General features: G+C 48.9%; 1 protein-coding gene and 1 long non-coding RNA gene across 2 annotated transcripts; both read left to right on the plus strand.

Moving 5' to 3' along the window:
• The first annotated feature begins 11,506 nt into the window (after nucleotides 1-11,506).
• On the plus strand, nucleotides 11,507-58,514 carry PODXL (podocalyxin like). Its single transcript, XM_062580409.1, is given in 11 exon segments — nucleotides 11,507-11,612; nucleotides 42,130-43,011; nucleotides 45,534-45,688; nucleotides 46,668-46,733; nucleotides 50,929-51,085; nucleotides 53,013-53,036; nucleotides 53,039-53,073; nucleotides 53,165-53,207; nucleotides 53,210-53,331; nucleotides 55,478-55,534; nucleotides 56,436-58,514. Coding segments are annotated over 11 exon segments (1,779 nt in total). The 5' UTR covers nucleotides 11,507-11,566; the 3' UTR covers nucleotides 56,628-58,514.
• Nucleotides 24,138-26,105, plus strand: LOC134142864 (uncharacterized). Its single transcript, XR_009958973.1, has 3 exons — nucleotides 24,138-24,220; nucleotides 25,347-25,545; nucleotides 25,657-26,105. It is a non-coding gene; the product is annotated as an uncharacterized LOC134142864 (long non-coding RNA).
• Nucleotides 58,515-63,763: the final 5,249 nt, after the last annotated feature.

The following is a 63,763-nucleotide window of genomic DNA, read 5'->3' on the forward strand; positions in this document are numbered from 1 at the left end:
TCTTATCTTCTGCTCCACCCTGACTGTTAACTCTCTTCTCTTTATAATCTTCATGCATCTGCAGCCCATCACACCACAAACAGGGTGTGGGTGAGTGGGTGTAAGCATGTGGCTGGGGTGCATGTGTGGGGGTGCATTTTCAGAAGTCCTCCATCACAGAGGCAAAACTGACATTTTATGACAAAGCAACTCCCCAGACACCGCAGTCTGCATCTGCAAGCTGAATCCCACCGCTTGTAGGTAGCAGAGAGCTTAGAGGCATCATAAAAAGGCAGGGTATACGGTGTAAAATACAGAGGAGTAGTGTTATAAACGCTGCTAATTTTCCTCTGTGGAACTGTCACAAGTTGGCAGCTCCCTAGGTCACTAATGAGCATCCTCAGCCCAGCCAAGGGGACGTGCCTTTGTCATGTGCTGGGACAGGGATGCTCTTCAACACTTGCTTGCTCAACATTTAGCGTAAGACAGCTTTGAGTCTACTTAAGCTTTCTAAGAACTCCCCAAAACATAAAATATAACTCTCATATTCTTTAGCTCTAGTATATCCAGTTTTCACTGCCAATGTCTTGAACTAAAAGAAGCATTTGACCCTTTCTTTTTGTTCATACAAGGTTGCAGACAGACTCCCACTTGGCCAGCATGGTCTCAAATGAGTGAAGCATTCACATAAGGTGGTCTTCTGGCAACAAAATTTCCAGTGTCTGGGCAGTAGGTTTGGAAGTGGTCTGAGTTAAACCGACAATGACCCCAAGAAAGAGCTGTTATGTCACTGAAAGACTTCAAGGAGCCTTTTCAGTGTGCGATGGATCTCAACATAACAGGCTTTTCCTGGTGCCAGTGAGCTGGAATTGCACAGGGGACAGTCTGTCTTGCTAGATTTGAGCAATTTCATTCCTGGACTAACCCAGAAACTGAGGAGTATTTTCTCACCTTCCCCATCCTGTTGCAAGCAGTAGAGGGGAAAAATATTCCCCACTTCAGGAATACAGAATATATTGGATTTTGGCTCCACTGAAGTTTAAGGTGAATGTTGGAATCAGCTCTGGGGAGCCTGGTCCCTGTTTTCCTCCACCCCTTACAGCACAAGCTCATTTTTGGGGGGACATTTGGGATGATTAGAGTTAATAACTCCTGCCTAATCTGCCCCTGGACAAGGGAGCTCCAGAAAGGAAGTTTGATCGGACATAGAGTGTCAGCACCCATCTGCAGCAGAGAAATAGGTCATAAATATTTCCTGATGTGTACCCAGGTCTCCTCCCTTGCTGGGTATTATTCCTGCCCTGATGACAAGGCTTCATGTCCTCAAACTCTTTTCAGTTGTCCCATGTGACAGGACAAGAGGCAACAGGCAGAAACTGAAGCACAGGAAGTTCCGCCTGAACGTGAGGGGGAATTTCTTCCCTGTGAGAGTGATGGAGCACTGGACCAGGTTGCCCAGAGAGGTTGTGGAGTCTCCTTCTCTGGAGATCTTCAAGGCCCACCTGGATGCAACCCTATCTAACACTCTCTAGGTGACCCTGCTTGAGCAGGGATGTTGGACTAGATGATCCCTGGAGGTCCCTTCCAACCTTACTGATTCTATGATTCTATGATTCTAAGATTTTTTCTTCCCTTCTAGCTGCTGGGTGACTCTGAGATGCCTCACTTTGCAAACACTGTGCAGTATCCTAAGGTGTCTGGCCAGGACTGTGTTTATGCTGCTGGTACACTGCCCTGGAGATGGGCGAGGAACTCGTTTGACTGAGATTTTCTCCGTTGTTGTCACCTCATTTCCTATTTTCCCTGACACATTCCTTCTTGCAAATGCACTTTGCAAAGTCGCTCAGCTCTGTGCAGGGCAATCATCAGAGGTGAGGGGAGGGCAGAGTGGCTGGGCTGCCCATAGTGCCACTCAGCTTATATGTGGCACTGGCAAAGGGATGCAGGGAAACGGTGGCAAGGCTTGGCTGCATTGCAATGTGATGGAGGACTGCAGAGGAGAATGGGTCAAAAAAGAGCTGTTTATCTTCATTAGTCTTTCTTTCCTGAGCCAGACCTGGCAGCCAATGGGAGAAGAGCAGGTACCCGGTTGATCAGCGAAAGACATTGGACCTGGACCTGCTCTCATAAGAAGATGCCCAATGGAATGCTTTTTGGAACAACCAGTCTTCAGAGAAGTTGTCACACAGGGCTCAGTCTCCCAGCTACACCGTATCAAGGTACAAGTAGTCCCCATTTTCTCCTTTTGCCTATGAAAGCTAAATTCAGTGGGCCTCTTGCTATTTATTATGGTGGCGTCTGCTGTTTCTTATCTTTACAGCTGATTTCTGGGGAAAGCAGAGAGCTATTGGATAGGGCAGTGGATGTCTCACCCTTACTAATCATAGCCCTTCTGGGACAGGACCAGCAATCACTGAAAAATGAATTGGTGAGGTCTCAGGTATCTAAAAGCACTCATTATGTTTGTCCTTCTTGCCTGGGGGTCCTAGCAGCTATGATAGATAATGTGTTAGAGAACTTCTACTCTCTTCTAAGGTAGCATTAAGTACTTTGATGAGTGAGATGGGAGCAGGAATTTTCCTGCCTCCTCTGCACTTGTCCAGTAGGGAAATACTAGACATATCTCCATGGCTGACAATCTTTTTGGCAATGCTGCCTTCATCTAAAACAACATTCATTTCTTCTTTTGCCTGAGAAAGACACTGCCCTAGCCAGGAGTCACCAGCTACTGTTAAGATCCATGCCAATGAATGAGTAAGCACATCTTACTGAAGCAGTTTAGCAGTGCCCATTAAGCATGCCAAATAAAAATGATACATACTGTGATTTGTACTTGTCTTCCTTAGGCTGAAGGGATTTAAGAGGGTTCTCCATGTAACTGATGACCATATGTAACTCCCATTACTGCTGATGAGAATGACGCATTTCCACTAACTGGATAAATGTCCCTTAAATTAATCTTTGCTGAAACATGGGAGCAGGGAAACGGAAGAAAGGCAAGCTCTTCTCATCATAGTGTTTCAATTATCTTCCAGTTTGGTTTTATTCTTGTCTTTAAATACCGAAGAACTCCATAGTAAAAAAAAACCCTATAAGCAAGAAGGAAGAGGGCAAATGAATTATCTGTAAAAAACTTTCCTTTTGCAGAAATAATAACTTTTAATATATCTATAGCATATTCTTTCCTGAGAGCTCAAAATCTTTCCTAGATCCAATCCACTACTGTCCCATTAATCTCAGTGGAATGCAGGATGCAATTTACAGTTTGCAATGGGAAACTGAGGTACTGCAAGAGAAAAACGCTTGGTGAAAAAACAAATTAGCCTCAGTATTAGAAATGAGACTTATTGGTGGGATTCATCGCACCTAGGTGGAATAGGTGATTCAACTGGTCTTGCTTAGACACCTATCAAAAAGGTGAATTCCTCCTCAAAGAGCAGATTTCTCCTCTTAGTATACTGTAAGAATATACCAGTCTTTTCCTCCTAGTTAGGATCCTTTTCCCACTAACGTATCATTGTATTCAACAGTCAGGTTGAAAAAATGGCCCTATACTCTCAAACCTACAGGCCACCCCAGGAAAGTTGCCCAGCAGACTATTTTCAGCAATGCCAAGTGTCAGAGTTTTCCACAGCAGCCAGCTGATGGCAGGAACACCATGGATTTGAACAGGAGCAGAGCACAGCTGGAGCTCAGTTTTATTGGAAATTTCCCCCTGCACATCTGAGCAGAGGGTTAAGGCTTTGTTTTGTTTGAAAGAAGAACGAGTGGACATGGGCTCGTACTGAATGCCTGGCAGCTACTTTAGCTTGGGTGCTTTGCCCGAGCTGCGTGGCGTGGCCAACCTCGATGTAAGGAAGACGGATGGTGCAGGGTACAGGCCTTGGACCAAGCGAACCACGCCAAAGTCCTGAAGAGGAGTTGAGGAGGAGGAAGCCAGCTGTGGCAACTCAGAGAGGGACCTGGAAGTGCTGGTGGATGACAAGTTGACCATGAGCCAGCAAGGTGCCCTTGTGGCCAGGAAGGCCAATGGTATCCTGGGGTGCATTGGGAAGACTGCAGGTCGAGCGAGGTGGCCCTGCCACTCTGCTCAGCCCTGGGGAGGCCTCATCTCGAGTCCTGTGTCCAGTTCTGAGCTCCCCACTACAAGAGAGACATGGAGCTACTGAGGAGAGTCCAGCATAGGGCAACGAAGATGATCAGAGGGCTGGAGCACCTGCCCTATGAGGAACGGCTGCGAGAGCTGGGCCTGTTCAGCCCGGGGAAGAGAAGACTGAGGGGGGATCTGATCAATGTGTACAAGTACCTGAAGGGAGGGTGTCAAGGGGATGGGGAAAAACTCTTTTCAATTGCCCTGTGTGACAGGACAAGAGGCAATGGGCAGAAATTGAAGCACAGGAAGTTGCTCCTGAGCATGAGGGGGAATTTCTTCCCTGTGAGAGTGATGGAGCACTGGACCAGGCTGCCCAGAGAGGTTGTGGAGTCTCCTTCTCTGGAGATCTTCAAGGCCTGCCTGGATGCAACCCTGTCTAACATGCTCTAGGTGACCCTGCTTGAGCAGGGATGTTGGACTAGATGATCTCCAGAGGTGCCTTCCAACCTTACTGATTCTATATTACAGCCTCGGCCAGTTTGTACCAAGTGTAAGGAAGAGAGCTCACAACATGAGTAGAAGCTGGGGGCATCAGCCCAATTAGTGGCAATTTGAACAGAGGTGAGGAGCAGGAGCTGTTTGATGGTACCAAGTGCAAGGAAGGAGGTGGAGGGGCCACTTACCGTTCTGGGACAGGAGGTTTTCATTTCGCCCAACTGCCCTTTACTGTTCACTTTTCCATCATATCTAGAAAAACACAAGGGGAGCAGAAAGACATGCCCTGAAATGCTTGCAATCTAAGGCAGAGTCAGAGGAGCAAAGCAAATGGGGCTTACCCAGGGCCACCTGTAAGAAGGTGACTTGATCAGGCAGTCATCCTGTCTGTGTCAACTCGCTGCCCACAGCCCTGCTCAACAACCCTCGCTGTCTTTCCATCGTGTTATCAACTGATTTTTCGAGTGGGGCTCATAACGAAACGAAAAACCTCCAGTAAGCTCTCCCCCACCCCTTTCCCCACTCCAGGCTCCAAATGATTCCCCTCATCTCTAATAATTCAGTGAGCTTTGTTATGACAGGGCAATGCAGTTAATGGAGAGTGAAATTGAAGAAGAATGTGTGGAAGTTGCAGCTTTTATCTCTAAAACAAATAGTGAATTCCTTGGGGTGGCTGCAGCCTCCGACAATGATCCTGGCTGCCAGGCCTTCACACGTTGCCCTGGTAACTCCCAGGCTGTTCAGGGCAATGAAAGGAGTGGAAGAGGGAAGAGAAGGCGGCAAACCCCACAGGAAGAGAAATGGCACTGACATTTGGGGAGCAGCGTGTCCCCAAGTGGGAGGCATTTGGGAGGCCCAAGTGGGAGATATTTGAGATGATGGGACATGCTGCACCCACCATCAAGGCTCAAAGGACCATCCTGATTCTCCCAGGAAATTCCCACTGAATCCAGGAGATTGGAGCTCTAAGGAGTTCTCCAGCTGGAAGGAAGTAAAGCTGGTCTATCATTCAGCAAATGAGAGAAGTCCATCCCAATCTAGCTTGGAGGTCTCCTCTCACTCTCTGCTGGCCCACAGGCACCTGCAGGGGTCTGTGGGGAGGTTGAACTGAGGATGTTGTGGTAGCAGTGATATAATTCTCCACTGGCTCTGGAACTGAAAAAAGAGATGTCTATTTAGCTGGAGATGTGCAGAGCAACTGGTTTCCACCAGTAACCATTTCCAGCAGTAGAAAATGTGTCTAGGTGCCTGCCTGTCCCTCCTAATGGGATGTTTGTTTTTCTAACAAACTGCATCCTTTCCTGCATCCCTCCACCTTCTCTTAAAAAAAGAAAAAATGTAAGTCTGTATCAAGAACAGCGCAAGAGATGCAATATGAAACTTCCATGTATATCTATGAACGTATCTTAGCCATGACAGCCAGTTTTGCCTCTCCACATTACCCTTCTCAATGCAACAGCCTATGTTGCAGCTCTCCAGCTCCTCTCCAAACCAGGTCGCACTAGGAACCTGCATCTTGCCAGCTGGACGTCATCCATCCGATGCTTCATCAGGACTCCCCAGTCATGGTCTGCATTTCTAATCAATCCCAGCCCAGTCTGAGTAAGAATATCCACGCCTGTGGTGCAGCCTGCAAGGCAGAGGAGAAAGGATACAGTTTGAATGCTGCTCATCAAAATTGTTTCTCTTCATTACGATTCTGTCAGAACCTGCATCATGGACTCAACCCCGCTCCCCTGCAAAGCCACAGTGATGTGCCAGCGAGTGTGGTGCCTTCCAAGCACGAAGGGGGTGCTGCCCTGGGAGGCGAACAGTTTTGATCTCTTTGTGTAGGGCTCGCTGAAGAATTTGGAAAGGATTCAAGGAGGAGGTGCACTTACACGATCTGGTGCATGACATGGGTTTCTTCTAAGATTAGTTTGATTCTTAGTCTGGGTACTGCTGCGTAAAGCAACCTTTCTCTGTGTGTTGGGCTCAGCACCAGACTCAGCCTTCTCAGGCTCAATTCAGCTATAGGATAAGGCCTTCTGGAGCCACCTGAAATGCCCTAGGTGGCCTGAGACACCTCCAAGTGCCACCCAATGTGTAAGATACCTGTGGGACTCTGGACCAAAAGGTGGTGGTCAGTCTGGACACCTTACCAAGCAGGACAGCTATTTTTAAGCAACTGAACTTAATCCCTCATCAAGGCATTGAATGAGGTTTAGGGAGGTGACCTGGTGTGTACGTGTATCCTTCAGGCTAAGACAAATCACTCCCCGGGCTGGTGGAGAAGGGATGGGATCTAGTTGCCTAAAACGAGGTGTTGAGATGTGATTTCGCACACTGTGATGTCAAAGCAGCTGGTCCATAACTGCTGCCCCAGAGGAAATGCCCTCTTCCTCTTAGAAGTCTTGTGTCATCTCCGTAGTGACATCTCCAGTACCTGAGATGCCTCCAGGCATCTCTATTCAAGCAGTGAGGTTGTGTACTCATTTCCAGTGATGATAACAGCAGCCCCAACACCCATCTCGCATGGAGACACCTCCATTGGCACCTACATGCCATTATAGGTATGCCAATATCTTGATCCAGACCTGAATCCATCCACAGATGGGTATCTGCAAGCATCTGTGCATGATCAAGGTGACATGAGAGCTTCTGGAGTATCTGTGTTGCAAGTCAGCTACTTGTTGAAAATGAGGTTCCTCATTTATTTCTCTTAAAAAATGAAACCCAAGTGTGTCAGAAACCCACTTGTCTGACAGTCATGTCCAATGTGAAGTGGAAGAACAGAAGTACCAGTGACCTTGACATAAGATCACAGCTGAAATTAAGAGATCATGTCAGAGCTGAGGGCCGAACCCAGACTGTGTAAGTCTTTGTCTAGTATGTCAATTCCAACAGGACTTTTACCTCTTTATTGTCAGGAGTTTGGAAAACCATGGATAGCGGTGTGAGTTTTATCCTGGATTGCTCTTAGCTTTTCTAAGCAATTCCTGCTCACAAGGCAAGAGCTATTTCAGCTCCTCCTGTGGTGTCATCTGCAGGGTAAGGAACAGCCCACACTCCTGACTCCTCATCACCTGATACATGCAGAAATTGTCTTCATTCCATCCTGTGCACACCACAAACTTCCTTCTTGATTTTTTTGCTCTTGAAGAGCCTCTTTCTCTCACTTCTGTTTTACCTACAAACTTCATTCCATCAATGGTTTCATGTTCTTGAGGCTACCTGTCAGGTAGACATCAGGCCACAGTTACTTTTGTCTTTGCCAGGGTTTGTTTTTTTTAAACTTTCCTTCCTGAAATAGCCATTGGTGATCTTGACCCCAGTAAACCACCTTTTGTCATTCATGCTGTTACTCATGCCCCATGTGCTGCCGTTCATTGTCCCACCTTGGACTCAAGCTTGAATTCCAAACATTATTACTTTGTGCCCCATTGCATGCGGAAGATGGGCAATGACATTCAATAAGATCAGATTACTGGCAACCTAAATGATCCGAAGCTGGATCTCAGCCCAAGAATTGTCATGCTGCACTAGCTTTCCTTGGCAGTTTTCTGTGAACAGAGGTAAATACTGCAAGGATGTCTGAAGACGTCAGTCAAACGTTGTAATGAATCTGAATGCAGCTGAACAGAAATTACATGGCACAGAGATAAAAAAAAAAAAATTCTCTTTGGGCATCTGTCCCCATCTTGTGAAGTGCAAGAGCATTTCCCTATGTTACCTTTTTGTGTTCCTTTGTCCAGTTTTCTTCAAAATGGCAGAAGAAACGGGATTTCCATAGTCTCCAAGGGGACCATGAAACCATCCCAATGTCATGTGAAGTCTCCCTTTTCCTGAGATAGTTTCATCCCCTATGTAATAATATATCCGAAAATCACTGGTTCTCTGTCCTGCATCTGCATCCTGTGTTAGACAACATGGGACCTGGGAGAAAAGGTTGTTATGAACCACGCGTGTGTGCGCATTACAGTCAACGTTAAGCTTACAGAAGACATGGAACTGACTTAAAACCATGAGATTTTAAGTGATAATAATGCTGATAATATATTTCAGCGTAAGTTTTCAGCGTTTTGGTTGCTGTTTCTCAGGTGTACATGCTGACCACTCTCAGCAGGGTTTCTTTGCATCCGTGAGCCATGCCATTTTGGATTCAGAGCTGCAAGCAAAAGCAATGATGTAATTTCCTGATCTTAGGATGCTGGTATTTAGCAAAACCTCTGGAGCTGGGACGCCTGTGATAAAGCTCTCAGTTAGCAAAGCTGCAAGTATTTGGGTGTAAATCCCTGTTTACCTGTTTTGATGAAGCACTGATGCCTCTGTAGAAGGCTTCTCAAGTTCAGCACTTTTAACCAAATATTTTTTACCGTTTTACAGCCACATGTAGGAGACAGCTGAAAATGCAAATTAAATGTTGTCTTTCTAGTTTTGCTAGAAAAAAATCACTGCTCAGAAGCTCAGTGAATTGAAGCAGGAGCTTCCTCACTGCAGGACGAAATGGGAAGGACAGTGAAATTTTTATCAGAGAACTCTTCTCCCAGCTGAATGTTGGGCATTTGCACAGAATATGTTTAACAGCCATCTCGCTTTTTAAGCAATCAAGCTAAATAGCCTTTTTATTTATTTATTTTTCTTTAGCTGCTCATGATTCATAGCCTTGATCTGGTACCATCTTAGCAATCAAGCTGAGAGGTGGCTTCCGAACCGGCAGCAAGCAGACAGGCGTCCATCACGCTTGCTCCATGAGGCACCGCGAGGTCCGGCCGGCCTGCTGAGAACTCACACGACTCCCTGCATGAGTGGCAGGGTGCGTGACCATGCCCTTCTGATCATTTAGCACAAGCCAGGGCCTGGATCAGCAACCTAAATCATTTTTTATGCATCAGTTTGCAGAGGGGGTTCCAGCAGGCTTGCAAGCAGAGGGCTGTTTCCTGTACTTATTTTCTCATTTAATCTTGTTTAATTTAGTTGCTACCAAGGGAGCAGGAGTCCTGGGCTCCCAGGTGCTGCTGTCCCATCCTAATGTGCCACAGGATATTTTTGCAGTTTATTGGAGGTGCTGGTGCAGCAAGCAGTGAGTCCAGCGAGCTCGACATCGCTGCCCTCCTCTCCATTGCAGCTGAAGTTTCGTTTTTTCCCCTCTAGCTTGTCTTGTCTAGGCAGTTAACATACTGAAATATGCTGATTGGGAGAGTATATGCATGGGGAATGAGAAGTGGTATTAAAAAAGCCAAATATTTTGCAAGGAGAGAAAGAACCGCCTTGCTAATGCTAACGAGGTCAATGACATGCATCTACAACTTCACTCATTAATTGCAAGTCTAGTTTCGTTGTTTCTAGGCAAGAGCAGGTGAGGCTGGGCTGAGGGATGCTTAAAGTGTCACTCCAGGACTGACTCAGAAGCTAAAGTTGGGGCAAGGAGGCTTTTCTGTGGAATAACATGCAAAAAGAGGCAAGGAGGATTGGACAAGACAACTCAAAAGTCTTCTCAAGGTGACCTCGCAAAGATATGGAAGTCCACCTTTAATTGAAGACATCAAGAAATCCAAATTCTGAGAGCCAGTTTTGGGGGGAAGTATTTTTACAACGTCTGGATGCAGCCTGGGAGCCCTAATGATTGAACTGGACATGCCGGTGTGGGGGAGAAGAGTCAGTGGAAAGCTGGGAGCTTATTTTTAGCATCCTGCTGGCTGCAGTGAACTTTGCTTGGCTGAATGTTAGATAAAAAACTTTCAGCACCTTTCCCTTGCACCACAAAAAATATATAAAAAAAATGATAATATTTTTGCCCTAAGTAGTTTGGGTGTATTTGCTTCTTTTTAGGTGTTTTCAAACCAATGCAAACCTTTCTTAGAAAACCATCATAAAATACCCAATGTAAACATATATTAATTTCTTCAAGCAATATTTGCAAATGCAACTTAAGTTCTGAAGCGGTGATGTGCAGGACCAAAGCTGGGGTATGAGCACCTTGCCCACAGTCCCTAGGTCTAGTATTGACTATAGAGGTGACCGCAGTGGACCCCTAACCCCTATCCGTCTGAGAATCCCAAATCATCCCCGATCCTGACAAAAATCTCAAATGAACCCTCCCAAATACCCATGGAGGTGGCAATCCCAAACCAAACCTCCCATGCAGGTGAGAATGGGAGGGTTCAAACCCCCAAATCAACCCCCATCCTGATTTTTTGTTTTTAAAGAAAGAAAGAAAAAAAGAAAGAAAATCATCCTCATGCCGGTGAAAAATCCCCAAGTAACCTCCCAAACTCCCATTTTGGGGTGAAAACCAGACCCATCATCATGCAAGTGAAAATCCCAAATCAACCCTCATCCAGGTGAAAAATCCCCATCAACCCCCCATGGAGGCAACAACCTCAATCCACTCCCACGGAGGCGAAAACCCCAAAGCCACCCCCATCCAGGTGAAAGTCCCAAACCCACTCCCATGGAGGCAAAATTCCCAAACCAACCCTCATCCAGATGAAAACCCTCAACCCCCACTCCCATCCAGAGGAGAAATCCCAGGCAAACCCCTGTGCAGGCAGGAATCCCAAATGCCGCCCCTGCCACCCCAAAACCCCCATTCTGATGCAAATCCCCAACCACCGCCCATGCAAGTGAGACCCTCCAATCCCCCCCCCTCAAAAAATCCAGATGGAAATCCCAAATCCCCCCCCCCAAATCCAGATGGAAATCCGAAATCCTCCCCCAATCCGGATGAACCCTCCTGCTCCCCATGCAGGTGCTCCCCCCCCCTCCATCCCGGGGGGGAGGAGGAGGAGGAGGAGGAGGGGGCGGGCCGGGGCCAAGCCGGAGAGGGGAGGGGAGAGGTGAGAGGGGGAGCCTTCCCCGCCCTCCTCTTCCTCCCCGCCGGGCCAAAAGGGGAGGGGAGGCAGCGAGCGGCGCTGGCTGCCGGCGGCCGCGGCGAGGGCAGGGAGCGGGGGGCGGCGGCGGCGGCGCAGGCTGCGCGGAGGCTGCGCGGGGGCTGCGCGGGGGCTGCGCGGAGGCACCATGCGGGCGCTGCCGCTGCTCCTGCTCCTGCTCGGCGGCGGCGGCGGTAAGTGCGGCGGGGCGCGCAGCGGGGCGCGCAGCGGGGGCGCAACGGGCGCGCAGCGAGGGCACAGCTGGGGAGGATGGTTTGGAGTTTTTTAGGGGAGGGGGATGTCAGCGCTGCGCTATCTTCCCCTCTTCCATTTCTTGGGAAGTTTGAAGCAAATTTGACGGAGCTCCGCCCCCCCCCCCCAAAAAAAAAGAAAGAAAGAAAGAAAAGAAAAGCTGAGATTTCTCTGAGCTCTTGCAGAAACCCAACTTCGGGCACAGATCTCTAGTGCAGAGAGCTTCACCGCTCATTTCTCTATGTGGGACCGAAGCGCTGTCTTCACTCTTTCGTCTTGCTTGACAAAGCGCCTAATAATTTGGGCTCTTGAATCACACTTTTTTCCCCCTCCCCCGCACCCCAGATTTTTAGTTAGTTATTTTGCTCCCTGCCAAGCTGTGCATCCCTCCTGTCGACCCCATCGGACCGCAACCCGAGCGAGGGAGACCTTCAGTTGGGCTGGGCGCAGGTGGCCCATCTCCATCCCAGGTGCTGTGCACCCACGACACCAGCCCGCAGGCAGAAGCTGGTAGGAGAGAGGAGGAACCTGCCTGGTGCTGCCTAACTGGGATGGAGTTGGGGAAAGGATAAATATCCGGAGCCCCTTTGGCCGCAGGGGCCTGCGCCGCGGATGCGAGGTGGGATCGGGTCCATCGCAGGCGGGAGTTTTGTGCATGGGAATATAACAGCGGCTGGGGCTGCGCAAGCGGGTGTTTTAGCGGCTGCAAGAGATCCGATTCTCCGGTGCCACGTTTTGTTTGAAAGATGCCTTGAAAAAGAATGGAAAAGTAGTGGGGAAGAGGAAGTGCACTGCTTTTTTTTTTTTTTTTTTTTTCCTCCCTCCCTCCCCCCCCCCCAAAAAAAGTGAGGGAAGGCAGGGAGGAGTGGAGCGTTTCTTCCCTGTGTTCAGGGAGAGGGAAGGTGGGAAGGGAAATAAAAGAGAAAAAAGGTGAAACCTTGCTCTGGGTCATGTCTGGCGGTGGAATTGCAGCTGATGTGAATGTGCTTTTATTCAAGGTAACAAAAGCTCAGGGACTCTCTAGAGGCTAAAAAAAAAGAAAGAAAAAAGAAAGAAATAAACAAACAACAACAAAAAAACCCCAAAACACACATAGTGGAGGCAGGGCCCCTGAATTTTAAGTACGAGGTAAATTCATTGAGGTTAACCTGAAATCTCTTCCTGGTGTTTAACTGAGTAAGATAAAACTCTTGTCCTCTCTGCCATCCATATATATTTATATAAACGAGGAAAAAAACATGTTGCTTTATAGCTATGGCTTTGTGAACGAGCAGGTGTGGGGTTTTCATCCCTTTCCTGGCGTTGAAATGGGCTTTAAAGAAAGATTTTTGCTTGTCGTTGAAACCCAAGATGCCAAGGGCAGCCTGAAGCTCATTAACCCTGTATGAAGCAGGAGCTGTTAATGCAATATAATTTGCTTTATTCTGGCCAGAATTTAGCCAAGTAGCTTCTCAGAAGGCTTTTTGTTTTGTTTTTGTTTTGGTTTGTTTTTTTTCAAAACTGAGTGCTATATGTGCTGGGATTTGTACAAAACAGGCTTTTAGCTGTAGGATGGTGCCACGGGAAGCCGAAGGGGAGCCGTTACTATAGCACTCTTGAATGATCCTATTACATCTTTCTCGGAAATTATTTGATTAAATCCTTCAAAACAATATTTCCTGCCATTAGTTGCTGATTTTAGGTTTTAAAATAAGCTACTTAGAGATGCTTTGCTTTTATATTGCTTGCTGGGTACTGGCACCGTGTTTTTTTTTTTTTTTTTTTTTTTTTTTTTTTTTACCTTCTTAGGGATCAAAATATGCATCCCTCATTCCTGGTTGTTTCAACTTTGTGACTGCAATTTTGCCAGGTTTTACAACTAGTCGCAGCACTACCCAACTCTAAGCTTTAGTATCTGTGTAATTGTTTGAGTTACTCAAAGTGCATCTCTTAGGGTCTTCCCCCCCCCTTCTAAAAGGGGAAGAAGTTGGAAGAAGTTGGTTCTGTAAGTGCAAATGTGTGAGTTTTTGGTGTCCTAAAACAGTAATTTGGACAGAGCCTGTTGCTTGTGCCTCTGCTGTATTGACCTGCCCCTGATTTAAATGGATGTGAAATGGGTGGGCAAACCAGGAATTCAGATCCAGGAGCAAATTTGCTAGTGACATGAGCTTAAAAAATGTTTTTACCATGCTTGGGGCAGAGTAGAATTGGGCCCAACATTGCTGAAGTTTTTAAAAGCAGCTGGTTTTGGTGCAGCTATTTCACTACAAATTCCCAGCTCGCTTCCAGATCTTCTCTGGCTTTATAGCACCTTAAACCCTTGGTTCGGTACAGATCCCCTGTGTTTAGACCACGGCAAATCAGAATAAAATGAGCCTCAAAAAAGGCAGCAGAATATGATATTGGGCAGGTAACTTTCTTTAAATTCAACCAGCCCAAAAAGGGGGCTCAGAGTTACCAATTATAACATGTTTGCTGGACATTTTCTTTTTCCGTGTAATAGAAAAAATGGAAAACGGATATTAGATCTTATCCCATTAGGGGGTTTGATAGCAAAATAGCATCAGAAAGAGAAAAACCCCAGATGCTTTTTTAGCCTCAGGGAAGCTAACAGAGAGGCGCAGCTCAAGCCTGTCCTGGGGGCAAACGAGGGGAACGGATCTCGCAGGCAATCTGCCCTTCGCCTCCTTCAAAGAAAACCCCGGATCGCAAGATTTGAAAACCCGCTTGCCAAAACACCCCTCTTCTCTCCCAGAGCCGATGCCAGGTGTTCGTTTCTGTTCATGGCACATTTTTAAAATTCGGTTGATCAGTCAGCAGGTCTAGACTCGGGCTGGAGCAGGAGACTGCAGTCATACCTGCGTTAGGAAAACCCGTTAATCAGCACGCTTGAAAATCTGGACTGAAGCAGGGCACGTCTGGATGTGCATTTGCTGTCAGAGCAGCTTTGACAGTCAAGGTTTCGCAGCCTGCTCCCGAGCCGGCCGGCCCAGCTGAGCGAGCCCTTGCAGCAGCGCTCTGCCTTTGATTCCCCAGTGGCAGCAGGCAGCGATGATACCCCACGGGTCTGTTTAGGCGGCTTAATTAAAGAATTGTTTGCAAAGCACTTGAAGAGGCTTGGATGAAAGGAGCTGCGACAGTGCAATACACTGATTTCGTTCCAGAGAGTTGCTTAAAAGGCTTGTGATGATGAGGCTGGTGATAGCCCGTGTCAACGGTGATGGGAGCCCGGTGAAAAATATCTGCTTGCTCTGTGCAGATCGTGGAGCTATCGTGGGCCGCGTGGAGGCACAAAGTCCATCCTGCATGACTTCTTCCATTGCTGTCCCCTTCTCCATGCAAGCCAGTCGTTCCTAAATTCTTGTAACGTCTCTCGTTCACGGCAAGTCCACGACCAAACCATATTGCTTTTTTCCATTCAGAGTGATGCACGTTGTCCTCAGGTGTTTGGTGTTCTCCATCTCCCTGTGGTCAACTCTCTGCACCTCTCCAGGGCTATCCTTAAAGTCCTGCTTTGTAGAGATTTTGGTCTCCAAAAATCCACCCAGTCTCTGCCTCTCCAGTGAGGCTGGACGTGGTGTAGAAGACCTCGAGCAGGGTGCACCTTCCTGTTTTTCATTCCTGCAGAGCCATCTGTAAAGCTGAGCAGCTGGAGTCAAAACCGATGTTTTGAGCCCGGCGAGGCCCAGACTCTGTGTTTGGGTCTCTCTGTGATCCTCCTTATAATAACTTAAGCCTCAGATTTGCAAAATCTTCCTTTGCACAGGATCCGACAGCCCTGTCTCCCCTAGAAGTTCTTCTGGAAGTTACCACAACTAGTATTTAATAAGCTTAAATAGCCAAAGTTGGCTACGGTTCCCTGCCTGACCCATTAAAATAAGCCACCACTGGCTTATTCATTATGGCAGAGTGAGCTGCCTGTTTGGGGTTGAGCAGCCCAAATAACCCTTTACTATAATGCAAGAATAAGGTGATGACCAATAATACTGAAAACGAGAAGTTTTGTTTCCTACAGGGTAGATTTTGCCAGAGTGTTGTGCAATCCCTTGCTGCAAGATGCCTTTGCTTGCAATTTCGTGGGGGGGTGGAGGGTTTCTGCAGTTACGTTAGAGGATAGCAGTGCTGTATGGTATGAAAGAGCGTATTTTTGGTTTTCTCCAATTCTTTATTTCCCATTGTAGTGATTGTAGCATATTCTGAAACACCAGCTGGTCATCAAGTGGTAGCACATGGGACTACAGGTTTCATCTGGATTGATCATTCTAAGAGGAAAACCACCATTTTTTTCTGCCACGTTAGGACAAACCAAAGGCATAAGTGTATTTACGTGGGTTTGGCCTGCTCTGCGTTTTCATAATTCTTTCCTCCACGCCTTCAGACACATACATTTGCAGAAACAACTCACTTCCTTATCGCTTGCTCACCCGATGATGGACTCATTGCCACTTCCCCAGGTCATTCTTGGGTTCCCCTAGGCTGCTTCTGGCCCTTTCACCTTGAGGGGATTTGTGGTGATTCTGTGATCGATTCTGTGATCTCTGTTACTGGCACTGAGCATCTCACAAGATGCTCTGCCAAGCCACAGGACAGCCACTGCTAGGACAGACCAGTGGCTTTTGGATGGCAACCACTGTTGCAGCTTTTGAGACAGCCAGGTTTGGTGTCAGGTAGAGGTCTTGCAGGTCCTGCTGCATGGTGGGATTTGTGGAAATGCCGCCAGCCTGCCTAAAAAATACTTGCATAGGACACTTGGAAGCTTAGCCAAAAAAATTGTCTGAGCTTCCCCAGGAATATGCAGGTGAAACAGGGAAGAGGCAGGGGTGGAAGTGCTCTCCCTGTATTACAGCTAGAGTGTGAACAGCATCCTGAGTTTCAAGGTGACTAAGCATTGGGACTAGTCTGTTTTCAAAAAACATTTATTTTTGAGTTGAGTGATTCTTTTCAAGAAGGTGGATAGGGCTGAGGAGAGAAAGACAAACTTGCCTGTTGTTTTACCCACATCCTATGTGATCAGTTTTGGATGGAAGAGTTGAAACGCTGCTTAAGGGACTGGCTGTGCCTCAGTTTCTGTATTTAGCACATGTCCACTTAGACTGTGGGCTGTTTGGTGGAGACATCACTCAGTATTTGGAGACAGGGAGCTGGTCTCGACTGAAGCCTGTAGGGCTGCGGCAGTACAAATGTCATCGACAAAAACGTGGTTAGCAAGGAGCTGAGGTGCAACAACAGCTTCTCAGCCAGGAGCACCCTCAGGGATGCTGCAAGGTGAGGGTGGAGGAGCATCAATCTGCCCTCCAAGGGCTTTTATCCTGGAAACTTATAAATCTAAAGCAGGACCAAGTGCTGTAATTCAGGAGGAGCTGCTGATGCCACACTGCTCATCTCGCGGAATAAATGCCCCCTTTGAAATGCGGCCACCTGGGCTGTGCTGATGTATCAGCGTTTTTCTTTTCTCTGGCCTGATGCTTCCAGCTAAGAGGGACCAGTCTCCTCATCTCCTCATAGAGATGAGGGAGAGAGCTAGGCTCCTTCCAGGATGATTTAGACCACTTCAAGTGAGCTGCCTGCTTTGAATTGCAAATAGTGCTAGGAATAGTGAGGGTTTTGAGGAGTCGTGCAAAATGCCAGTGTAATGCAGCAGTGACTCAGTGTTGATAATGAGGTCTCCATAGAAGCACCCATCACCCCAGCATCGTGATGCTTGCTGGAATTTCATTTGGAGGCATCTGCGAGAAGAGCATCCTTGTGCCTGGAAGGTTGTCCTGCATCTTTGTCCCATGCCCAGGAACATTGGAGATTGAGAGGCAGCAGTACAAAATGACCTGGAGTCCGATTCTCCTGTATCGCCTTCTGGAGATTTCTGTAAGGAGATTCATTTTGCTGGGGGAGGTCGAGCCTCTGGCCCAGCAGCTGCATGCCGTGATCTTGCTCACGTTGTGTTTGAGAACTGGGCAGCAGTTTCTAGCTCCAGAGCTGGGAAAATAGAAGGGACCGTGCTGCAGTCGAGCGAGATCTGCTGGGAGAGCAGAGGCAGTGGTGGGACTCGGAGAAGCCTGGGTCTTTGGGGCGAGATATTTGGGGTGGCCTTCTTGGCCGAGGGTTGCCCCATCTACCCAAAAGAGGCAAACTCCTCTCCTTCAAGAGGTGGAGTTGCGGTGACAGCCCCGAAGGCACCGATATCCTCCATCGCTCATTTGCTTCGGGGCTCCCAGGTCTTTTCCCTGAAGCTTTTCTCATCACTAAACCTGGCTGCTTTGCAGATTTTTGCCATGCCCACAGCTCCGACTGTGGCAGGCACTTTCCCCCCCCCGTAAATAACGTCCGTGCCGCAGGCACCTTGGCCGCAGGCCAGCGCGCTCGGCGCTGCGCGGGCCGCAGGCGCTGGTGACAGCGCGGTGCCAAAGCGTTGCAAGACAGCAGGGAGGATACGAACGGCTTTTTAAAATTACCACGACGCCGCTTAGCGTAATGCCTCAATGCCCAGCGCCGGGCAGGAGGCCACGGCAATGGATGGGAAAGTTTATTTTGGGGAGCAGGAATTCAGCGCTGCTAAAGCACCCGCTTTTAGATGCGCCTCCGTAAGCGAGCAGCGTCCGATTGCATGCACGCTGCATGCAGTGTGCTTCCCTAGGCTGCATCGCCTTGCTTTGGGGGGGATTTGGAAGAACTTTTTGCTAGTGGATCAGGAGTACGCCCTAAAGGCTGCAAAAGGGAAAGGCAGCTTAAAAAAGACCATGATCTTTGGATTAAAAGAAATACATGTGTGTGTGTGAAGCTAGGTGGAAGGCAGCAGCCTTGGAAATAAGCAGAGGGGACCTGAGTTAAAATCTCCTCCAGAACACAAAAGATAAACTTTCTCCCCACCACCACTTTGATTATTCCCCTTTAGAAGTTGCTTCAAGGTCTGGCCCGTGTTCTTGGCATCCTTGATAAAGGCTGGTTTCATCCCGCAGCTTTTTCCTCTATCTAGCAAACTACATGTGCTTTGGTCTTACACCTCGTCGGTAAAGAGACTGTCTGCAAGGGAGGAGGAAGGTCACTTTACGGGGGTAGAATAAGGCCCTTGTTATTAATGTCAAAGGGAGAAATTTTCTCCTTCTCTGCCCTTAATTAATTTTAGTAAATTTAACTGGGGGAGGAGGTGGAAATTGTCTTAGAGTTATTAAGCTGGAGGTGCTTAAAGATATATTAAATCAGCATGCTGGCTACTGTAAGAAAGGAGACAAGCTTGTCAGGCATTTATTGGAAATGGCCTCTGCCGGGCACCGTCAAGGGGAAAACGTTGGTTTTTAACGTGAACAAAGGCGATTTGAAAGGCTCTGCAGAAGGGCTTGAGAAAGTCCTTCTTTGAAGCAAAATAGCAAAGAGGTGGGGTTTTTTTTGTTTTTCTTTTGTTGTTGTTGTTGTTGGGGTTTTTTTTGCTTTTCCCTTGGAGGGAAAAGCGGCGTGGTTAAAGCAACGCGCCGTATCGCCCAGCCCCGGTGCGGTTAGCCGTGGTTGCATTGATACAAGCGTTTCCCTCGAAGGCGGTTGCCAGGAAGGAACAGTTGCAGCAACGCCGGCGCGGGCATTGCAGCGGCGCGGCCGGTGCTGCCGCGAGGGAATGCCTCCCCGCAGCAAGGCATCGGCGTGCCCCTTCTGGCCCTCGGCCGTTTTGACTTACTGAGGAGCCGTGCATATCCGATGCTTTTGATTTAAGGCATTCAGCTGACTGCGTGGGAACTCAGTAAAATTGTATTGAGTTGGTTGTATTAAAAAATCATGCTCTTGACTGCGCTGCAGGAAGTTTTTAAGCATGTGTGCGTGTGTTATATATGTGTCTTATAAGACGGTGTGATCAGTATGAAAAAAATCATGTTTTATGCTTGTTTTAATTGGAGGTTTTGTGGAATAGCTAATGTTATAGCAAAAAAATATATATTTTTTTTTAAATAAGCAACTAAGGTGTCCTTGTTGGACACTTTTAATTAATTAAGCAAAAGTTAAGGGAAGCAAGTTTTCTAGCGGGCATTGCGCCGGCTAATATGGAGCAGCCTTAAACCAGATTTCAGTCGCACTACTCCAGAAATAGCATTCTCTCCGATACAGATTTCCGGCTGCTTTCTCAGCTCTGTAGCTGCTGGTGCAAAGCTGGGTGACCCCATTTGGTCTTGGAGCCCCCTCTTCCTTGCTCACATGGGTCTCTTTGCAATGTGAGAAATAAGTAACACATGGTAAATGCACTTTTTTAGGGGGAAATGATTTTCTTTAACATTGGTTTAGATTTCAGATGGATCAGTTCCCTGATCCAACTCAAAGGACTACTGCAAAATATCCATGCGGTCTGTATCAGCTCTGGTCTTGCAGAAGACTCTTGGTCACTGCAATCCTGTGGGCTTCTGAGCTGGTTCTTGCAGGTACCAATAAATCCCCACGAGCTACTTTCCATGGGAGAACATCCTGTTCTTCCTCCCTCATTAGATTCTCACAAACGGTTCAAAAAGTCATTTTATGGCAGGGTGATTTGATTTAAATTAATGTGGTTTAAATTATGAATCTTAATTGCAATTTAAAATAAGAAGGAAGTCTTAATTTAAGTGACTTGATTTTAATCGTGTCTTTCATTTAAAATTCATAGCTATGTCCAAAGGTTGATTCTCCTTGGTTGCTAGCTGTAAAACATGTAGATTTACAGCCAGCTCCTGCCTTTCAGCTTTATTTTCTCACTAGGAGAACATGATATGAAGATATTTATTTAAGCTGTTATATAGCCTGTCACAGCTCTATTTTGATTTCTACCTTATGTATCTTTTACATGTTTTTTAAGTAATGAGTAATGCTAATAACTTTGTGCTTATTGTAAACATTCACTCTTTACACATAGATAAAAACTCTGTTCAACTGACATATGCAAAGTGTAATTTATAATTCCTGTAAAATACTTTAGCTAGTCAAGGTCCTGGATACCTAGCATATAAACTTTTCAATGTACTCTTGAACTTAAAACTAAGCAATTTATTGAATGAATTTCAAGCATCAATCTTAGAGGGAGTTAGTGAGTGAAATGAATTGTTTCATGTCTCTTAAGGTTTTAAAATAAACAGATGTCATTCTCTTAAAACTCACTTTTAGTGTTTAAAACAGTGAGAGGAAGCAATTCTGTTTTTCAGCTGCCAGTTCCCTGTTGCTCTTGCAGCTTAGAATCAACCATTCATGCAGCTAATTGAATTTATCTCTCTGTTACCTGTAAAGGAAATTTGAATGGTTAGTTGAGATTTATATACGTAACTTTTGACCATCTGGCTGTAGGCGGGAGAATCCCATGCTTAGTCTCCAGGTATCCCGAATGTCGTCTTGGTATAAGCAGAACAGTGATTAACAGAGAGAAAAACAAGATTTTTTGAGGCTTCCTTTTATTAGCTGTCCAGTTTCTGACTAGGATCCAAATCCAATCCCATTTCATGCTGGAAAATCCTCATTCCTGGAGTGCAGTGGGTGTCTCAGTTTTAGACCTGGAACAATATTCTTAATATCATCTTTTGTGCTAGACCGTGAGTTTGACATTTCACAAACTGGGAGGATACCCATCGTGGTCCATGGCAGTGCACATGTCCCCCTAGGGGGTACAGCTGGCTTTGAGCGATACACTCATGTGCCAGGAAAGCAAAGCAACCTGGCAGGTCCTTGATGGACTTCCTTTCATCCACACTTCATGCCCGTTATGGGGGTCTGGGGAATTCGGGGAGCCATAAGCTCAATTCTTTCTGTTCTTTCAAGAGCGAAATGTTATTAATACACAACTCTGCAAAGCCTGGTGGAGTCTGGATCTCTTCACCAAGCCTGTTCAGATGCATCTCACCACTGTTTGCTATAGGAGAACATTTTTTTCTGACAGTCTGACAACTAAAACATCACTGTTTAAGGCAATGAGTGCAAACCCCCCATATCTTGACAAGTGACACATCCTTGCTGCTGTATCTGGAGCTCCTCACTGTGGGATGCCCCTTTTAGAGGACATTTCTTCACTAGGCAGCTAGCTGCTGAGAGTGATGCCGAGATGACTGCCGAGACGACCACAGACTTCCCCTGCAATTGCCAGTCCTGCCATCTGTGCTCTGTGTGTGCGCATGACGGCTATCAGGGTGTCACCTCCACTGTGTAGACGCATTTCCCTTAGCTAAGATACATCAATTAAGGCTGCCAAAGCTGTCTGATACATTGCAATCAGCCCCATCTCAAGATGGAGGATGCACTGACTTCTGCCAAGCACTAAATCTGTATTTAGCCTGACCAAGTCCCTCTTAAGTTGTTGGTAGGAGCAGTATGCTGTGGTGGCCATCCTCCAGAGAAGTGCTGTCTTGAGTAGGTTTTCAAAGTCCAGCCTATAATTTATGATCTTGCCCAAAAGATGTTTTCTGTGGGGTTTTCTAGTAGGGAGAAGATTGGTGTGAAGGTGAATTAGATGGTGAAGCAATACCTTGTGAGGGCAAGGATGTTCAATATTCCTGCTGGTGTGGGCTACATGACCGAGTACAAAGCTTCTCATCCATCACCATCCAGATGCCAAAATGTACCCTAGAAGCCTGATTCTTGCCCAGTGGGCTTCAAATGGCCTTTTTGATGAAGGCCACCTTCACTCGCAACTTCTCCCTCCCGGGTGGGTGCTCTGCCCATCTCTGCCTCTTCTTGTAGATCTCCAGCTCCATGTTCCCTGTCTTGCCGTTCCTCTGAAGCATGGTTTTGACTGGTGGAAGGCGGTTTAAGGGTGGCTGAGCTGGGGGAAAAAAATACTGTCCTTTGGGAAAAGGAAGCAGCACAACAAGAGGAAAGGGTGGACTGGTGAGAGGGAGCTGGCAAAAAGTGGGCTTTTAAGGTCAGGTCTGAAGAAAGAGGAATAGAGGACCTAATTGGCAGTATATACTTTGTGTGGTCAAATAATGTCACTTAGGAAGTTTTGAGGGAGAGAAATCAAAAAGAAAGAAATCAAAAGAAAATTTTTTCTTTTGTCCTTTTGTTTTTTGCTTTTATTCTCCCACCTATGAAGTTGAGCTGTCTTAGCCAACAGCTGTGCAGGATAAAGCACTCGGGCTGAGTTTTTGGTGACACAGCTTCCCTACTTAGCCTGTGCCCGAGAGCAGGCTCTCCTTCCACCGATCACATTAGAAGCAGCAGTTACGATGTCTAATCAGGAGTTTTGAGATGAGCAAACCTGCGCAGCCAGCGAGCTGCCCTCAGACTTTGGTTCCCGCGGGCAGGCGCAACTGCAGTGGAGACGGCGAGGAGTGTTGCAGTCCCTTGGCATGCGCCTGTCCAGCCAGCAAGGAAACTCTGGGCTTTTCAGGAAACGATGTGAACAACTCGATAGGCATCATTACGGGACCAGAGTCTCAGCACAAAGCTCATGGGAGGGAAGTGGGGTGGAAGGGGGTGGGGGAAGTAAAGAGAGCTGGTGCGTTTTGGAAGGGACCCAGCATCGCAAAGCTCTGCCTGTTTGTGGTTATTGAGGTCCCACTGGATTTCCAATGAGAGCAGCAGGGCAAATCCCACTCCGCCTGTTGCAGGGACAATGGCATTGCACTTTCACAGCTTCCCTTTTCGGCTGCACGTAGTATTTTTCCGCATGACGAGCATGGAGATGTTTCCAGCTCTAACCTGCCAAACACCTGCAGGATCCTACCCCAGCTGCGTTTCACTGCTTCCTTGCCAGGGGAAGCAGCACAACTACTAGGTATTTCAGCTGCGGCTGCTCTCAGAAATACTCTTACACAGAAGAATCCCAGTGACAATTGCAGTAAAACAACCTCAAAAAAGCCCCCAGACCCAGCAAAGGCTGAGGAAATCCCCGTCGCAGTCCAGTAGCTGTCTAGTGCAGAGAGCTTGAGCAGAAATACTTCTGGGACAGCCATGCGAAAGGAATGCCAGCTATTTCGGGGCCGTATTTGTGTTTGAGCAGGAGGAATAGGATCGCGGAGCTCTGCTTTGTCTTTCCGTGAGACGGTTTCGCGTGTCGCTGGGGCAGCTCCGATCTGATTAGGATGGGGCTCGCCTGGGGGAGGACACCGATGCGGGGCCGTAAGCTGCTTTCCCCTTGAGCAGGTGCTGGGGGCTGCCCACAAAAGTGGCCCAGCTGGCCTTTTAGGGAGGGTTTCCTTCTAATCCAGCTCAGGAACAGTTTTTGGGGCAGGGATTTATCTCTGTCTCGGCGGAGAAAATTGGCAGCCCAAGGCACTGGGGGCTGGCGGAAGGGCAGCATTGATAACACCACTGCGTGAGCAGGGCAGCGGCTGGAAACCTCGGCTGACAAATTGACTTTGAAGTCATGTTTTTGGATAACACTTTTTGAAATCCACTTTTTTTTTCTTTTTTTTTTTTCATATTCCCATCCTAAGGTCTGGCTCTTGCTGCAGTGGGGAGCTTGGGGAAGGGAAAGTGCACCCCCATGAGATGTTTCTACAGAAATCTCTGCTTGCTCTGAACAGAAGTGTTAACCCTGTTGAGGGACAGAAGAAAGCAAGAGGTGCTAAGATTTCGCCGCTGCCTAAATCTGACCTGCTCAGAAGGAGCAGACCCTCACAATCTGCCTCTGCAGTAGGTAAAGGTATTCCTCCCTCAAAAACTTATTTTATAGAGGGGAAAACTGCAGCAGAGACAGGATCTCAGCTCTCTCAGCTCCTATTTCAAGCAAAAGATTTGCTGTGCTGAATGCATGCGTGCAAGGTTCCCACATTTCTCCCCCAAGAAAGGCGGGGAATAGTGAGGCTTCTTCTAGCTACTTGCCGCCACCTTGACCTTGAGGTACTTCCCCCAGAGTCAAAGGGCTGCAAATTGTCCTGTCCCGGTTCAATCTGTGGCTGTTACCCTGAAACTAAGAGTGGAGAAAGAAGAGCTGCAGGGCTGGGGAAAGAAGGCACTCTCTCCTGGCTAATTTGGATTAGGACTGATGCATTTGTTTCACAGCAATAAATATCAGCTTTTAGATCCAGCTGGAGCTGGGCTGGAGCTGAGCCAGCTTCCCAGGGGCAAGTGTCTGGGCATGCGTAGAGCAGCACAGGGCTGCACATGCTGCTGCTGAAGTTCATCTCCATCACAGGGACGTTCAACCCTCCCTGCATCTGGGCCCTTAGTGGGATAGGGATTCACACCTGCTTCTGTCTTGCTCCCACACAGGAGAGTTGGTTCAAATATTTTACTGTGATAACAAAGATCTTGGCCATCTGCTGCATAAAAAGCATCAAAATGCAATGCCTGGCTTTCGGGGTAGATGTCCTGTTTCTTTGGCCTCTCTGCTGTGCAGAACCTTGCCAGGTGAAAGATTCAGTGCTGTTATTTTGTATCTTAGAGCACTTCTGCCTCTCATCTGTGGTGCTTGGCCCTTGCAGAGAGGCCTGGGTGACAGGAGGAGCAGAGGATGGACAGGCAGAGGTGCACATGCCCTGGGTGACACCAGCCAGCTCAGCTGGCCAGGAGCACGCTGGTCCCGGGGAGCAGTGGCTGGAGGAGACAGGTCTGGCCAACTGCACACAAACAGGGCTTTGTTTCATATTCCCAGGCCCTGGGGAATTATAGAGCAACGTGTGAGTCTGGGCTTTATCAGATAGAGTTGGACAAACCAGCTCAGCTAGAAGAAAGGGAGACTCGAGCTCCCAACCGCGCCCTGGAGGTCAAGTCCTGGCTTCCGCAGAGCTCTGAAATTGTTTCTCCCCTCCTTCCTCCCATAGCTTATGGCCGCTTCCAGATGTGAATGGAAGGAAAACAACTGACTTGCTTTGGGAGAGGCTGTTCTCACAATTATATGTACCGAGTCGCCTACCGCTTGGGTCAGAGTGGGGCTAGCAGGCAGGAGAACAGGCCTGTGATCTGCTGTGGCAAGTCACCTCCTTGTGTCAGCCAACATCGTTCTCCTCCTGCTTTGTCTTGGTATGAGTAATCTTTTCTTCTTCAGGGTCTGCTTCTTTCTCTCTCTTTTGCTAGAAGTTACCACCTGCTTTTGATACCTCAGGGTTTTTTTTTTTTTGTCTCTGCTGTTAGCACACCCAAGGCCTGATTTCTGAGAGCTGCTCTGGTTGGAGCCGAGGAGTATTTTGCCCAGGCGATAATTTCCAGGGATGCCTGCACGGGATGGAGCTCAGAACAATGGAGACATCTCTCTAGATGTCTGGAGGAGTATGAGCTGTTTCTCCGAACGTGTATCTGAAGTGTGTGGGTCTTCTCCAGTTGTCCACTCCTTGCCATGCTGGAACCAAGGATGCTGGTTTTCTTGTATCTCTTAAAATAGAGTAGTTTTTGAAGCAAAGATATACTTTGATTTGACACTAATCTCTTGCAAACGTAACGGAGCATCAGTCTTCGTTGGCACAGCGCAACGCTAATGTATGGCTGCATTTGCTCTCCTGCTCCCTCCCCAGATCCCCTCCTAAGTCCGGGATTAAGACTAGTAGCATCTAGTGAATCCCAGTCTGATGTCTTCTCTGTCATTCTTCTGCTCTACTAATGATTATTTGTGGGTTCCATTTTGGACCCAAGCTGCAGCCCCTGCCCTCTCCTCCTGTCTCTAACCCCACTCAAATTCCAGTTCTTTTATTTTCTAAAGGAAATGGGCAAGCTGATGTGTCAGAGTTTCACAGATGTGTCAGAGTTTCACTGATGTGTCAGAGTTTTGCTGCTGTGCCAAAAATAGGATCCAGTCTCCATTGTCTCAGGAGCAGAATAGTTTGGATATTATCGTGAAGCCCAGCCCCATGTCCCCCTTCTGTGTCCAGTCTGTGACACAGCTACCACTCACATCCTGGAGCTCCTTCTGAGGTGGGAGTCCAGCAAGGAGCTTGCAGACCTGCAAAAGGTCTTCTGTAGGAGAAAGAGGAGGGTGATTAATGGCAGGGAGGGGATGCGGCTCCATCTTCCTTCCTGCTTCCTTTGCTCCCTTCCCCTCGCCTGCCATGGCCTGCCCCGTTACATGACCGCTAGACACTGTCATGCCACATCGCAGCCAGAAGGGAGAAGGATTTGGAGAGCAGGGAGAGGTCAGTGAAGACCTGAGCTCCAGAGCAGCCACAAACAAAGGCCTTTTTCTTCCACACCACTGTGGATGCAGTGTTGCAAGCTCTTCTTTCCATAAGATACCATTTAGCGTTTTCCTCCCTAACCAGTGAATCTCTTTTCATGCCCCAAACCACCACTAACTACCTGTCCAAGCAACCACTGTTGAGTTTTGGGGGAGCTGAACATGACCATTGTCACATGTTGTATTTATATTATATTCCTGGCTGAAATTTCTCAGCACAATACCATACCTTTTAGACCTGTTGTTTGACTGTAGCCTACTTGCATTGAGCTGGATCACCAATCTGGCTACATCCTACAACATCCCGTGCTCTTCTGCTCATCTCTAGCCACTCAGGAATTGCACTTTTTGCTGGGATGCTGGGAGAGCAACATCGTTCTCCTGTTGAGTCATAATGATGAGGTAATTGGGCTGGAAAGACAATGTCTTTCAGCAGCCAAGAACCCAGCTGATGTGGGTAAGTGACTAATTAAAGCCATTGCAGGCCTCATCTTGGGAAAGATAACCAAAATGCACATTGTTCCTGGTCCATTAAGTCAAGCCAGTTGGCCAGCTGGTTAGCAAGTCCCTCTTCCTTCTTAACCTTCATTGTTTGCTGTGTAGGCCTAAATTCTTGGTCCTGACAGTGGAAAAACCTTCACAAAGATGATTTCAGAGCAGGCTAGTTGCTTGAATGAGGATCCAAAGACCTCAGGAAAGCCCAACCAGAGCTCTGCTGTAACATGAGCCAACTTAAACCACTTTGGGATGGCCCATCAGTGCTACCATCCCAGCTTTTATTGGCATTTATACTTCTGGATTCCCAGTTCCCCAACAGGAGTTTGGTAGTGCACCTAAACTTATAGCATTGGGGTTCTCCTATGCCATATGTACCCTACAAGAACATTTTTTGTGGCCCATAAACCCCCTAGATGAGCCTCTGACGTCAGGTCAGGGCTGACTGTGGATCAGGGGAATTTTTTTGGTGCTGTCATCCACTTAAGGGTCATCTTTCGCTTTATGTGATGATGCAGTGGAGCTTTTCGGGCAGCATAGTCAGAAAGCAGGACAATGTCCAAGTGCAGTGCTGGCAAGCTGCATGTACGTGGTAAATCTCCACTTCCCTCAGCTGAGTGCTCCTGCGGCACAGAGACCAGGACTGCAGCCTTCACTGGTCTCCGAACAAAGATATTTTCAGCCTTGAAACCACTGGGCACTTCTGTTCTAGACATTTCTTACTGTTACTGCAATTCTGACAAAAAATCCTCCCGTAGAGAGTGAATACAGCTGCTCTAAGAAACTTCTCAGGATAAATGCTATTTAGTGCTGTTAGGCTCCCATCTCCATTAAACCCCCAATTTTTTTCCTGCCCGTGATGTGTCTATCTTAAAGCAGATTAATCTTTTTGCTACTCGGGCCCGGCTGAGCAGGAATGCTGGGCGTATGTTTACCACGGCTGGTGTCCCAGCCCTAAAGCATAGCAGTCGCTTCTTTTGAAGAACATACAAAGCAAGGAAGAGGAGCGATTGTTTGGGAGGAAACTGAACCATAATGTAATAGACTCCTGTGGGGATTAGTATTAGTAATTATTTGTATTGCTGTGGCACCTAACCAAGGCCGGGGCCTTGGGTAGCAAGGTGGACCAACACGTAAGTGAAGACGGCTCCTCTATCCAAAATCTGTCACCTCCTGCGTGTACATACGGGGCACAGGAAGAGGCTAAGAAATTTATCCAGGGTCATTTTGGGAGGCTGTGGCAGAGGAAGGATTTAAGTCAGTGTGTAGTCCCTATGAGAGCATCCTTCCTCTTTGGAGGGAAAAGATTTTTTTAAAAACCTGTGCTGCTCAGAACTACGTGTGAGAAGCCACTGGAAAAATAAATATATTGTGTTAAAGAATCCTGCACTGGAACAGCATTGGGAAAGGTCATTTCTTACTCTCTGTGCCTTTCATCAGTGATTCCTGTGCTTGTGTGTATTATTTTAAGGAGGGGGAGCACAAGAACTGTTGAATTTGAAGAAGTCCCAGCACTCTTAAAAAAAAGAGAGAGAGAGAGAAAAGGAGCTAAAATGGATATTCTTTTCCTGTAAAACCTACTGTTTCAGAAAAGTTAAATAGCGAGGCAATTATGAATTTGCCAACAATAGAGAAGTTGATCTGATTACACAGATTTAAAGCCGGATCGTCACTGGGGCCATTTGGTGGGAAAGCAAGTCTGTGCCAGACGGGCTTTAAATAGTTTTGAATAGGAGGGAGGGTTAGCCATGTCCTTCCCTTCCTCGGCTCTCCCCACCTAAAGAATAGTACGGAGCCTCCTGCCAAGTGCGCCGTGTCCAGTCCATGCCCGAGGGCTCGACGCGCTTGCGCTGCTATATAAATATATGTGTGTGCGTATGTATATGCGTGGGGATATATATAGAGCTCAGGATGATCCAGGAAGCCCCCACCCTGAGGTGCGGGTGCAGAGCCAAAGACAAAAAAAAAAATCAAAAAAAAAAAAAAAAGCGGGACTTGAAATAGCACGGACACACAACAGATCTCAAGGAAACGCGGAGCTCTCCTTGCAGCGTTAGCAGGAAGCCGCTGGGCTGCCAGCCCCATCGCAGGCACTGCTTAAGGTCACAGGGGACCAAGTGTGGTGAAGGGCTCGATCCTGCCCTCCAGCCAGGCTCCAGCCCTTGGCTGAGGGATGGTGGTGGCAGCTTTCATGCCAGTTGAGTGCCATTTGCACAAACAGTGCAAGTTTGCAGGAGCCCGACAATGTCTCTATGGAGGAGCCTGTCTCCAGCAAGAGTCCTAACAAGCTTTGAGAAAGCAAATGGCACTGAAAAGTGGGTGTTTAACTGGGAATTGCCCAAAATTTTACTGAGGGATGCTTGAGGTGGTCACCCACCTAACGGCAGCTCCATCACTTGGCTTTATCAGCCACTTGTCCTCGCAGCAACTTTCACCACTATAGAGTTGCAATGGACCAAGGAGGGTCTCCTCAACCAGCCCCGATGTGCCACAGTGGGTGATGCAGCCGTTGCCGTCGAGTCTGTGGTGGACGACGTGCCACAGCGTCGCCAGCACAGTGCACTGTGCTGATTTACTCCAGCCTTCCCCCCGGTGTGAAATGTTCCGGGGAAAAACGGCCAGGCTTGCAGGCAGAGGAGAGGCAACACAGCTCCTGATCAGAAGGAGGTTAAAAATAAAGCTGCCAGCATCCCTGCAGGCGGGCTGCAGTGCTGAGGGCGTAAATTTGGGCTAACTCCATGAGTCATCAAAGACTGGGCGTACAAAAGGAGGGTGAGGCTACAGGTCTTATCGCCTCCTATCCATCACTTTTCCGCTGGTATATGCACTTCCTTTTGGCCCCAGGGTGAGCAAGTGCCCTCTGAGTCCCACCCTCTCCTCCCACCCCAAGCAAGACCCCACCAGGGCCACGGTGCTGCAGCCAGTGCTGCCTCTGGCTGTTACGCCCTTGTCAAAAGCCTTGGAGTCCCCTTCAGTGGAGTTTCTCTCCTGTGATGGATCTTCCTGCCTTTCCCTCCACCATGGCAGGAGTAAGCAATTGGGAGTTGTGAAGGGAAAGACTATTTCCAGGAGGGTGATTCCTGCTATAAATCTTAGTGGGGAGGCAAGGACGAAAGGGAAGCACAAAGAAGCAGACACTAGTAGAGGGACTGTGGTTTGCAATGCCATGATGGTGGTGTGTGCCCGGATAAACTGACCTTTCAATTCCCTGTACCCATTTTTTTCTCTGTATTGGAGCTACCTGTGACCAGGCTGGGATCCCTTATTTCTTTAAGTTTAGGGACTCACTTCTTTTTTTCTACCTCTCAGGGCTACAGCTCTGACGTTCGCCTTGCTAGGCCTCCGGCAAATTCTCTGTGGGCTCCTTTTAGCCCTTCACCACTCTGATTTCTGGACATCGGTGAAGCCTTCTGTGCCTGTTGGCAACTCCTGTTTCTCTGGAAGTAGAGAGGAAGTGGGACCTGCCTCATCTAACCTGAGATATTCAGAAAGTGCAAATTGTCCACTTTGTGAACTTTGACTGTCAGTAGAGAGACACTGGCATTTTCAGAGGGCAACTTGTCCTGTCCAAAGAGGGATCTACTTCAAATGAATAGAGTCATCCTCCGGAGATGCTAGTCTCTCTCCTCTGACTATAGAAGATGCCTAGGTAACTAGCTGGGGTCCTCTCTTCAGACAGCACAAGTTTGGGGATCTGATCGCTGCTGTTAATGCCGATCCTAATGCCCTTCTGTCTCCCATGGTCCAACCTATTAGGCTCTGATGTCTCAGAGAAGCCAGTAGTCCCTACTTCTGCTCTTGGGTTAACTTCTTTTTGGAAGAGCCCCCACTACAAGGGGAGAGAAGTGTGGAGAAGACAGGTAGCAAGACCTGTAGAAATAAGTCCGTTTCCTCGGTGAACTATTGCAGCTCCGCATTCCTCCGTCCCCCCCTGACATTTGGGTTGAGGATTGGTGCCAGCAGGCAGGGTATTCCCAAGCTGGCCTCTGCACTACCAGCGTCACCCAGCTAGCTCAGGCGTGGGCTATGGCTCAAGGTGCCTTATTACAAGAATTAGCACAATCTTCACAAAAAGCAGGAGGCTTGGCTGCAAAACCTTCCCACCAGGAGTGCTGTGCAGTTGAGACCCTCAGCTTTTACGGAGGGGGGCTAGGCACATAGTTGATTCAAGACTACGAGTGACATTAGATGAAAGCTCTCCCAGGTGCTGGGCAGCTGGCAGAGGTTCAGCCAGCAGGAGAAGTAGCTCAGGGCCAGCTTCTTCCTCACATTGCTGTGATTGCATGGAGCGTGAACCTGGCCAACTGTAGGGGAGTGAAGCCAGTGAATTCTATTGCCAGACAAGAGCAAAGCTGCTTCTCACCTGGGACATGCAAACCCACCTCCCTGGAGATGCTGGGGTTAGCAGAAAGGAGCCTGGTCTTGCATGAGGTCGGTATCATTGCCAAATGCAAAATCTGGGAGCTTGTTTATGTGGGGACCATCACCAGCTTTCTCTGGAATTAACTTTCTTAAACTGTATCAGCTCTCCTCTGTTGGCTTTCAGAACTAAGGAGACCTTAATTTGACTTCACTCACTTCATTTCAACTGACTTGAATGAGGGCTCATTTAAAGCTGAACAAGATTCACCACCTGGCAAGTTGTGTGCTCTTTAATCCACTTTGGAATCACACCTTCTGTTAATTTTTAATTAATTTTCTGGAGTAGCTCTGTGTAGACAAGCCATCAGGATGAATAGAAGTCAGTTCCCTATTTGATGACTCCTGTTCTCACGCCTTTTCAAGTCATCTGGAGCAGCTAGGCAGAGGTGATTTATCCCTCTGGGCTGAAAAGCACGGAGAGGAACTTCTGCTCTGCCTAGATTCATAAATCTGTCCTCACACGGCGTGAGGCGGTTCCTGCAGCAGGGTTGGAGAAAGGAGGTCAGCTCTCCAGGAGGGGCTGGTTTAATGTGACAGATCAGCCCTCAGTAGCAAACTGGTGGCTTCAGCCAAGCAGTTCTTAACATTGGCTTCCTTGAAGGTCTCCTTCCCACCACCCTGCTGCTGGCTACATACTCCATGCTACTGAAATCAATTTGTGGATCAGCTTTCAAACCTCCCTGGAAGGGAGGTGGTGAAGTTAACGGCCTCCTTGAAGAGTCAAGGTAACATTACCAACTCTGGTAGTCTTATCCAGGCTCACAGTCTTTATTATGGTCCTGAGATTCCTCTCCAGATTCAGAGGAATTGGGGCTTTAAATATATATGCTTTTTTAGGAGAACCAGCTTCTGTAGCACTCATACTTGTAGACTAAAGCATGAAAGAGTATCTTAATGGCTTACAACCTAGAAGTTATGTAAGAAGAATCCCAAGTGTTTTATAAAAATACATACATATGTATTTCACATATATATGTATATTTGTGTTTGTGTATACCTACATACATATACAGACACACATACACATATATCTTGTGAATTTAAGGCATTCTTGTGACTTACAGAGTGATTTTGATTCACGGCCACTGTTTTAGGGCCAAAGGTAGTTGGGCTTTACCTTGCTCCCAAGACATTTTCATGGCCCATTTCTCAATGTAAAGCTTGAGTTTCTTCCAAAGACCCTAGATGACCTTTCAGAAACAGAGGTATTTCAGTGCTAAATATACCAGACATAGTGTCCTTCAGCCGATGGCTTCAGGTGGAAAACTCCTCGGGCTTGTCTGCAAGAGGGCAATGGATGCTAACTTGTACTGTGACGTGAGGTAGCCACAGGATAACTCATCCTTGCTAATGGTGTAAGAGAGGCTTGAGAAAGACACGAGCATGGCTGTGCACTGAGCTTCAGAGGGTCTGGTCAAGCAGGGAAGTGCCTTTTTTTTTTTTTTTTTTTTTTTGGCTTGCACTCCCAGCATTTCCATTTTAGCAGCTCTGCTACCATTTCCTGAGTGATGAGAGAGTTTCTGTGTGGGCTGTGAGGAGTCCCTGGTTCATTTTGCAGCCTGGGAACGGTGTGGGATTGGAGCCAGGTCTGTTCCAAATCCCATCAGTGCCCAGCGGAAAGAGGATTTTTCCAGGCTCAGTGATGAAAAATAGCTGGGGATAGAATGGAAAGGGACGTGCATGTGTGTATATGTGTCTGTTCGCCTCCTTGACAACATCATCCAAAGGGATTTTTGAGCCTTCATTTTCCACACTGGTCTTCCTGTCTCTTTTTTATTATTTTTCCCCTTTCCCTTCAATTCTTAGATAGCTACAGACTGTCCATGGGAAGAGACATGGAAACACAATCCTTCATATGATGTTCTGTGTTTATCCATGAGAGAGACTGGATTAGAACTTGCTCCCATCACCAGTGTCCCTCATGCCTGGTCTGGAGTTGGTCATGCAGATGACACTACCTGAGATGAGCTAGCTGGGTCCATATGGGTGAGAGATGTCACAGCACAATCACAATTTCTTGGCAATAAACAGTCCTCAAGGAGAAATTCAGGAGAAATCCAAGCTTGGTAGGAAAGACAATTAGATGATAATATTTTTGGGAGGTGAAGGTAAGAGATGGGGCTGCATTTAGTCTAAAGGAGCCAAAATAGACCCATACATATACATTGAAATAAGTGTACATCCTGTGCACACAGAGCAGCTTCTGTTTGACCAGGCCTCCTGACTGCCCATGTTGTGGTGAGGAGGGAAACAGGCCAGGAGGGCAAAACCCACCTGGAGCCACCCCAGCAGAGTTTGTGAAGGGGTAGATTGGTTGCACAGGAAATGAGGTTTCATCTCAGACTGTCTCCAAGAGCTATCTTTGGGTTCCCCTGCTGTGAACTTGCAGTAACTTGGTCTATTCAAGCAAACCTGTTGTTTTTCACAGTGCTGGGATGAGAAGTGCTGAAGTACTTCTGCTCCCTAAAATCCACTGACTGTTCATTAATTGGCCTTGGTACAGCAAATTTACCCATTTCTACCTCCCCAAATGGCCATTTAGAGGAGCTAAGGAGGAGAGGAGAAGAGATGTTGGGGTTGCCCAGGGTTCATGGGTTAAACTGCTGCCGCCGCACACAGATTCACGTCAGTGAGAAGCTAATTGCTCTAAAGTTTTCAGAAGTCCTAGAAGTGCAAAGAAAAGTGCTCTTCTCCTCCAGAAGAGCAAATATGTCTTTGTACACTGAAGAGGAATGTGTGTGAGCAGGAGATGTGCCTTGAGATGATTTTTTTTAATAGTTTGTCATACTTCCAAATGAAATAACAGACAAGCTGAGCTGGCGCAAATACTTGCAGAAGGAGCTGATTGGGAATTTGTTAATGAAGCAGGTTTCTCATCAGAAAATGCTAGTTCATCAGAACTTGGATTCTGGGGATAAGTGTAGCAATTGCGACAGGAAAGGCATCTCAGGCTTTGGCTGGGTTTCTTGGCCAAAACCAAGCAGCTTTAACTGTAGCAGTTTGTCTGCATTATGGAACTGTGTTTTCTTTTCCCAAATAGGCAGACTGGCTGTCAGACTGTACAGTATCTGCTCCTTGTACCCCAAAAGGCTGTCTTGCGAGTAAAACAAACCGAGACAGACCTAACAGGAGGGACAGAGCAGCAGAAGCCTATTTAGTTCTCATTAGCACCATGAGATTCTGAATTACTTCTATCAGGTGCAACATGGGCAACTGAAAGAGTTTTTCCTCGTCTGAATTAAAGTGGAGCAGGTTTTGGCTTGTCTAAGAGCATGAGTGACCATAACATCCTTCCGCCTGCTAATAGTCCTCAGGATGATGTTAAGGTGCTGCTGGGATGTGCCCAGTGTCTCCAGTTGAGGGGTATCTCCAGGTAGGCAGTGCAGAGCGGGAAGCCCCCAGACACTCCCGTCCATCTGGACGGGCATGATAAGAGCAAAGCCCTTCAGGGCCTGAAACTCTTTCCTCTTTTCCCTGGTGTGCAGCGAGTAAATGCTTATCAGGTAAGTCCTTCTATGTAGAAGTTTTGGACAGACTGTGGCTCTGGGTTTGTTTCATTTGACAGTGGAAGATAGGACCCTTGTCAGTATTATTGTCTCCATTTCTGTCAACCGCATGCAAGATCAGCGCCAAACTGAAAGCTTTTATCAATCAAACCTCCTTGCAGCAGGGTTAGGATCCCCAAAGCATGCTGACACTGACTGTCAGACCTCTCCCCAGTGTTCTCCTGCAGGAGGCCAAGTTTGTCTTTGACCCGGGTGAAACCATTTCGTAATAGCGATGGCGAGATTGGCAGCAAGGGGGTTGGGTAATGCTGAGATGAAAGCATACCATGACAAGGAGAGACCCTCTGATTGCAAGCGTGACAAGTGACAGATGAGCATGGGCACATCTGCCGTCCACAGCATGGCTCGAGTCACGGGGCTCTCGCCAAGATTTCGACAGGTAGCTCAGGAGGATGGGGCTGTTTGAACCTGTCTTTCTCTAAGCAGGAGGAAGGGAAAGACCCTGTCCATACGGGAAATCTGAAAACCTTGTAAAACGATAGTTGGCTCTGGTAGCCCAGCTCGGTTCCAGGATGAATAGTTATATTTTGCACTAGTCTGCCAATCTGGTCTCCCTGGTCTTTATGGTCCACCCTAGAGGTGGCCCCTTGCAAAGGCCACCACTGGATCCTTACCCCCCCTCCCTTCTCCCCCTCCCCTTGCCCTTGGACAAATTTTACCCCTGGCCCTTACTGGATCTGGAAGGGCTGTGAACAGGGAGGTGAATAGGAACTGGCTCATATCCCCTCCCCTTCCTTGGGTTGCTAGGTCTCCCGAGGTTTTTCATCCCGTCTTGGGAGGAGCAGGAGCTGGCTTTGAACTGGGCTCAGCATACTGGCCTGCTGGAGTGGGGTGTGTCACCCACCATTTCCGAAGTTATTCTTTTGGGTTTCCTTTTCACACTATTAATAGATTTTTAGCCAATTTGAGCTGTTTCAACAAGGTGGTCGGGGGCCATCAGGGGCATTACAGAAATAGGAAACGGGAAGCTCTCAGTCAGGGAATTAATTTAACAACAGGAGCCACATGGAGAGGCGGTGGCTGCGGGTGGGTTGCAGGGAGGAGGCACAGGACGTGTCCTTTCGTTTTGCATTTTGCACTGAAGCATTTCTTTTTCTTCATGCTCAGAGCTGTGACTTTGCCAAAAAATCTGCTTCCCACTTCGGCATCTTCCCCAGCCTGCAAACTCCCTTGTGTCTACACTGCAGAGAGCGATCAAAGCGGTCCGGAGCATCGCTTAGTGGCTTGCTGAAAACCGTGGCCTGCGACTGATGCAGAGCAAAGTCCATTGGCACAAAATACCTTGTCCATTTTGGGTGGCTTTTCACACCAGCGCAGCTCCTAATTGGGAGGTTTCTCCTCCAGCCCTGGCCAGGAGGAGCCCCAGAGCAGCAGGGACCAAAAGCAGCACTTCCAGGCTCCCAAACCCTGCTCCTTTGGGCAAAACTGCCCCCTCTTTGTAGCTAGCAATCAGGGAAAGCTCTCACCCCTCTGGGGCTCTCCCTGCTACAGAGACACCGTATCACTGATGTAGTCATGGGATACACATATCCGGAAATGAAATCATGTTTTTGCAGTGTACTCATTTCCTCCAGGCTATTTGGCCTCTACACGCATGGATGCATGCGTGGAAAGCTTACCCGTGCCTCCTGGGGATATATATATATATATGTATGTATTTATCGGGCAGGTCTACTCCACTCCCTGCGAAGATATGCAAGGATTTGGGGGGAATTGGGTGCCACATGCATGAGGAGAGGTGCAGACCCAGGTGTTAGTCTCCTTGCAACCCGTTAGTGTTAAATCACTTCCCCGAGTCCGGCAGCAAGAGCGTCTCTCCGGGAGACGCACGGTCGGGTAGCTGGTATGTTATGGTAGCTTTCCGTAACACGAAGAATTGATGATGGTCCCAAAGGTGAAACCCAGTAACTGCTCCGGCCCTGTCGAAACTCAGGCTGGTAATTTTTTTCTGCTTACTTGAAGCAGAGTGAGGGCCCTTGGCTGAAATCCAAGTGAACTTTTCCTTTCAGGCTTTTAGAAATAATCTCTTCCTGGTGAAAGAGGGTGCCGTTGGTGACTCGGTGGAATTCCCCTCCGTTCTTCTTTTCTCCCTTAGCATGCATTAAATCCTTTTATCTTCAGGGCTCACATTGCGAAAGGGTCATTCTTTCGCTGCCGAAGGAAATACTGCATCTTCTGCTAGTAACCTGGACGTTAAAGGCACACTGAACATCTTGTCCTGTCTGTCTTTTCTTACTGTCGATCGGCACCTTGCAGAGTTTTTCTCTGCTTTTTAGACCAGATCCTTTTCAAGTCTTTTGTTGAGGACAGTCATCAGGCAATACTGGCTCTCGGCCCAGGGAAATGGGGGCTCATTACCAGCTATTACCGCCAGGTCCAGTGCAGAGATTTGGAATGGGCTGCCAGTCAGGGAGGAAGAGAGAAAATTAAAAAAAAGAAAATAGTTCTCCGGAGTTTGAAAGAGATACGGTGTGTGTGAAAGGAAAGGAGCGACTCCTGGCCTTGCAATACTCTCGCTGTTTATTTTGCCTGTGTTTCTGCTTTGAAATTAGGTATTTGGTAGGCCTCTGAAAACGAGAGCAATGAGTTTGCATAAGCGAGGCCTTCTCTTGGAGGTGGTACTGTTACACACTAAAAATGTAATTCATTTTTTCTCCAATCTAAAAAAGTATTTTCTAGGGTTGTAGTGAGACAGAATCTCTGGGCAAACTGCTAATATTAAGCCCCATTCAATAAAATTGCTGAAAATTGTCCAGCCCAGAGACCTCAGCAGCTTTGGGCTCGTTATGAATGGGAGAATAATTTAATTCAGCAATGTCCTGCATAAGAAGTTGCCTGAAACATCTGGTTGGAAAAGACACATTTTGCTAACAGATGGGTGGTCAAAAACTTGGGGACGGATATGACCATGGATCCTCCAAGGGAGCGTTTGGCCAGCAGCGGGTCCCTCTCGGCTGGCTGTGGCTGTCACCCGCGGCGTGACAGGCACACTGACCACGTTGAGGGAAGAGCCCGAGGTCAGACCCATGCTATTTTCAGAGGGAGGAGTGTCAGGTTTGCAGACTGCCTGGATTTTCCCTTCCCGTGGCCATCCCCGTGGCAGCTGGCCACCACTCCACTGCATTTCAGCAGAGCAAAATAATTCTTCAAAATCACCTGCTTTGAGGCAAAAAGTGAAAGAAGAATGGGGAAAGGGGGGAACATAGTAGCAGCCAGAGCTGAGCAAAGCTGGAGTGGAGGTTAGTAAAGAAATGTCTCCTTCAGGTCATTTGGGGGAAGGGAGATTATAAGGCTCCCCAGTGGTACCCTCTAGCCCATTGAAGCAAGAGCAGGTTTGTAGGGAAGGAGCAGTGTGATAAAGTGTTTTCTGGCTGAGATCATTTGTGGTGCTGCTTGCCAGAGACACGCAGGTCACTACCCATCAAAATTTCCACCATTGTAGTATTTAGCATTGCCTGTCCTAGGCCTGGCCTGTGCACTAGGATGGACAGTGTCCTACATGTCTGCGTGGTTGGCACCCATTGAATGCATCCATTCATCCATACCCCCCCGTTTCCCATTGGTGGTGACTCGCTCTTCCCAAAGCAGGAGGGCAGACTGACTCCTTAGGACTTGCTCATAGGCCACTTAAATCTTGAGCATAGTTTAAAGCTCAAGAAAAAAAAATGGTATTTTAAGATCCTTTGACCTTAGCAGGAGAGGTGCATGAAGCAAGAGTGGAAGCAGAGATGTGGAAAGTAGTTAAGTTTTGTGGGCATCAACTTAAATCTCAGTTCTTCTCCCGGTTGCTTTTTCGAGGTACATGCTCCCATGTTCCTTGAATGAGGACCTACTACCCACCTCAGCTGACGTGCACCTGGAGGATCACACAGGCTTCCTCCATCAGAGGGAGGACCCCCTGCTTTGAGCACTTTCACCCAACAGCTGCTACCAACGCCCTGGTGCAAAAGTTCTTTGGCAGCTGTGCTGGCCTCCCAGCTCCCCAGGGTGGAATGGGTGAAGTGCTGAGGCCAGGCCGCTCTTTTCGAGGCTTGTGGGATCCCGGCTGACTGCTGGGGCCGGCCCAGAGCCAAGGGACTGACCTGCCCCTTTTTCCTTTGGATCAAGTTGAGTTGAATTGGCTTTTCCACCTTTCCTTCAGTGAGCACTTGCTTCCTGCCTCTCTGGGCCTGGGCTTTGGAGGATGAAGAGGAAGTGACAGCAGTGAGATATTTTCACCTTCCTTCCTACCCTTTCTTTATTTACATTTCTTTTGTCTTCTTTCTACCTTTAGAGGTTACTTTTTCTTGGTTTACTTGTCAAGAGTCTTAACAAACCTTTACGTCCCTATTTATTGGACTGATCTCTTTTTTGACTAACTAAATAGCTGGTTTCTGGCTTGCAGCAACTGTCACTGCGGATTCAGACTATCTAAGGAGAAAGAAGAAAACAACTCGATCCTACCTTTTGCACCTGCTGGCTGCCAATACCTGATCTTATGTCCGTATTTCACTTTCTTACCTCTCCTCATTTCAAACAGCAATTGATTTAATAAGAAATGTGAATTCTCTCCACAAACACTTTTCCCACAGATGTGGTAGAGATGATGTTTTTTCTTGCAAGTCCAGGGTTTTTTCAAGTAATCCCCTCTGCTGATTTTAGTTAAGCTCATTAGTCACCATACCTTTCAGATCATGTAGCTCAAAACTCACCAGGTACCCACACATCTTAATGGTGGTCTCAGAAACAGCTAACTCTCAGCAGCAGGTAGGGAACCAGGAGTAGAAAATATGTTTGAGAGTGGGGATCTGCACCTCTTTTCTCTCACCTCTGAGTTTCCCTGTTTGGGTGCCCATCCCTGCCAGTGCAGAGCCCAGCTGTAGCCCTCCAACCTCCTCCAAAGCCACCTCATTCCAGGCAGCTCCCAAGTGTCCCCTGGTGACCCCACACCTTGCCCAGCCTCCCCACCCCAGATCCTACTCCCAGGTCCTGTCTCTAACATGCTTCCACCCCCCGCATCCAGGCCTGGCAGCGCTGATCTGGGTCAGGTTTCCTCAGTCGAAGCCAAGCTGAGAGTCTCAGAAACTCTAGCTTTCATCAGATCTTTGAAGCGCAACCAGTGCGAATAAACAGGCTCTGTAAGAGCAAGTGCCAGTACGCTGGCATGAAAAAACAGAGCAGATTTTGGGAGAGCTCTGCGTCAAATGCCTACTGCTAAATACCAAACCTGGGAAGTTTCACTCCTAATTTGGAGGGGCAAAAAAATGACCCGCTTCTGCATGGTCATCAAGTGGAACAACCCTTCCCATGCACACCCACACCCACACACCCACACAAGATTTTTTCATTTTTTTCTACTTCAGATAAATCCACTGATGACTTAGTGCAGCCTGCAGCTTTTCAAAGGTGAAAATTTTGTCAACCCTTTCCTGAGGCGAATTTGAGCAGAGAGCCCTGGGCTGGTGGTTACCATGTGCAATGGAGAAAAACTGTCTCAGTGGCAGCTGAAGGAGCACCTGCAATGATCAGAAACAAACAAAAAAAACAAAAAAAAAACCCCAACCAAAACACACACACACACACATACACACCAAAAAAGAAAAAAAAAAAAAAAAAAAAAAACTTTGGCTGCTTCCCTCACTGAGAAATAGCCTCATAATTTGAGAATTTAAAGTATCTTCCCAAAATCAAATGCCAGTCCCACAGATCTCTTTGGGAAAGATAACGTGAGATAACCAAGCAACGTCCAACCTCTGGCATGGCTCTCGCCTGAGATCTTTTTCCATTGAGGTAATGTCAGCTCTTAGTAAAATACCTCATGGGTTTCCTCAAAAACAAACAAGCCATGATAAAAGCAGCATTTCTAAGGGGTGTTTCAGGCTGAATGAATGCAGGGTAAAAGCCACAGAAGAGCATGTGGGAATTTTGTGGTTAAGGTCGTGCTTTCGTAACAGTGTTAGGGATTTGCGTGGGCGATGTAGGTGGAGCCCTTCATTTGCCTGTCCTGGTTATCTGTTTCTTACCTAAAAGAATCTTTGATTTCCTTTTTTTTTTTTTTTTAAGATTTATCTGTGAAATTGAGCACTGACTTTTAATATTTTTATGCAAATTTTTCTGTCTTTTCAGAATAGTAAAAAAATCAGCTAAACAAACAAGCAGTTGTAATTTAGTGATAATATTTGCAATGGACAGTTGATTTGAACATCCTTGAAATTAAAATGCAAAAGCCCCTGTCTGGTGTTGACCCATTGTTTCAGCACAAGTAGAATAAATATCATTTCCATAGTTTACCCAACAGGGAATTTCAGTCTGTACCTATTTTGACTCTGTGAACTTATGTGAACGTGCCTTTTTGTGATGGTTTTTTGTAGCAAACATTTGAGCTTGGTAGGAAAAAAAACACTCTAAATGAAAAAATGAAAGTAATTAAAGAAAGAAAAGTAGAGCTTGCAAAAAGAAAGTAATATTTTCAAAATGGTCAGATGTGTTACCTTATTTATCCGAGGCTCCTCACCGCTTCAGGAACCCAAGATGCTCTCATAACAGGGTTTGCCAACAGCACGTGGAGTGTCCCTTGGCTGCCTCTGTACAAGGATGTGCTTTCGGGAGCACCCTGCGCAGGACCGAGTGCTCCTCCCGCCCAAAGGAGACCTGGCTTCTGCATGTCAGCACATCTTGCCCTTCTGCTACTTCTCCCACTCCCAGTGGCTGAGGCTTCTTTGGTGTTTTTTCCCTCCTCATCTGCTGTTTTCTTCTGGATACAGTGAAACCAGCATACGGACGCTTAGCGAGATTTTTAGCAAGCAGAAGAGAAGTCATGAATGATTGACTAGCTTTGACGAGGGGTCTGACTGGTTTCAGTCAGCGTTTAGTTGTACAAATAACTATTCTGGGTGGAAACCAAGGGCAGTTTCCTTAGTTCAGAGTTGATCTGTGCTTTCTTTCTTTCTTTTTTTTTTTTTTCCTGCTTTTCACTAGGTGTCAGCTCTGAGGATAAAAGCACTACTGTAACGATCAGTACAAAGCCAGGAGGTGAGCAGAGTGTCACTGCTGCAGCTACCAGCGCAGTTCAAGGAACCAGCCCTAAAAACAGCGCAGGAAACTCACCATCTCCCCCAGTGGCTCTCACCACAACGACAAACAGTCCTATGAACAGCATGGGAAGCCCGCTACCCAGCCCTGTTGCATCTCCCAGCACAGTTCCAGCGACCAGCCCTACAAACACCCTAGGAAAACCATCATCCACCGCTGCTGTGTCTCCCAGCCCAGCTCAAACGACCAGCCCTACACATACCTCAGGAAAGCCATCGTCCACCCCTGCTGTGTCTCCCAGCACAACTCAGGGGACCAGCACTAAGAACAACTTGGGACACTCATCGCCCGCCCCTGTTACGTCGCCCAGCGTGCCTCAGCAGGCCAGTCCTTCAGCCCACTCAGGATCATCAGTAGCCACCACTGCTGTGACCTCCAGTGTGGCTCAGAGGCAGAGCAGCCCTTCAGCCAGCTCGGGAAACTCACTAACCACTGTTGCAACATCTCCCCGTGCAGCTCAGGGGAGCCATGCTCTGGACCAGCTGACCAGCCCTGCAGTGAGCACCGGGGTCCCAGCGGCCAGCCCTTCTCCTGGGGTCAAGGACCACAGTGTCTCCTCCCCCAAATCTGTCACCCAGCAGCCTCATTCTTCTCTCAGTCCTGCAGTCCAAGGACCAGCCTCTTCCACCAGACCTGGAAGCATCAGCACTTCTGTTGCCCCATCTGCTGGATCCATATCCCCCACCACTAATAAAACGTCTCTGTCTTCACCACCTGGCAATATAGACAAGGTTTCTAAGCCAACCACCACGCTGACTCCTGGAGCAGGTATGAGAAAACTAGACTCTTTATTTTCTGGGGCAGGGAAGTGCTTTTGTAGTTTCATCTCTTGCTCTAAATATCTTGTGTCACTATGGGGTATCTTCATCTTGCCTCATTTTAGGACTTTCCAGTGTAGTTGTGCCCATGAGAACTGGATTTTTAAGTTCCCCTTGTCCTCAGCAGAGATCTAGTCGATGCAGTTTGTGAAATTCAAGGCAAGAACATCTGACAAAATGTAAATATCTGCTTTCAGATGGACTGAACTGTGCTCTAAGCACCATCAACTGCAATGACTTGATCTTCAGTGACTACAAAGGGAGCCTATAATGAGGAGTTTAGCAGCAGAGTCTAACTCTGTAGATTCGCAGAGGCAATGAAATGGATTGACAGTATCCTCTATGTAGAATGTGGAAGATTGGTAGCATGGCTGACAGCTCAGTGAAGACTGTCCGGGCATGCATGAAAAACAAGCTTTAGATGACTAAGGGAGTTTTGTGGCTAAACACTGAGTCTACAATCTCCAAAGAGTCTAAGCAGTTAGGAAGGGTACTCGTCGCTGCTGCCATGGTTTTGGTTTTGCCTTAGCAGCATTGTGAGTGTCCACATGTTCTTTTGGATTTTGCTGAACTCCATTAGTATACTTTATCTAGACCCTTGGAGATTTAGAGTTCATCCCCTGAAATAAGTGTCCAAGAGAGTGTCTGGTGAGGCACAGCTTCAGACTCCCTTTTGGCTTTTGCCTTGTAGCATTTATGGAAAGTAATCACATTGTGGGAATGTGAAGTCTTCATGGAGCCTTCCAAACTTAGGTGAGATTGTGGATATGAGGTCAAATCTGGCCCTAAATAAAAACTGCTATGACACTGAAGGTCATTGGTGTCTTCCTTTGGAGAATAGCTGCTTGATCTTAACATGTTTTCCAGTTGCTTGCAATGTAGAAGCCACTCATAAAGCCATCTGCTCTCCCTCAGCCTTGCAGCTCCTCCTTGCTGTCAGTATCAACAGATGGGCCAAGGACTTAATCCAAATGCATATTTACTGGCTCCATCCAGGTCACATAGAATCATAGAACTGGTAAGGTTGGAAGGGACCTCTGGAGATCATCTAGTCCAACCTCCCTGCTCAAGCAGGGTCACCTAGAGCGTGTTAGATAGGGTTGCATCCAGGCAGGCCTTCAAGATCTCCAGAGAAGGACACTCCAGAACCTCTCTGGGCAGCCTGTGCCAGTGCCTCATCACTTTCACAGGGAAGAAATTCCCCCTCACGTTCACGCATCTCAGGCACGTTAACAGGCAAGGGTAGGTGAAATGGGTATCGGCATGAAGGATGTTTCTTTCCCTTCATGATCCAGAGGATTGTTTTCTATTGAAAGATGAAGAACAAAATGATGTTGATTCAATTTAACCTCAAGCTTTGAGTCTGAAGAGGTCTAAGTAACCTTTATGTTAAATAAATAGATGAGAGAATGCAACAGAATCAGATAGTTTTGAAATGAGCCCTCTTCCAGAGCCTTCAGAATGTGTCTGGGAGAGAAATAACCATCATCATTATTGTGGAAGAGGCAAAAATCCCCAAAGCAAACCCCTGAGCAGTCTGTAAACAGGATGTAGCATTTCAATTCTCTTTGATTGTCACCACTGGAGAAACTATTAAGAGGACAAGCATGGAGATCCATTTTTTTAAAACAGTTTGGGGAGATGAGAGGCTGGTATGCTCATGGTCTCACTTGCTCATGGCAAGTAGTAGTAGTACTCATTGCACTGTTCCCATCACGAGATAGTCTCAGGTGTCAGAAACACCTGTGTGGGGCTGATGATAGACATGGAGCTTGTGCCTTTCTGGAGTGGCAGGTGGGCAGGGTGCCCTGGGGTATTCCCATAGTACCAGACACAGGTGTGTGGGCAACTGAACAGAAACGAAGGATGGGACTCATCCCAATGTTGGCACCTACGGGATGATCATCTACATCTAAGCATGTCAACCTGGGCTCTTTCCATAGCTGATAGAGATACAGTCAATAGAGTTTTTGGAGTGTTTCGTCCTCTTGTAAGAGAGATGCCTATAAAAGCTCAGCTGGTTTACATGGTGAACTTTATTAATTGTGAGATCCCAGGAAACCAGCTCAGATATTGTCCCTCCACTGTAGAAATCTTCAGATTAGATGAAATGAAGGCTATCCCATGTATCCAGCAATTCTCTTTTATAAGTGATTCCCCAGCTACCAATGCACAGCCGTGATAGCCTTTGGGTTAATCTCACCAGAACAGTCTGATGAGTTTCAGCAGTAGAAAATAAAATCAGCTAGACAATTTTTTGTGTATCACAGTTAATTAAAAATATATACATCAACCCAAAGCCTGTACATACTTTGCTAGACATAGTGAGCTTCAAGGCAGATCTAGAGATCCAAATAAATGTCATATTGGAAACTTATTTTTTGCAGCTCACAGATGGAGCTCTGTCATCTGTATTTTCTCTATTGTATCAGTGTCTTTCTGCTTGTTTTTTGGTGTACATTGGGGACCCAGGTCAGACCAGCCGCGGTCAAGAAGCTATGTCAACCAAGCCTGGAACTACTGATCAGAGTCCAACCAGCACACAGCCATCGGTCCCAACCTCCGGGCGCCAGACAACGAGCAGTAGGCCTGGCCATCAGCACCCTAATGACACCTTCCAAAATGAGGTAATGACACCTACAGGCAGGCAGGCATTGGATAATGGTGTCCAAGAAACAGCTAAAAAAGAATGCTCTTTCTTGAATGATCTTTCCGACATTGGGAGCACGTTCATGCTGCCCCCTGGAGAGCGGGGGCCAGGCGTGCCCTATGCACACAGCAGTTCTCTGCAGGCTCTCATAACACAAGCTGGATTTTCATCCCCCAAACAATATATTGATTTTAGCTGGCACTCAATCCATGTGTAAAGCCTGCAGCTCTGACTCACCTTGTCTGAGTCAGAGAGAGACCTCTCGCTGGAAAACTGTGTATAGACATGAGCCAGCAAAATAGAATAGACAAACCCATTTCCCCCCTAGCTTTCCAGCAAAGAGACATGGAGGCGGGAGGTGAGGAAGTTTATAGTGCGAGTGCTGTGAGTACAGGGAAGAACATAAATTGAAGAAGTGTAATAGAGAGCAGAAACTGTGGTGGGAATGACTTGTATGTGCCGAGAGGACAAAGACCACAACTCCCTGCAAATCCTGCATGGCTGATCAGAGCAGAGGATGGATTGGGAGAGCAGGCATCTAAAAATGCAAGCCAGAATGATTAAAGATCACAGTGCCAGGAAGGAGGGAATGGAGTCCTGTTTCTAGACATTTCACTGGTGCAGGGCAAGGCTGTGCCAGGGCCTCAGGACATGAATCTGCCCTGTCATCCGAGCCAATTCCCCCTTTAACCCTGCACAGCAAAGCTTCAACATCATTTGGAAAGTGCATAAGCAAACGTCCTGCAGACAACCATTACTGCTACCCAGGAAAACCATTTCTTTACACAAAAGGGGTGGAGTGGAGGGCTCCCCGGTTTGTCTCCTCTGCATAAAAAAACTCACAGCTTTGGTTGGGATGTTTCCAAAGCTCTGGTTTCGGTCAGTCTGTTGTATCGCTGATCAACTGTCCAACCTATGGCAATGATTTAAAAGTTGCTTCTCTTCTGTCCTTCCAGGTCATTTGTGAAGACCAGGTGCAACACAGCTGGCCTATCATAAACCTTAAAGAGGCTAAAACCTGTGTAAGTACCGTCTTTTCTGAGCTTCTATCTTTTGGGCTTCTTTGCAGAATAGCAGTTGTACTGCAGTTAGATATGAGCTTTTAATCTGAGGAGATCCAAGCACATGAGCCTGCAGAGACAATAATAATTTCATCAAACTAAGATGCAATCTCTTTCAGGGTGTAAAACCCAGTAAATGCAACCCAGCACTCAGCAGGATCACTCAGTGGGCGATATGGTTGGAGAAGCCTTTGAAATTCCCTCTGTCAAGGCTCCTGCAACAGATCCTGCTGGTTGCATGGGGTGCAGTGATGTCTGCTGACATGACAACAACATGCCACAGCAGGGCCCAAACCTGCAGTCATGCCCAAACTGGGATGGATTAGGGAGGTATGGTTTAATCCATAAAAAATAGTTTGACTGATTGACAAAATCTGATTTTGGAAGCTAAAGCACCTCTGCAACTTAGTTTAAGCAAGGCTGTGGGACTTGCTGGCTCACCCAGCATGATTCCTACCCCTTAGGGATGCTAGTGGTGCTCCCACCCATGGACAGCTTGGAGATGAAAATCCCAAATTACGGGCCCTGCAGAGGAAGACCTGGTTCTGCACAGGGCCTGGCTTTGATCCTCCTTCTGGCTGTTATCCTCCTCCTTTCCTCTGGGCGTAGCCGCTGTCCTCCCTGGTGACGTAGCTTGAGATACGCCGTAAGGCTTTGCTGAACTTTGGATAGCAAAGCAGGGCAATGCCAGTGTGCAGTGATGTGCTGATGAGTTAAGGAGCGGGCAAACCTGGTGGCTTAGCATTATCTGCAGCTGCTTCACGCCTGCTAAGCTGTGCTGTCACCCACTCAAGCTGGCAAGCCAGGAAGTCTGCGGCACTGTTTTCCTTCGATCCCTGCGGGCATAATAATGAGCCGAAGCACTGTGAACGCAGAGTGCCGATTACATCCTCAGGCAGCTGCAGGAGGACTGCAGTGGTGCATCCTTCTAGCGCCGGCCTCATTGGCTGCCAGCACACCTCCCACCTGCTTGCCGTTAGCTTCCCATTTGGCAAATTCCTGAAAATTGTAGTCAATTTTATGCCTCCCAAGCCGAGCAGATAACGGAGAAATTGCACTATCTGGTTTCCCTGCTTTGTAGACCCGGTAAACAAGTCTCTAGCCAAATCTTGACAGCAAAGTGAAAAAATCCTTTGCGTTTTGCAACCCGTGGGAAAACAGGAAAGTGAAAGCTATAAAGAGAAGTGTTCCAGAAATGGCTCAAATCCTGGCTAGGAATAACGACCCAAAATTGAGACTGCATTGTGCTAGGTGCTGTATACGTAAACAGCTTACACAAAAACTCGGTTTCATTGACAAGCCAGGTAAAGAGTGGAGAGGGGACATGGAGGACCAAGGTGATGGGCTGTCTACCCAAGCTATCCATGGCAGAGGAGACCCCACATATTACCTTATTCCTTGTTCAGTACTTTGCACATCAGGCAGTGCTGTCTGCATAGTGACTGGAGCAAACTGCTTGGGAATGACCCTGGGAATCAGAGGTGGCACACCCCACTGTACCTTGGTTTCTCTACCTGCAATAAATTTTAAAAACTCCAACACTGTATATCCTTAAAAAAAAAAAAAAAAAAAAGACGAATATATGGCTGTTGGTAATACTTTTTGGACTGATGTTCCTTTATAGATTCCCAGCATCCTTCCCCTTCAGTTGGTACCTTTAATCCATGGCTGAACAACTCAGTCCAGGTCTTTTGGTTATGGTAGGATCTTAATGAGGCTGGTTCTCTAATGAGGCACATTAGCTAGAGTCACTTCAAACAGGATGACTTTCCAAGGGCTTAACTAACACATTTATGTGCAGTTTTGTTTTGGTTTGCTTTTGTTGGCTGTTTGGGGTTCTCCAGCCTACGCAGCTGCCCTGCTTCCTGTCCCCAGCCTGAAATGCATTGTGTGAAGCAGGAGATGACCGTGTCTGAGGTGGCCAGTCCAGCCACACGACCATGGGGCCACCCTCACAGATTTTCAGTGTTACCCATCCATTGTGACACCACCCAGGACATGGATGTGCCCAGTGAGAGGAGAGTAGGTGAGGCACAGGAGGACGCCCACAGAGGGCTGCTAGGCTGGATCACCAGCCTGCTCAAACTGAGGGATGCAGTGCCTGCAGAAGCCTGTGAGGCTGCCTGGACCTGAACTCAGGTGTCCTGGCTGGTCTGGTTCTTCCCTATGACACAGAAATCACAGAATAGTTGGGGTTGGCAGGACCTTTGAAGATCATCTGGTCCAACCCTCCCCTGCTCAAGCAGAGTCAGCTAGAGCCTTGTCTGGCTGGGTTTCGGACAGCCTCAGAGATGGTGGCTCCACAACATCTCTGGACAACCTGGTCCTATGTTCAATCTACATTGCCCAGCACCCACTATCAGGCAAGAAAACTCTCACGTACAACCCCATTTTGCCCTGCTTCAAGTGGCATCAGTGGGGCTGGATACCTGCATGCTGAGACCCTCGGGAGCAGGTGCTTCTCACCCTGCTTTTCTTTTCGAGAGCAACCTTGCCCCTGCTGCCTGGAGAAGAGGAAGGAGCTGCTGTGCTCTCGGCCACCTCGGCAGCCTCCCGCCTTGTCCCCAGCTGCCCTGGGCTGGCTGGCGGGACAGTCCCCAGGGCAGCCCGAGGGACCTCTGCACCAAGCAGGGGCTCCGTCCCCATCGCCCTGGCCAGCTGGCCAGGCTGGTTTGTTGACTCAAGTGCTGTTACCTCATTTGGGGATGTTAGTTTTAGGTCCCCGCCAGTGTGGGAACCGGATTAGCTCAACGCGCCAGTGCCTGTCAACTGCAGCCAAGGAATGTGACCAGTGGGAGGGGGGGAGCCGCCAGGGCCCCGGCATCGCCTGGAAAAAAAAAAGTAAAAAAAAAAAAAAAAAAATCGGAAAACCCTCCTGAGAGATGGGGCCACAATGGACAGCGGTGGAAACACTTTGCTTCAGCCTGGCAGAGAGGCTCAGACACCTCTCGCTGCTGAGCAGCAAAGCGGCTGGGCACAAGTCACCCATCAAAGGCTGCTCTTTAGGCTCTAAATTCCCTCCAAAATTTAAAGGTTTTGCTTCTGCTTAGGGCCCTAGGAGGGGTGCATGATTTAAAGGAGGGAAGGGGGGCACCAGAGCTGGGATGAGACCCAGAGAAGCAAGGATGCGGAGAGGAAATCCGGTGCTTTTCACGCCGCAGCGCGGCTTGCGCTTCGGCCCCCTCCCGCCCGCCGCCGTCCCCGGGCAGGCTGGTCCTCCCGCCCCGCCGAGCTGTCCCCCCGGCGAAGGCTTCCCGGCGGCCCGTTCCCAGGGAGCCGCGGCCAAGCGCCACCGGGGCTCGGCCGGGGACTAACAATGCGGCCGGCGGCCCGCGCCCGCCGCGGCCGGGGACCGTTCCTTCCGCCCCGGCATGTGCATCCTGTCTCCGCTCGCCGCCTCCAGAGCCGCTTCCCAAATATTTAGATAAGATGGGGCATGATTAGGTGCTTTCCTCGGTCAGGCAGCTCTTCTTCTCCTCCTCCTCCTCCTCCTCCTCCTCTTCCTCCTTCTCCTCTCTTCCTCCTTCTCCTCTTCCTCTTCCTCGGCAGGCAGTGAGGCTCTGGCTGATGGAGCATCCCTGTCCCAGCCAGTGGCCTCCTCCTTGGCTAGTGGGCAAGCCTGGCATCCGCTCCGGCCGCTGCTCCTTGTAGCCGGCCCTGGTCCCTATCCCTCGGGGCGTTGCTGTTCCTGTAAAGCCAAAAGCTGCCACCCGCAGATAAGGGCAGTACGGGACCCCGGCGGGGAGCGGCAGCCAAGAGGAGCTTGGCTGCCCCTCAAGAAACTGCTTTTCCTGTTCCCCAGGCCCAACGGAGGCACGGGCAGACGGACACGATGGTGGAAAGAAGTCTCTGGAGAGCAAGGAGATGGCTCCCATTGGGAGCATCCCTGCTCTGAGATGGCCCGGCGAAGGGATGTGATGCTCCTTCATCCTCCTGGGTTTACTAAAGTCACTGCCTGAGGCAGAGGCAGGAGGTGCTGGGGGGATGTCTGGACCAGGAAAATGATCAGGTCCTAGGTCCTGGACTGGGGCCAGAGCAGCACACGGCCGTTTCCCCTCCATCACCTGCCTTTGCTACCACCATGGGTTCCCCATCCAGAGCACACCCCTCCGTGGGGAGAGCTGCACTGACCTCGTGCGCCTTGTTGTCCCCCCAGGCCGAGTGGAAGACCCTGACCCTGAACAGCTCCTTGTTCAAGACCTTCTGCTCAACAGCTCGCTACACATATGACCCCAGCAGAGACAAGTGCACGGTGACCCTGGCATCGCCAGAGCCACGGTCACAGCAGTGGGCCGTACGGGCAGTCGTGCACCGTGAGTATGCTCCATGCACAGGGTGAGGGGTGGGGGGCAGGACGGGGCAGGCCTTGAGGACATGGGCCTTGTCCCTTAGAAAGCCTCACTGGAGATTCAGCCAGGCCTTTGGAATCTACCAGAGATTGCCTGAGGTTCTCTCGTCCCATGATCTCCTCCATGGAAGTTCCAGCAAGCCAAAAATGAGCTACATACTGGCCAAGTGCTCAGTTGTCAAATGCAGCCTCAATGCAGATAAGCTTTCTGTCCCCTCTGTGATGTATCTAGGCACCAGGACAAAAAAGACTTCCTGAGTCCCTAAAATCCGGTGCCTGGCTCTGATGGCCACAGTGGCACAAGTCCTGCAAGTGGTAGGTAGCTGAGAAATTTCTTGCCCACTTTGAAGCGTTTAAATGAAATCAGCTTAGCATGGTCATGGCCAAACTCAGCTTTAGCTTCTAATGGCAGTAGACTGGAGACCCCCTCCCAGCCTGCATCTTCGCAGGCATGGAGGAGAGGAAGAGCCTGACCTCCCCCCCCCGTTAGTCAGGGCAGACACGCATGAGGACAAGCTGCTGCTCCCCAACTGGAGCTCGGGGCAGAGGTGGAATGCACAGCATGGGGGTCCTGCACCTCCAGCATCTCCATCGCTGACCTGCCCCTGCTTGCAGCCCCCTTTGCCCCTTCTGGCACAGAGCTCAGATGCCGCAGCCACAAGCAGGGCCAGGGCAGAGGACAGCGGGGAGCAGCCACACAGCTGGCTGCTCCACGCCAGCTTTGATCTGGGCTCCCGTGGCGCACTGTGCTGCAAGGCTGCGCGCATGGGTCGAGCAAGCAGGGCCAGCCCTGTCCCTGGGCTGTAGGCACACCCAGCAGCTGCAAGGCTCATTCCACCCTCAAAAAAATACATCAGAGATGTGAACAATATGCCTCTTGCAAAGCTCAGGACACGACCCACCAGGTCTGGCGCTGGGGGGATGGGGTAGGGGCTATGCTGTCTGCAGCCCACTTCTCCCTCAGCTTCTTTAGAATCATAGAATCGGTGAGGTTGGAAGGGACCTCTGAGATCAGCTAGTCCAACCCCCCTGCTCAGCAGGGGTCACCTGGAGCATGTTAGGTGGGCCTTGAAGATCTCCAGAGAAGGAGACTCCACAACCTCGCTGGGCAATCTGGTCCAATGCTTCATCACTCTCACAGGGAAGAATTCCCCCTCATGTTCAGGTGGAACTTCCTGTGCTTCAATTTCTGCCCATTGCCTCTTGTCCTGTCACATGGGACAACTGAAAAGAGTTTGTCCCCGTCCCCTTGACACCCTCCCTTCAGGTACTTATCGATAAGATCCCCCCTCAGTCTTCTCTTCCCCAGGCTGAACAGGCCCAGCTCTCACAGCCGTTCCTCACAGGGCAGGTGCTCCAGCCCTCTGATCATCTTTGTAGCCTACGCTGGACTCTCTCCAGTAGCTCCATGTCTCTCTTTTCCTGGGGAGCCAGAACTGGACACAGGACTCGAGATGAGGCCTCCCCAGGGCTGAGTAGAGGGGCAGGATCACCTCCCTCAACCTGCTGGCAACACCCTTCCCAATGCACCCCAGGAGACCATTGGCCTTCCTGGCCACAAGGGCACCTTGCTGGCTCATGGTCAACTTGTCACCTACCAGCACTCCCAGGTCCTTCTCTGCGGAGCTGCTCTCCATCAGGGAGAAGGACCTCCAGGTCCTAATTTGGTCTCTAGGGCTGCTTCCCTCCTGGGAAAAGAGGCCCAGGCTCCTTTTTTTGGTTTTGAACATATTTGGCAAGGTCTAGCCCCATGGCCACACAGTGCCATGCACCTCCTCAAAAAGGGGGTCAAGACTGGCCCTGCTGCTGAGTGGGCTCTCAAGGGCCAGCCCCAGGTGGCCTCCTCCTCCTCCTCCACCCAGGTGCTTACCTCAGTTCCTTCCTTCCCTCAGTTCATTTGGACCCTGAGAAGGTCTTCGAGGAGCTGAAGAGAAGAGGGACGAATTAGATGAGGTAGGTGCCTATGTGGTGACATTTGCCAGCCAGAGTCCCTGGGGGATGGACACGTGCCATGTCAGGCCCTAACCTGCCCTTCTCTCTGTAGCTTGGCATCACCAACGTCACCTTCCATGACAAGCAGATGGAGGAGAGATCAAGGACCGATTCAGCACACCTCTGATCATCACCATCGTCACCCTGGCTGGCTCCCTGCTGCTCGTTGCTGCCATCTACGGCTGCTGCCACCAACGCTTCTCCCACAAGAAGGACCAGGTGAGCCTGCTTGCTGACATGTCCCGGGCAAGCAACGAGCCTCCTGGGCAAAGGGGATTTAGAACTGGGAGCCAGGGAAGAAGGGAGGCTGGGATGGACTGACTGTCAGTGGGAAGGGGTGGGAAGGACCTGTGCCCCCAGAGGTCTTTTCCCAGAGGTGCCTTCAGGAGCTGAAGAGCTTCAGTATTTCCACCTCTCCTGGCAGAACATCCATTCGTGGTGCTGACACTACCTGTGAGAAGCCATCAGGTGACAGGCTGCATCTGCAGGCAATTATTGCAGTGGGATAAGCTGATTCCCTGGAGCTGACAGCACTTCGGAGCAACAGTTGCTGTCTGTGAGGCTGTCAGGGAGAGCAGCAAGGGCAAAAAAAAACCAGGGCAATGAAGGACTAGTGGTGCTGGGGCATGGATCGTCCCACTCAGGGTGGCAGGCCACCCAGTGCTGACCAGTGTCTTCCAGGCAAGGTGTTATTTTGATGAGAAAGGCTTTATCCCCAAACGAAAGAGGTGGCTTGCAGAACTGTTCCAAACTACAAAGCTCCTGCTAGATTGTTGGCTTTTTTTTTTTTTTTTTTTTTTTTTTTTTTTTTGAGAGAGAGAGAGAGAGTTTTTCTCAACCCAAAGATCTCTGAACCCATGCATTCCTCTCCCACCCCCTAAAAGAAGGAATCAGGTCAAAGGACTTTCTGAAAAGCAATCAAGTGCTGGTGGTGGGCTCTGCGAGCTCACCGTGCCCACAAAAATCAAAGCTTTATCGGGAGAGGGAGGAAGCAGAAGGGAGGAAATCCCGGGGCGGGGGGGGGGGGGGGAGCTGGGTTCACCAGCCCATACCCATGCCTCGACGGCATGGAGGACACCGGCACCTTCTGACCCATGGGGTCCGTGCACGCCGCCACCACCACCACGGGGGTCAGGGAGCAACCTGGGATGGAGTCACCCAAGAGGCTGCAGTCATCGGGCACACGGGGAACCCCGGGGTGGGAGCGTGCAGAGGAGCAGGGTGGCCACAGGAGGGCATCGACGCCCCGTGCAAGCAGTAGACCTGTCTCCTACTGCAATTTTTTGGACCGGTTAGTCCAGCTTTGCAAGAAACGCTCTGCTCTGCCCTCCCCGTCGCAAGCCTTAGGAGGGCAGCAGCATCCCGGCTTTGGCCTGAACGGGTGTAATTTTGGCTTAGCGCCCACCTGTATAAAAAAGACGTGCTGGGGGCTAGAAACGCGCTTGCTCCAGCCATTGAGACCGCCGGGGCGAACCCCAAGTTTACGTCGGCCCCGCTGAGAGTTTGGCTCCGGAGAAGAGCAAAGGTATATATATAAAAAAAAGAAAAAAATAATTAAAAGGAGACCTAATGGTGCACGCAGGGTGAATGCACCTCCCCGACTGTGAAACGTCCCCTGGGTCCCAGCTCCAGAGGGCTGCAGCAGGCTCTGCACCTCCCGGCGCCAGGGAGGTTTCGGTTCGGTGCCGGAGCAAAGACGCACCAGCGGGCGTTGGGCCAACGCGGCCGCGGGCAACGGCCCCGGGGGCTGTTCAAGCACGGGGTGGGGAAAAAGGGAGCCCGTGGCTGTTAAAATATCGCAAAGCGAGGCACGAGACGGAAACGGAGACAGCAGGGAGCAAAACGATACCAGCGTGCGAGGAGCCCGCACCAGAACAGGGGGGGAAAGGGGGAGGCTGGAGGCCCTCAGGAGAGAGGGCTGCTTTGCTCGGAGAGGTCGCGGTCCTCAGGGCCCACCAGGAGCAGGGGGGATTTCGCGGGTCCCGGGCTGCCGTCTCTGCGGGGAGCGAGGGCAGAGCCGGCGGTCGGTGCAGGTTCCCCCAGCCCTTCCCGGGCCTCCTGCTCGGAGCACAGAAAAAAGTTCATTTTTTTTCCACCCAAGACCATAATAGATTTGTTTTAAGAAACCGAAAGCGCTCATCCCTTTTACAGATTTATTCTTGGGCGTTGTTGGCTCTTTTCTTTTCTTTTTTTTTTTTTTTTTTTTTTGCTTTGTTTTGTTTTTTCCTGCCTCTTTCAAAAATGACTTGAAAGTTCTGTTTTTTGTGTGTTTTTTTTTTCTTTTTTTCTTTTTGTTCTCGTTTTCCCCTCCGCTCCTCCCTTCCCCTTTTAAATCCTGCCGTTGTTTTACCTTGGAAATAACCAGCACATCCACCCCGATGTCCCCGGGTTTGATGATGGACATGTGGCTCTGATCTTTAATGTGAGTTGCCGACACAGGGCAGGGAGGGGGCGGGCGCCGGAGCCGTAACAACCCCCCCCCCCCCCAGCTTCCCCCCATCCCCTTTCCGGTGCTTTTGAGGGTTTCCAAGAGCTTTTAACAGGACTAAAGCCTACTAAAAAGCCCGGCTTGGGCGAGCCTTGCTGCACGGCTCCAGCGGGGCGCCCGCGAGCCGCCGCGCTTGCCGGTCGCTTCCCCCCCCCAACCTCGCCTCCGCCACCTCGGCTTTCCTCCCGCGCCGGCGTCCGCTGTTTTAGTGAATCCGCAGCCGCGCCGGGACCGGGCCGAAGCGCCGGGGCGGCAGCGGCTTTCCCGCTGCGGTTCGGGGTGCAGCGGGGCAGCGGGAGGCGGCAGGGGAGCGGGCAGCGTTGCGAAAACGCCATCGCCAGCAAGGCGCTTGGGGGCAGGGGGCTGCTAAAAAGCAAAAAAGAAAAAAAGGGGGGGAAAAATAACCAACAAATAAAGCAATTTCTGAGCATCGCAAAGGGCTTGAGACGCTACCAGGCGGCGGAGGAGAAACAAGGGGTGCGGGGAAGAGAGGGAGGAAGCTCCTGACCCTGGGGAGAGTCCAGCTGTCCCGAGGTTTGGCAGCATCGCCGCCCCCCCAAGAGCCCCGCGCTCCCCACCGGGGAGCCAGGACACCGGGGCGATGGGCCACGCCGCCCCGGGGAGCCTCCGGCTGCTCCTTCCTCCCTCCGTCAGCCGCCCCCGTCTCCGAGCTCGCGCTACCTCCTCGCTGCGCCCGGAGCTGTCGCAGCCTCTTCCCCAGCAGCGACCCGCGCGAACCTTTATATATCGATATATAGAGAGATAAATGTTTATGCCGAGGAGGTGCCGGCGGGCGCCGCCTCTCACCGCGGCACCCGCACTTCTCTCCACGCAGCAGCGCCTGACCGAGGAGCTGCAGACCATGGAGAACGGCTACCACGACAACCCCACGCTGGAGGTGATGGAGACCTCCTCGGAGATGCAGGAGAAGAAGGTGAACCTCAACGGCGAGCTTGGCGACAGCTGGATCGTTCCTCTGGACACCCTGGTGAAAGACGACCTGGAGGAAGAGGACACGCATTTATAGGATGCGGGGGGCGAGCAAGAAAGCGACCGCCGGGGAAACCCCGTAACGCCACCCGCGGGCGCACATGACCCCCCCAAAAAAGCAAAAAAAAAAAAAAAAAAAATCTCCCCGTGCAAACCCCAGCACAGCCCCTCTGAGCTCCTCGCAGGACGGAGAGGGAGGCAGGCGAGATGCTTAGAGCATCGCTTGCTCCCCCGGCTTTTTTAGGGGGGCGTTTCGGGCATTCCCGGGCTCTGCTCTGCCCTCTCCGCCGGCTCCTGCCCTTGCAGAGCAGGCGCCGCTCGGCCGGCCGGCGGAAAGGGCCGTTTCCCTCCCCCAGCTCCCAGCTCCTGCAGTCCCCCTCCCCATTCCCCCCCCCCCTTTTCAAGCCCTCCGGGATTGCCCCAAATCCGCCAGCCAAAGTTAGCGCCGGCCGCGGAGCCGAGGGCGCCGAGCCGTGGCCGCTCCTGCTGCCACTTCCCGCTTCGGCGGCGAAGCTGGGACCGGACTTTCGCCCTCCGATGTTATTTTTATTTTTTTTAATATTTTTTTTAAGGTCTCCTGCGGCAGCAAATCTTTTCCCTGGGGCGCCGCAGCTGGGGGACCGCGACGGAGATGAGCCCCGACGAGCGGGGGCGAAGGCGAGCGGGAGGCTGGGGGACAGCCGGGTCTCGCCCGGCAGGCGAAGGGGTTGGGGCAGTTTTCCCTCCGCGGGGAGAAGATGCCGCTGGCAGAGCACAGAGTTTTTGAGGCGTTCAAACCCATCTATTTTTGTATGTAAATATTAAGCGCCGTTCGTTAGCCCACGTCGCTTAGCTGCGCACTGCACTAAAGGGGAGTAATTTTGGAGGGGGGTGCAAAAATTAAGGAAAAATGAAAAAAAAAGAGATAGAGAAAAAGCTGAAGGCATCTGGTAAGGGATCAAGATCCAGCACCACGCGACGGGAGCGACTCCGCGCGTGGGCTGCCGGGACCGGTTTCGGCACGTGCCTAAAATCCCGTTGCCAGCGAGCGGACGCCAAAGTGCTTTAATGAGTCAAGTCCAAAGACTTTCCAAAAGCAGCCCAGAGAGCGAGGGCTCGAGAGCGAGCAACTTTAAATCTTTCAGAGCAGAGACCAGTGGAGATATTAACTGCTCAGCAAGTGCTTATGATGATTTATATTTGAATGGGAATTGTACATTTATTTATTTTTCCAGACACCGTATTTTTAAACTGCTGATGTTTTATAGTAGATTTCTTTTCTTTCCCTTCCCCTATTTAAAGAAACGTTGCCTCTGAAAAACAGCGAGTTTTTATGTTGATAATGCTCCTTTTGCAAAAGGATCAGGTAGGAAATGCAGCGATGAGCATCTTGGGCCTTAATACTTCCCTGAAGCAGACTGTAGCCATCACTGTTAGACCAAAAAGAAAATCCTACCCCGTTATTTCCTTCCTGCCTGCCCCTTTCCCCTTCTTCTCTCCTTCCCCTCTCTTCTCTCCTCCCCCTCCCAAAAATAGCTTTAACATAAGACACGCTGTGCGACGATTACTGCGCCTACCGTTGGGTAAGACTTTTACAAGCAGTTCAGATGTTCTTGCAAGAGACTTTTCTATTTTTGGATTCACGAGGAACACGCAGGGACTTTGGGGCCGTTTCTTTCCCGCGCCCGGCGCGCCACGATCCACCCAACTCAAGTTTCTACCGTGACTTTTACCTCCGGCCGGAGACGTAAATCCACAGGAGCCGGCGGCGGGAGAGCAGAACCCGTCTTCTCTCCGGCGATCCGCGTCTCTCTCGGGGACAGGAGTCTGATTTACACTGGAATTTACTGAGGAACTGGATTGCAGAGATTATTCTTGCATTTTCCTACAACTATATTTTGAAAGCATCATGTATTTCTGTCAATAAAGGTTCTTATGTAAAAGACTCATTTCTTGGCTGAGTTTTAAAAAAGTGAGGGAAAGGGAACTTTTAGTCAAGAGCCATAACCATAAATCACTTACAACTGGTTGTTGGTTGAGCTTGTTTAGAAAGCCACCAACACAGGCTTTGCATGGTCCTCCTCGTGAGGACATGAAGAGGCTTGGCCAAGATGGAGAAAGCCCATCCAGACCTCCAGAGGTATCCAGCTGTGTAGGAACATTTCCTATGCAGTGGCAAGCAGGATTGCTAGCAGTGAAGAACGTCCCGCAATCAAGAAAGCCAGAAAAACACAGGGCGAGATCCTCAGCTGATGTGGACGAGGGTGGCCTTGCCGCAGTTTGAACTAACAGGGTCTTCTAATGACAGTGAAAAGTCCTGGTACAGCTCTGGGCTCCTTGGCCCAGCTTAGCAGAGCCGAATCAGCTCCTTTTCTGACTCTACCCAGAGCAGGGTTTTTCAGAGGGAATAGCCAAAACAGCTCCAGGTCTCTGACCCACGGGGACAGAGGCATCTTTGTGAAAGCTCTGTCTGCAGTGGAGTCCACTAGCACCTACCTTTCCTTGGAAGAGTTCACTTTGTCTCCTGAGGTATGCCACAGAGACAGTGGGCGCATAGAGACGAAATTCAGGATGCTGCCACAAAAGCAGCTCCTGCTCCTCAAAGTAGCTGTCATGAATCCAGCTTAGGGGCACAGTTTTCCTTATGCACCACATCAGTAGGTTTGGATGTCCTCCTGGAAGAGCAGCTCCCAAAGGTAGCAGTCAGCAGGCCAACATCCAGCCCTGCATCTGAAATGCTGCTTTCGGTAAGCCGTCGCACAAGGTAGTCCTAGCTGCAGAATGTGCTTTACAAACTGAGGGGTCAAGAGCTGAGCATGCAAACATCCTTTATGAGGTGGTTTTGATAAGGGACAAACCCCAGCTGAATTCAGGATTGGGTTGAAATTTGCTGCCCCACGTGAACCATCAGGTTCTTACAACTACCCAAAGCTGCTCAGCGTCACATTGTGGTGGGTCGCAGCAAGAAGGCAGGTTTTTAGCTTCGGGAGAGTCACTACTGAATACTGAAGCCTCTACATAAGCACCGAGTGCAACCCACGTTATTCCTCTAGGTTCACGAGTTGTTAAAGGTAGCCAAGGTGACTGTACATGGTCTGGACTCCTTTCCACCTTCACTGATGACCAATTTCAACTGCTACCCACCAAGATACTTCACTGGGGACCTCCCTTTCACCTCCACTGATCCACAGGGAACATGGAACAGGCGAGGGCACCCAGAGGATGGTGGTGGGCGCATCCCTCCGAGGGAGACACAGGCAGAGCCAGGACTAGAACAGCTGAATTCAAATCACACGTGTAAATTATCAGCCAGACTGAGGGCTCTCCACAACCTCGTAACGCCCTCCAGCATGGTGCTGTGGGACATTTCCGTGATCAACACGTGGGTACAGATCCCCACAGGGAGAAGGGGATCAAACTTCGTGCTGCCAAGCCAAACCACCCTGCAGAGGAGGGCCAAACAGCAAGAGCAGGAGCAGCGTGGGCAGTTCAGCGTTGCCATTTCCCTTCTAGTGCCCCAAATAAAATGTTTTGTTCTGGTTGTATGGAGTAAGTTTCCACTTATGCAAGGAAAGGGGGGTAGGGGGAAATGTAGTTTGGTTCAAGTTTTAAAAGTCAGTGGTTTGCATCAGCCTATGTTCTAGCTCTGTGTTCCTTCCCAACAAAAATTCTTACCACATTGGATTTATGGGATAAAGACATGACTAATTACGGATTTCATGGGACAAGACACATTCTTGGCTTTTTTGTGGAAAAGAAGGACACAACAGAGTCATCTCAGAAGGAACGGAGTTTGGCGTCCAGACATAATGCTTCATAAATGCCACAATTGCTGCACTGCTTCTAAGAGACTGCCACAGATTTGTTCCCATTCTCAGAAGCAAGTGATGGGAAAGCAAACAGATTAAACACCCTTGCTAGCATATACATTTTATTAAGAAAAAATGAGCAAAATACATTCTCTCCTTATGTACATTACATACAACATAACTACACTGGTAGATATTCCTCATATCACTCATTCATATATTTACAGAATGGGGCTTACATATCGAAATTATAAAAAGACGTATGCCAGGGAAGTAAATTAACATTCCGGGTTGAAAAAGAGAACCTGTTTAGCTGTAATAAAAGGGTGGGAAGGGCAATCACCACAGGCCAACAGTGATGCCTGTAACTGGGACCACGTTTTACTACCACTGTACACAAACGTCCTGTGGGCTCCACACAGGACTAGTCAGTATTCTTCCCGCTAAATAAAACACTTACACAGGTCACAGTGTTTGTCCCACAGATGCTCCCCTTAAGTCCAAGACTGTCCATACCTCTCATTTCAGCTCTCCCCTGCTCAGGAGTCCAAAACGAATGATTGCGGCACATGCACCAAAAGGAACTCAGGCAGACAGCCGAGTCAGCGGGACTGCAGTAGAAATGCAGTTTCTTGCAGTCAGATGTCAGAACAGAAAAAAAGGCCAAATACAGGAAAGGGAACAAACACTCAAAACTCGAAGCACTACATGGGGATAATCACCCCTTGGAGACCACACAACAGCATAGAGGACAAGAAAGATGAACATCAAAGGCTTGGACAAACAAACCACCACATTGTATAGAGTGAAGTAAGAGTGTACACCAGCTCTTCTCAAAGAACTAAAGAGCTTGAAAACATGTTGCTACTCCAACCAGGTGAAGGCATAAGTCCAGCTAGCATGCTTGGTGTTTAATCCCATCCCTACCTCTGAATGCCAATAAACTGGAGAACAGAAACGATCCTTTGCACAAGGCAGCAAGGTTGCGGGAAGCATAATCACACACACGTTCACCACCTGAGCTACCTCCCATCTGCCTCTGTACAAAGTCAGAGCATTTTCTGCAAGCAGTTTCCACAGCTGTGTAGGTTCCAGTAACCGAGCAAGCTACTGAGATCCTGTCGAAGAAATCAATGCATCTGCAAGAGACAGCTTGCTTTAGCAGGTTCAAAGCACAGTGTTCAAAGGAAAGATACTCTCCAAGATTCACAGATACTTCTAAAACAAGGCACATCGCACCCCAGCATCTAGATGTCCAAAATGCATCCAACTACTGACCCCCAAGGTGCTGGCATGCTGCCTTCCATCACCTGAGAGCAACCCAACCGGCTTCAGTTTTTTGCCCCGAGGCAACATTATCTGCAAGGTTTGGGGCCTCCACAGCTTAATTCTCCCACGAACACATTTGTTTGTATAGTTAAGCTCTTCTCTCTGACTCAGGCTTCCCCAGCTTCTTCCCATTTTCAAATGTGGAGGAGGTATAGCTGAGAAAGACAGCTTTGGTAAATTTTAACAGCTACCAGGGGTTGTTTCATTTCCCCGTAGTTTCATTTTCCAGCACGGCCACTTCTAGAATGAAAAGTTTTGCACATCCACAGATCAAGTGAGGGAACAGAGGGAGAAAGGACGGGAATGGTAAGGAAGAAAGGAAGGAAACGTTGCTTCCACTTCCAACTACTGCAGGATAAGCAAAAGTAGAAAAACAGCTGCTGTTCAGACTAGGCTCTTTGCCATGAAGTCACTGACTTGTAATCAGACAAAGCACAGGTTTTTCCCTTGTAAGAGCTGAGCTTCTTATCAAGGTTAAAGAGAAAAAATAAAAGATTTTTCACCCTTACAGTAGGCTATTCAATGAACAGACCCTCTTTGCACGCTGCAGTACTTTTCTATTTAGCAAAATATATGCATTCATTTAACCCCATAGGTGACTAGATACCACGTCAGGATATTTAAAGTGTGTTTTCTCATCACAGGCAAGCAAAAACGGTCCACTGGTGTCTGGACAGCTGGGAAGACTCTAACCACTGGAGTCCCTGTTTCAGTCTAGTCCTCCTTCCAGTTTAAAAAGTGACTAAAATTATCTTAAAACTGACCCTCTTAGCAACGGTCATTTGAAAGCTTGGAACATTTCTAAGTCTTAAGACTGCCAATTCTGGTCTGACAGTTGATTATGCTGCACAGTCTTTAATGTATTTTAATAGTTTTAAAATCAGTTGGTTTATTTGCAATTGCAGTAGAGGGAGTGGGAAAACAAAATAATCTTTAACAGGTGTGCTCAACATCCTCATCAGCTTCTTTTTGATGCCTGCATGGCAGAGAGGGCCAAGGCCCAAGGCAAAGTCCAGGACTTGGAAACATTGGTCTCGCCTCAGTCCCATTTGTAAACGGAGCCAGAAAATCCAGGTCACGTGAAGAAGTCGGCTCTCCGCGGCACACTTGTTCGATAGAGAGAGCCTTCAAAGTCTTTCCACATTAACAGAGCACATCTTAAACATACACTCACATGATAACCACCTCTCTTCCCCCAGCCCATGTCTTTTACCATCTCCTCTGTACTGCTACACTGCAGGAATAGATTAAACACTCCAGCTACTAGCTGTTTGCCTACATTGGTAGAAGATTTGGGATTATGAAAGCAAGTGGTGGAAAATTAGGAAAATTCAGACAAACTAGAGGGCAAGTATCCTTATCTTCTGTCAAGTGGGTATCACACTCCTGGTGCTACAGAAAACAGATCGTGCTCAGACAGCAGGTGAGACTTATTACAGACCTAAATATTGCGTTCACAGATGGACCCAGCTAACTAGGTGCACACTGCAAAGCCCTACGCTGACAGCACACCTTGCTGCTGCTGGACATCAGCACCCACACATCCCTGTCCCTTAGGAAGAGCCCTGCAGGATGGTGACACAAAATCCCTTCTTGACTCTTTCAGCAACACTAAGGAGCTTTGCAAGGAAGTGGCTAGAGTATGATGATCCAACATAATCACCATCCAACTCCAGTCCTCTTTGGTTCTTCAGATCTTCCACTAAGCTTAGGGAAGTCTAAAGGCCCGGTCCATTCCAACAGAAATGAGCAGTCCCATGGGGAAAGAACACATCAGAGGGAACTGGGGAACACCCAAGGACCACACTTCACTCATCATGCTAGCAACAGATTTTCCTTTGAGACTAGTAGCAAAACCACAAATACAGCCTGGGAGAGTAAATCTTGAAGTCTTCTCTTATCCCGCTTCTTTCTAGGAATGAACTGCAATGCCACACTAGAGCTGAATTCAGCCAACCAAAATTCTGACAGCACTCAAATACTTAGTCTCCAGTTTGTCAGCATAAGCTGTGCTGCCTTACAGCAAACACAGCTGGAAGCGAAGACAACACATACC

Source organism: Rhea pennata, chromosome 1 (genome assembly GCF_028389875.1).
Source record: "Rhea pennata isolate bPtePen1 chromosome 1, bPtePen1.pri, whole genome shotgun sequence".
NCBI lineage: Eukaryota > Metazoa > Chordata > Aves > Rheiformes > Rheidae > Rhea > Rhea pennata.